We start from the raw sequence: 72,089 nt of genomic DNA, 5'->3' as shown, positions 1-72,089 counted from the left end.
TGATATAAGTTGGAGCTGCCTTGATGGTGTGGCACACCTTCCATTTGGGCACGTTTGTCCTTGGCCTCGTTGTGGAGGGCTAGCCATCGTTGTGAGCACCACTCATCGACCAACACCTCCCAACAATCCATCCGATCCGCACACCATCTCGGAGGCGCCTAAGTTAGCAAATAGAAACTTGAGCGCTACGGCTAAGAATTACTAAATGAAGGAACTTAAGTAGAGAAGGCCTTAAGAATTACCTTCATGTACTGCTCCTTACTCAGGAACTTATCACGGTACACCGGCTTGGTCTTCTTGATACCACGCAAGGCGTAGTAGTCTCGAACAGCCTGCACCCGAGCCTCGTGCCGTAAGTTCTGGAGTAGGCGCTTGCAGACGTTCTCGATAACATGTGCCGAGTCCTCCTCGTATCCCTCCTCACACCTGTAGAATGTCTGCAATCAAATGAGACAACATTGATTAGTACAATTAATAACTAGCTAGTTGAAGATTTTTAAATGTGTAAAGGAGAAATTACCCAGAACTTTCTGATCACCATGTCTGCCCTCGTGTTGCACACGACACCGTCGATAATCTCATCCGGCGGGGCCGGGGCAGCCACGTAGTGCTCCCAGCTCAATCCAAGCTCTGGAAGCCGACCCTCACCAGGCAACGTGACAAACCCCGGGAAGTTTTGCCGGCAAAGAACTCCAAGGACGGAGTTGGGCCGGCAGACACTGTGATGGTGGTCCCAACCCCTGCAGCATGACAAGGCCAACGCATTAGTTATTTGAAAAAACGTGAATGCACAAGGTACAAAAATATTAAATGCACTTACGTACCTCTCCCCATCAGGGAAAATCAACCACCTCTGCTCGCGGGTCACCGGCACGGACGGGAGCCGTGTAGCACCACGCTGGTAGACGGTGCCCCCCTCCTCCTCAAGATCAGTCGGCTCCCCGCCATCATCAGCATGGCCACTCGGCTCCTTGGGCTGATCCGGCCAGGTACCCCATCCGGACGTGTGCTCCTCCGGGGTCACGTGGGCCGAACTCTCGTGGGCCGAAGGCCAGTCGACCCGAGGCTCGTGGGCCCAAGACCCGTGGACCGGAGGCTCGTGGACCGGAGTCCGTGTAGCCTCCTCCTCGGACGAGTCCACCCTAGCAGTCACGTGCTCGGGTGAAACGGCTGGGGGTGGCGGCGAGGAAGGCGCCGTAGCAGTCACCCTACCTCCTCTCCCACGACCACGTGCCCCACCTCCTCTCTTCCTACCTCGTCCCCTGCTGGGCACCGCGGTCGACGAAGAAGGGCCCGGCGGTGTGGCCATAGTGTCCAGCAACGCTCGGCGGAGAGGTGCGTCTGGAATGGAAGACCTCAGACCACGCTCCCGACCAGCGCCCACCATCTTTCAACACCTGCCATGACAAACAGTAAACGAAATTAGTACAACATAAAAAAAGACCGACATGAATAATAATATGTGTATCACTTAAGTGTATCATCATCAAGTACAACATAAAAAAATGTAATACCTGACACTACTAATAATCTCGATCAGTATCATCAATAAATGCATAATCATCATCATCACTATAATCAATGACGGGCTCATGGGGTTCATTGGCATCAACATGTGCAAGGCCACCTTGACGTAATCGGTCAAGCATTGACAGGTCATCCGCAGCAGTAACCTCTTCTTGTTCCGGCTCTTCTTGTTCCTCCTCTGGGGTGATGTCGGATTCATTGTCGCTGTCTACTTCAATGTTTTGGGGTGAAGTATAGCGGTTCTTGAAACGCTTTTTGGAAAGACGTGTCTCTTGGAAGAATTCTCCTTCATATGTGTCTGGGTTAATGTGAGGTTCATAATCCTCTTCCTTTGGGGGAGAAAGTCTAGCACGTGGCGGCACTTCATAAACGACATCCCAACCTTTCAGATTTGGATTAGTTTGGCAGGCCCACGGTAGATAGAATACTTGAGTCGCCTGTTGAGCCATAATATAGACATCAGGAACATCTAAATGAGTGCTTTGGTTGATTTCAACTAGCCCTATATGTTCATGAGTCCTTCTAGTCTCCTTCGGCTGAAACCAATAACATTTGAAGACTACGACATTCGGTGGATTTTCACCATAGAACAGAAGTTCATAAATTGCTTCAACTCTCCCATAATACTCGGTACCTCCTTCGCCGATAGCAGATACACAACAATTTGTTGACTTTCGGTCGGCCATAGATAGCTCTTTGCCATAGGTACGAAAGCGATACCCGTTGATGTCGTACTTGTCAAATGAACAGACCTTATAGTCAAAACCATTAGCGACCTGTCTCAATTCGGCGTCCATAGACTCTGAATTAGCCTACAAGTTTAATATGAAAGGATTGTTGCATTATGCACAAATTAGCGAATGATATGAAATTGTCTAATAGAAATTACCGTTTGTTTGAACCAAGAGATGAAACCGGGATAGCCACCTCCTTGCTTTGCGAGAAGCTCATACTCTTCGACGGAATCCTTTTGGATCTCCGCTCCATACGAGAATATGGTGACGTATCGACTGTATGACATATCCAGGAATAAGAGTAGTTCAAAGGAAATAGAAGTTGCAAAACAATGTACCGAGAACTTACTCGATGTACGGCCGCACTTCTATCAGGTTGTTGAAGATATACAACGAAATGGTCCGCCATTCTTCGTTATCCAAAGATACTGGATGTGAAACACTAGCTGGTGCGAGATTCCCTTTGAATAGGCTGAGGTTGGATCCACCCTTTTTAGGCTCGTCAGCATTGTACCGAGGCTTCGGATTATGCAAATGACGATTTTTCGCTTCGTAGTGCGCTGTTACGAAGTTTGCCGCCTCCTCTGTGATGAATGCCTCAGCCATCGATGCTTCAATTCTACGTTTATTTTTACATTTTTCTCGAAGCGTCTTCTGCATCCTCTCAGTTGGGTAGCACCAACGATTTTGCATGGGCCCCCCCCAATCTTGCCTCGGTCGGGAGATGCAAAATCAAATGCTGCATTGGATTAAAGAAGCCCGGTGGAAAGATCTTCTCTAACTTGTAGATCAACTCCGGCGCCAACTCTTCCATTTCTTCTAGCACGCCAGGCGATAGTTCTTTCGCACAAAGAACACGGAAGAAATAGCTGAGTTCTGCCAGTACTAGCCATTCATCCTCAGGGATGAAGCCACGCAACATCACCGGCATTACCCGCTCAATCCATATGTGCCAATCATGACTCTTGAGACCAAATATCTTCAGTTTATCAAGATTCGCTCCCCTCTTTAGATTCGCTGCATACCCATCGGGGAACATCAACTGCTGTTGCACCCACAAGAGAATTTCCCTCATAGCTGGCCTTCCAAGATTGAACCATGCCTTTGGCTTCGTCCAGTTCTGCTTTCCTTTCGGTTCTTTCATGTTTTGTAACGGCCTATCACATAGCGCCTCCAGATCGACTCTAGCCTTAGTATTATCCTTTGACTTCCCATCTATGCCGAACAATGTACCAAAAAGTGCCTCGGCGATATTCTTCTCAGTGTGCATCACGTCAATGTTGTGTGGGCAAAGGAGGTCTTTGAAGTAAGGCAAATCCCATAAGCATGTTTTGTGAGTCCACGCATGCTTAGTATTATACCCCTTGAAGTACCCTGGACGTTGTGGATCTGGCTCGAGAGCGTTTAACTGATCCAGGGTCTGTTGGCCTGTCAATGCAGGTGGTGCAGAGTTTTTGACAACTCTATCCCTGATGAAGTTCTTCTTGTCTTTCCTGAACTTATGGCGAGGATCCAGGAACTGTCTATGCATGTCGAAGCAAGAAAACTTGCGACCGGCCTGAAGCCAATGAAACTCAAGAGCTCCCTTGCATGTGGGGCACGGGAACCTTCCATGCACACACCAGCCAACGAATAGCGCATACGCCGGCAAGTCATGCGTCGAGTACATGTACCAGACACGCATTATGAAGTTCCGTTTGCTAAAGGAGTCGTATGTCTTGAACCCATTATCCCAGGCTTCTTGCAATTCGTCCTTAAGCGGCTGCATGTACACATTCATATTTTTGCCCCGATAGTTGGGTCCTGGAATTATCAACGTCAGGAAAATGTTCTTTCTTTGCATAATCTGTCCGGGGGGGAGATTGAGTGGAAAGACAAATACGGGCCAACAACTGTATTGGGCTGTCGTCACACCAAACACACTGAACCCATCCGTGCTGATGCCGACTCGAGGATGCCTCGGATCTGCCGCTTTGTCAGCATGTAATTCATCAAACTTTTTCCACGCAACACCATCCGATGTGTGTACCATCATCAGATTCCCATCTGCATCTAGTTCGGTTCTTTTGCCTGTTTTGTGTCATGTCATCTGTCTGGCCGTCTCTTCGACCATGAAAAGACGTTGAAGTCTTGGTACGATTGGCATATACCGAAGAACACTAACGGGGATTTTGGTCTGTGTCTTCTCACCCATACCGTTGTCTACCACAATATACCTGGAAGACTTGCAAATGGGACAATAGTTCAAGTCCGCATAGTCAAGCCTAAATAAGGCACATCCTTTGTCACAGGCATGTATCTTCTCATAGGGCATCTTCAGTGCACGGAGGATTTTGTCCGACTGGTACAGGTTTGCAGGCATTACATGGCCTTTGGGTAGAAAGCGTCCAAATACTGTCATAATTGCGTCATAGAATTCTCTGCCCAAGTTGAACTGAGCCTTCAGAGCCATTACTTGTGAGATGGCATCCAACTGACAAAGCTCAGTGTGCTCGTGGAGCGGACGTTTCGAAGACTCCAACATTTCATTGAAGGCCTTTGCAGATTCCTCCATCTCCTCGTCCGAATCCCGAGCATCATCATAGCCTTGCACCATGTTTTCCATCCCGGTACCATGCTCGTCGGTGCGACGACGATCCACCTCAGCTCGGTCACGTTGGGCAGACTCACCATGAAATGTCCACACTGTATAATCGGGCGTAAAACCACTCTTCTGCAGGTGTTTGCCCATTTCAGCCTCTGTCTTCTTTTCCCAATTGCCGCACCGGAAACAGGGGCACCAGGTTTTCTTTTGGCCATTTGCAAATGCGGCTTGCACAAACCCCTTAGTTTTTGTGAACCATTCAGCGCTCCATTTGTTCTGACCAGTGTGACCGGTATACATCCAAGCACGGTCACTCATCTTGACTTTCAGATCTACTGGACACACAACAATTATATATGTAATTCACCATGTATATATTCATCAGTTGATCTACTTTGTCAATTTTATTACGTCCATGCAACCTACACTCTAATAGGTAATGATAGGTCCTAATCCCACCCGTGTATGTGTAGATTGGGTTTATTTTCCCATGCTATGCTCCGGATCCGACGCAAAATTTCGGCAGCACCTCCCCGCTGTTCTCCTGATACACGTCTCTGCAATAAACAGAGAGGATGTGTACCCGGAGAACAACAGGGGAGGCACTGACGAAATATATGCGTTGGATCCGGAGCAAAGCATATGGAAAAACGAACCCAATCTACACATACTCGGGCTGTCCATGGATAGCGTTGGACAATTCGAAAGAATCAAGGTTATAAATATGCAAATGCATGCATATTTATAACTATGACGCTTTCGAACGGGAGACACATATTGGTTACGCATACTGATGATTCAAGACACATATATAGCTAGCTATCAAGTTTCATCGAAATAGATCAAATAATTAATGGGGGAGGAGGACTTGTCATTTGTGCTCACCCACGAACGAAGGGGCAGAGCTCGTCAAACGCACGGCGAGGTCGTCGAACACCAAACCTCGCAGCGATGAAACAACTTGCACATTTAAAACTACACGATCAACACAATTATATATGATGTTTTTCATAACAAAATCGAAAAATATATGACCTAACTAATAATTCACAAATATATGACCCCGTCGGCCTCTGGAAGGCCAAAGAACACCTTTTCGGGAGGTGTCGGTGGTCGGGGTGTCCTGTCGGTGTCGGGGTGCCGTGTCGGGGTCGGGGTGCTGTTTCGGGGTCGGGGGGTCGGGGTCGTGTCGATGTCGGGGTAGTGCCGTGTCGGTGTCGGGGTGTTGTTTCGGGGTGGGGTGTGGTGGGTGTCGGGGTCGGGGTGTCGGGTCAGGCTCGGGGGTCGGGGTGTCGGGGTCGGGGTCGGGGTCGGGTCGGGGGGTCGGGTCGGGTCGGGGTCGGGGTGTCGGGTCAGGCGGGGGGTGGTGTCGGGTCGGGGTCGGGGGTCGGTCGGCTGGGGGTCGGGGTCGGGGTCGGGGTCGGGGTGTCGGGTCGGGCTCGGGTCGGGGTCGGGGTTCGGGGTCGGGTGTGTCGGGGTGCCGGGTCGGGGTCTGGTACCGTGTCTGGGGTTTCGGGTGTCGGGGTCGGGGGGTCGGGTGCCGGGTCGGGGTGTCGTGTCGGGGTCGGGGTGTCGGGTCAGGCTCGGGGTCGGGTCGGGTGTCGGGGTCGGGGTCGGGGTCGGGTCGGGTCGTGTCGGGGTCGGGGGTCGTAGGTCGGGTCGGGGTCGGGGTCGGGGTCGGGTCGGGGTTGGGGGGGGTGTCGGGGTCGGGGTCGAGGTCGGAGTCGGGGTGTCGGGGTCGGGGTCTCGGGGTCGGGGTGTCGTGTCAGCGTGCCAGGTCGGGGTCAGGGTTCCGTGTCGGGTCGGGTTTTTTTCCTTTTCTTCTTCTTCCTCTTTTTCCTTTTCTTCCTTTTTTCCTTCTTCTTCTTCTTCTTCTTCCTCCTTTCCCTTTTCCTCTTCTTCTTCTCCTCCTCTCCTCTTTTTTCTTCTTCTTCTTCCTCCTTTCCTTTTTCCTCTTCTTCTTCTCCTCCTCTCCTCTTTTTTCTTCTTCTTCTTCTTCCTCTTCTTCTTTTTTCTTCTCCTCCTCCTCCTCTTCTTCTTCTTCTCCTGATCTCTTCTTTTTCTCTTTTTCTTCTTTCCTAAAACTAAACTAAACCTAAACCTAAAACTAAAAAAACAGAAAAAGAAAAAAACTAAATCTAAACCTAAAACTAAACTAAAACTAAACCTAAAATCCTAAAAACTAATCCTAAAACTAAAACTAAATATAAATTAAACATAAACCTAAAACTAAAAAAACAGAAAAAAAGAAAAAAGGAAGAAGCTCACCTGCAGGGTGGAGGGGGGCGGTGCGGCCTGGGGCGGCGGAGGAGGGGGGCGGGGCAGCCTGGGGCGGCGGCGCCGGGCCCGGCCGGGGCGGCGGGGCGGCAGCGGGGCGTGGTGCGACGGGGTGGCGAGAGGTGGGGGAGAAAGAGAGAGAGGGGCGGGTGTGGGGCGCGGTCCCGTTAACGTTACGTGGGGCCTCCCTCTTTGCCGTCCGCGGCACTTTGCCGTCCGCCTTCTTGCTCTTTGCCGTCCGCTAGCGGACGGCAAAGAGGGGGCCCCGTTAGGTTTATTTTTGCAGTTCGTCAGTGGGGCCCCTCCCTCTTTGCCGTCCGCTAGCAGCCGGCAAAGAACTTTTTGGCTTTGCCATCAGCCAGTTCTTTGCCGTCCGCTTTTTGGAAGCTGATGGCAAAGAGCTTCTTTGCCGTCCGCTAGCGGACGGCAAAGAACTGGCAGATGGCAAACTAGCTGATTCCAGTAGTGTATTAGGCCGGAGCGTGGCAGGCCATTAATGGACTGGATCAAATATGGGCCGGCATTTGGCCCAAAACATGGCAGCCAGTTAATGGGCAGGCCTACAAGGGTCCTCAAAATCTTGTGGGCCTACAGCTGGGCTGGCCCATTAATGTCGGTGAAATCTCGTGGGCCTTTAGCTGGGCCGGCCATTATGATCCACAAGAATCTTGTGGGCCTTTACCTGGGCCGGCCCATTATGGCACACAAAAATCTTGTGGGCCTTTACCTGGGCCGGCCCATTATGGCCTGCAAAATCTTGTGGACCTTTAGCTAGGCCAGCCCCTTACGGTCCGCAAAATCTCGTGGGCCTTTAGCTAGGCCGGCCCATTATGGTCCGCAAAATCTTGTGGGCCTTCAGTTGGGCCGGCCCATTTAAACTTGATGGGCTAGTCCATGTGTCAACATATCATAGGCGCGTCTCGCGCATTGGATGAGTGACACCTGTGCCAATGCGAACCTCACACGTGTCTCCTCCAGCCAATGATGATTTTACACATGGAAAATCCCCATTGGTCAGGGCTGTTAACGAGTTATCGGATCCAAAACCCGACTCGATAGCTTAACGGCGTTCCGTTACGGTGGATGCCACGTGTCGGTCACCCTTGACGAAAGCACTTCTGTGACGCATGATTTATCGTCATGGAAGTGGACACTTCTGTGATGATAATTTTGGTAATGTCATGGAACACTTCTACGACAGCACAGGTATGACTATCTTGATTCTGTCATAAAATCGTCATGGATGTACATTCATGACAGAAAACGCGACCTACTGTGACAAACACATATCAACACAGAAGTGTATTTTTTTGTAGTGAGGCCCTCAATTCTCAAGCCCAGGTCCACGTCGGCAAGGTGAACAAGCTGGAGGTGGAGCGGGATGGGCTGACGAAGCAGATCCAGGAGCTGACGGGGTAGAGGGACGCGGCCAAGGGTGCCTTGGCTGACGCGCAAGTCGCAGTCCTCGACAAGGTCGAGCTGCTCTCCACGCCCAACGAGTCCATCAAGGACCTGAAGCTGAAGCTGGAGGGCCTTGAGGGGACGCTCTCGGAGGTCAGGGCCCGGGAGGAGACCCTGGCCAAGAATCTGGAGGAGGAGAGGCAGCTGCGGAAGAACGACACCGCCAGCCACACGGAGTTTGTGGCGGGCGAGAAGCTCTGGGTCAGCCGCCTCACCGATGTCACCGGCAGGATCACCACGCAGGTAGCTACCATGGGGATGTCCAACGCGAGGTACGTCCTGGAGCCAAACGTGAGTTCTAATGCCAGGCTGACTCTATTCTTCGAGGGTGTTCTGGGGGCCCTGGAGCGGCTCCGCTCCAACAGGGCGGCCTCTCTGGCCGAAGAGGCCCGAAGGCTTTGCCGGGGTGCCATGACCAAGGTCCTCACCAAGATGGTGTACTAGAACCCTAACCTCGACTTCAAAGCTTCGCTGGATAGCTTGTTGGACAACATGGACCCCGCGCCGCTCGTGGAGCGCATCGAGCCCGTCATCAGCCGCATCAACGGAGTTCAGAGGGTAAAAGGCCAGCGCCGGGGCTAGGCACACCGTTTCTTATCGCCGTTGTAGGTTCATGACCAAGAGAATTTTTATCTTTAGTTAGAACCGCAGCAACAAATGATGTAATATAACTCTGCAGTACATTTGAAACGATGCATGTTATTTTCCCGTTTGATCTCCCTTTGTATGTCCACCCTACGTTAATCGGGTAGGCTCGCCTGCGCGGAACCCGGGCCACGGCGCCTTGAGGACGCAACCCCAATGGCCTGCCGGGTATGCTTGCTGTTGAGCAAACCACCTCACTGCTCTTGACGTGGCCGCTCGAGCTGTCGAGCGGACTCGAGACAGAATGAGAGCGTTGCCAATCGCAGAAGGTCACCCTGCCATTCTTGACGCAGCCGCTCGAACTGTTGAGCGGACTCGAAATAGAATGAGGGCGTTGCCAATAGTGGTTGGGCCCCATTGCGTGCATGTTTTCCATACACAGGGCAAGATCGTCAAGGAAGATAACCTTATATATAAAGAGGAATTACTCAAAGTTTTGCATGACTTAGCTTTTCTGCCACTGCATGAAAGATCACTCCGTCCACCGAGGACGCCATTTGTTCAGTCGTCTTCTTCCTTGAAGTGACGATCACGATGAAGCCGTTGCTTCAACCAGACCGGATTTTCACAACTGCGCACCCCCTACCTGGCACGCCAGCGATGTCGGTGGGAAACGACACCTATGGGGTCACTGGGATCCCTTCTACGGTTGGCGGGTGCGGGGTTGTGCAAAGAGCAGGTCTGGCGGTCAGCACACAAATTGTTTACCCAGGTTCGGGTTGCGGAGGCGTGTAAAACCCTAGTCCTGCTTTGATGTATATTTGAGTGTTCTCGTGTTCTTGAACTAGCTGCGGTGGCTCTCTAGTCCAAAAGATCAGAATCCCCCTCCAGTACGCCTCGGGCCTCCTTTTACAGACAAAAGGGGTCGCCACAGTGGCACACAGGAGGTGGAAGTATGTACAGGGGTGAGTCTATCCCCTGGCATTATCGGACAAACGCATTTAATGCGCTGCCGACATGCCCCTCTTGATTTATTGGGGACGGCAAAGAAGCTCGTCCCAGTTGTCGTCGCCTTGCCTGGCTCCGACGCACGTCCAAGCTGACGAGGCGTTGTAGCGCAACGTTGGCTGGCTGCTGGGCTGGCGCGGTGGTGGAGCTTTCACTAAGATCTGCATGACACCATGCAGGTGCTTGCTGAGTTGGTGTAGAGGCCGCATGTTGCCACGCAGATGCCTCCTCAGCTGGTCAAGCTAGCAGCTGCGTGGGGGCGGCGGTGGAGTCTTGGCATGTTTGGGCCTGGCTGTGGCCCCGCAGGTGTCTTCGGCAAGGGCCTTGCCGGGGGGCCGGCAAGGGTCTTGCCGCGACACTACGGTCGTCCTCGGCAAGGATCTTGCCGAGGGGCCTCGTGGATTTCCTTGGCAAGAATCTCGCCAAGGATTGTTGTCTTCAGGTTCTCGTCTGATCTTGTGTATTTAGGATCCTTACAAAGATCTGCATGCCACCATGGAGGTGCCTTGCGAGCCTTGGTTCCAATGTGGTTGATGGTGTTGGAACCCCTTGGGCTGAAGGGTGGCGCGCTCTGTTGGCGTCAAGCAAGTTTCCTTGACAAGGATCCTGCCGAGGCTGTGGAAGCCACCCCGGCAAGGGCCTTGCCAGTGGAGTCCACCTTGCCCTCTTGCTCTCTTTGTGCCTCTGGTCTTGGCGTTGCTGTGGTCGTATTGTGTTTCGGCTCCCCTCCCCTGCCCTGCTTAGTGTGGCCAAGGGCGCGGCTCTGACTGCCCGTGCACAAGTAAAGGGGTGCAAAAGGAGAGCCCCTACTTTTGTACACCGACAGGAAGATACCATACTATCATACTACATCATCACCATTTTAATGCATGTCGACTATCAAGAGAAATCATTACCCACCCCTAGTTATTTAAGCATGGCGTGAGCAACAATAATCACTAATTGTCATCAGAAACATGTCTACTCATAATAATACTGAATCAACGATGAGCTAAACATATTTATAAGAATAAAAACAAGAGGAGTTCATACCAGCTTTTCTTCACCTCAATCACTTCATCAAATCATCGTCATTATTGCCTTCCACTTGCACGACCGAATGATATGGAAATAATAATAGTGCAAGTATCTCGTGGACTAAGCTAGAATCTGCAAACATTTTACTCAAAGGGGAAGACAAGGTAATATGGGCTCCTTGTTAGATCAACAATAATGAATATGTGAGCCACTCAGTGTGTTGATTGTGGTCTTCTCCCTACTACAACTCAAAGAAAATAAAAGAATTTCAAAGCAACACATTGAAATATTTTTGGAGTTTTTGTTTTTCTTGCAGAAAGCTAATTTAACAAAGGGAAAACCGAAAAATGAGAAAACTATTTACATGGGAAAGCTCCCAACAAGTAAAAGAAGAACGAGAAATCCTTTTGGGTTTTCCTTTTGATACTACAAGCTACTAAACAAGAAAGAGAAACCGAAAAGAAGCAAGAAATGTTTTTGGATTTTCCAAGTTTTTCAAACACACAAGAAGAAAGCGAAAATAAAACTAACATGGATATAGAATGGAAAAGGAGCAGAAGAGCAGTACGTAGCAAGGCAAACAACGAGGTGGGAAGCAATGATGCGCCTGCACCCTGCGTAGGTAGGCTTTATAACCAAGATGGCGGTTATCGAGGCATCGTGGGAAGTGAGGGCATCCCCATCCTGTCGTGTTGTCACACGTCCCTGCTTGGGCCCGACAGTCTTTAGCCCTGCATCATTTCGCTCCTCAATGGTTGGAACATGTGTGCCGCGGGCCCTAGGGCTACTGTCGGCCCAGTGGGAATCAGGGTACCATGGGCCACCTGCCTATGGCCCAGAGAGAATCCCTTGGCCAAACTCGTGGGGGCAGCCCACCAGCATGCGCCGCGAGCAAGTAGCCTCGCGAGGGCCCTGCCCCGCGAGGCATTTTCTCCCACGAAGGATTTCGTCAAGACTACCATCATGGTAAGCGGCCTCGTGAGGCCTCCCTAGCGAGGAGCCCTCGAGCGAGGCTTCCTAAGGAGCCACGCGGTGTGGGCGCGGCCCATCACATGGGTGACTTCGTCTAGGCAGGCGCCAGCCTGCGCGGCCAGGACAGTTTCCCCTTCGGTGCTAAGAGAGCAGCCGTGCCAACCTTCCCCCAAAGCAAGCCCCAAAGGTTTCACCTTTGGCGATAGAAGACCAAGACAGTGGCGCAAACAGGATGGAGGTCATCGTGGAGCCCCTCGCGCGTCATGGATGAGCAGTTTGGTAGGCAAAGACCACCTTTTGTCAGGAGAAACACTAGCGCCTGTCCTCTTTCAAATTACTGCCCGGCCACCATAGCGAAGGATCGGCTCCTGCCCAAACCCTAGTGCCACTACTAGACCGAGAGAGCTTCGAATCATCTTGTAGCTCCAAGAGCATTGTCCACAAGCAATACAGCCAAGCAGGAGTAGGGCACTACACTGCACGGTGGGCCGAACCTGGGTAGCTTGTAGTGTCCTCGCTGTGCCTACCTCATAGCCTCATAGACACAAAGCCAGGCCCCCAGAGCTCTAACTAGGGTTTGGTGGATTTCTCGTGGCTCAGAATCAATCCCCCGACACTTTGCTTCATGAAGCTATACAAAAATCAAGGTGGGACTTATGGCATCATAGTGATCAACACTCTTATCACTATACCTAGTTATCCTCATTACTTATCCATACTCTTTACTCATTCCCGTATTTTGGTGTTCCGTGACTAACACCTTTGTCACTATGCATGGCTGGACAATGATGAACATGGGAATATTGATTTGAGCCAGAGTCAATCTCTCCATTGCCAGAGGAGCAAATGCAATCCTGACATATCAAATACCACAACAAACTTTTCTGGTATACTCAAAAGCTACCTTTACATTCAACCAGTTATGGTGTGACTTTTGGCAACCTCAAAGCAACCATCCAATACCTAGGTATATGATATTCTCATGGTCTAAGGGTGTAAATGAGAATTTAAAACATTATACGATACTACTCACATTGGTCTCACAATATTTCATTAGTTGGGTTAAACCAACACCATTGTTACCCTAACAATTTGTCCTCACTCTCGTGGGAATCCTTATTACAATAACAATGCCCATGGTTAGGAAAACAGAATCATCAACAATACATGAGCTAGCCTAGGGGCTGAACTAGGGATCTATTTGGTCTTTATCTTTCCACATGCAAATATGTTTTCCTCTGAATCCCACATTCATGAACCAGTGCAATTATAGAATATAAATATAAACTTAATTATGAACATAGTAACTTGTAAAGATGTGAAACTATCATCTCTCCTGTCATCACCATCACTTCATCTTCCATGATATTAATGGTCTTCTTATGTCGATATCATACCATCACTGAAGTACAAAGTGAATTAGATTCCTCCTTATCCCTGGCACATGCATCACACCTTGAAGCCCTCGCTCAACTCCGTCAAACATCCTAATTTTGATGTCACCTACTCCAGTAACATGGTAGCCCAATTCATCGCCAATATAGGCTAACTAAAACTCATCGGACTCATACGAAGAGAATGATACGTCTCCAATGTATCTATAATTTTTTATTGTTCCATTCTATTATATTATCCATGTTGGATCTTTTATATGCATTATTATGCTATATTATATCATTTTTTGGGACTAACCTATTAACCTAGTTCCTAGTGCCAATTGTTGTTTTTCCTTGTTTTTGTCTTCTACAGAAAATCAATAACAAACAGAGCGAAACTTTTTAAAGATTTTTATTGAACAAGAAGACACCTAGGAAGCTTCGGGAGGAGGCCAGAAGAGCCATGGGGTGGCCACAAGCCAGGAGGCCGCACCCTAGGGGGGCGCCTCCATGGCTTGTGCCCCCCACCCCCACCCACCCCCTCGTGGCTCCTCCAACCCTTATCTCAGCTTTATAAATACCCAAATATTCCCCGTATACCAGAGGGCACACCAAAAATACTTGCTGCAAGTTTCTGTCCTCGTGAGATCCCATCTTGGACCTTTTAAGGTACTCTGCCAGAGGGGGATTCGATCACGAAGGGCCTCTACATCAACCTTGCTCCTCTTCCGATGATGTGTGAGTAGTTTACCACAGACCTACGAGTCCATAGCTAGTAGCTAGATGGCTTCTTCTCTCTCTTTGATCTTCAATACAATGTTCTCCTCGATGTTCTTGGAGATCTATTCGATGTAATTTTCTTTTGCGGTGCGTTTGTTGAGATCCGATGAATTGTGGATTTATGATCAGATTACCTATGAATATTATTTGAGTCTTGTCTGAACTCTTTTATGCATGACTAAGATAGCTTTGTATTTCTTTCTCATCTATTGATTTGGTTTGGCCAACTGGATTGATTTTTCTTGCAATGGGAGAGGTGCTTTGTGATGGGTTCAATCTTGCGGTGTTCTCACCCAGTGACAGAAGGTGTAGTGATGCACGTATTTGTATTGTTTCGATTAAGGATAAAAAATATGGGGTTTATTTCATATTGGTTGGATCTATTCCTCTACACCATGTCATCTTGCTTATGGTGTTACTCTGTTCTTGTTAACTTAATACACTACATGCATGCTAGATAGCGGTCGATGTGTGGAGTAATAGTAGTAGAATCAGGCAGGAGTCGGTCTACTTGTCACGGGCGTGATGCCTATATTCATGATCATTGCCTTAGATATCGTCATAACTTTGCTCTTTTTCTATCAATTGCTCAACAGTAATCGTGTGTGTTCTTTCAAGAGAGAAGGCTCTAGTGAAAACTATGGCCCGCGGGTCTATTCTTATCGTATTATTTTCAGATCTATAAAGCCAAAAACATGAAAATACCTTACGTTTACTTTATTTTTCACTTTTATTTATCTTTTATACCTATATCTATCATATCTCATCCTAACAAGTAACCATGAAGGGATGGACAACTCCTTTATCCCATTGGGTGCAAGTATTGTTTGTTTGTGCAGGTGCTATCACTAGAGACTTGTGTGTTCCTCCTACTGGATTGATACGTTGGTTCTTAACAGAGGAAAATACTTATCTCTACTTTGTTGCATCACCCTTTCCTCTTCAAGGGAAAAACCAACGCAAGCTCAAGAAGTAACTGAGAACAACTCCCTTTTGGGCGCCACATGAAAAGAGATTGTTGAATCCAACATCCACGCTTCATCTTTAGTTGACCCCCTGTATGATACTAGAAAAAAATTACTATCACCGTCCGAGCCATCAACGTGAGTAACTATATTAGACATGCCCCACCCTTCATTTCTAATAATTCCCTCTTTACATGTTCCCACTCCTTGCATTTGAAGGACTCCACTTTCTTATTTTTCTTCGCCACCTCTTATCCCTTTGTTGGATGATAACTTTTGACTGCCAACCCCAAAGCTCAGGTACTCTCCTTTTCAGGTGCATTCTTTTGCTTCATCAATTCATGTCTAAGCAACGCTGTAGTGATTTCCTCATTGTTGATGGTTGTCTTTCCATGTGTCAATGTAAGGACCAAATGCTCATTGGATGGTGGCAACAAAACTAGAAGAAGTAGAGCCAATCCCCATTATCAATATTCACGTCCAGATGCGCTACATATGTGACCAACTGATTAAGGGCATCCACGTGCTCCACAAGATCCGACCCCTCCCACGTCTTCGGCCCATAGAATTGTTGCTTCAAATACAATTTATTGGTTGCCGACTTGGACATATAGCAACTTGCCAATCGCCTTTGGAGAAATTTCCTCCATGACATGATATGTGACCTAATTTGAAATACGAAGTCGTATGGTGGCCGCTGCCTACACTTGCATATCCTTCGACATATCATCCTCAACCTTGGTTGGCTTCGTCTCCTACAAACCCGTAAAGATTTCCTGTTGCGCCACAAGATCCTTCCCTCTTGTTTTCCATGGACTTAAGTTTCCCGTTCCATCGAATTTCTCTACATCAAATTTGTTGAACCTCATGTCCATGCCGAGACATGATTTACCCGACCTGTTGTCGTTCATCTTACCGCCTTTCACTAGTACAGCGAGCTCCCAAACAAACGGTTTTTAACCCCTTTCCGCGACGGCATTTGGAACCGTCGCCAAGTGAGTGTGGGCGATAGGGGGGTCCTTCCCACATGACACAAAAACCATCGGGGGTATGCCCACCTGGCACACAGGCTCGGCAAAATGAGAATGTGTGCGACCGGCGAGCGCTCAAATATGGAAATACGTACAGTAGGGCTAAAAATACAATTATACAGCAAAATTATTTCCGGTCGCAAGTACATCCCACACAGTCAGTCCCCGCCAAACGTTTCCGTTCGTATTTACATCCCACACACTCGCTCCAAGGAAAATGTTTTCGTTCACAGGTACATCATAAATATTTTTTCCCGTTAAATCGTTTGAGTTATTGAATGTATCACACATGGTCCATAGAAGAAACTGTGTGGCAAAGGCTCTCCATCACACACAGTTTTTATGTGGTAAACGTTTGCGCAAGGTGGCCTAACGCAAACAGTTTTCAAGAGAAAGTCATGTCTGATTGTTCATTGAGCCAACACGGTTTATTCCTTGAAACTGTGTGTGTTTCCTGAGGTCATCGCCCACGGTATTTTTTCAACAACAGTTTGCAATAGCAAAACCCAATTAGCAGGCTAATTCGCCATTAGCAGGCTAATGATCTGATTATTCATAATCCATTTATTAATCTAATTGGCATTTCATATTAAGAACACAATATATTTCATTTTCATAATTGAAATACATCAGAGTACAACATCATATAGCTTCAGCACTCAGCTACCCCATTACACAACTACACCAGGACCAAGTTTCACATGCAACATCTATAACCTTCCGAAAATAGCATCACAGACGGTACATAGACAGATGTATCTCATCTGGATAACTACTGAAGCAGAAGGCGAATATTGAGCCTTCATTGATGTTGAAGGTCTTTGTAACTTTAGGCCAGTGCCTGTGGATGATTGACCATCCATCCTTCGTCCTCTTCAGGAAAACTTCAATATTGAACCGTGGGTGTTGTATGAATACCTTCCTCACCTCCTGACCATACAGGTGGTTTGAGAGGCAATCATCAGTTTACTGCTTTGGAAAGGCCTGAAAACAAGGATATGCATAAATATCTTGTCTATATTGGAAATGGGGCAAAGGAATAAAAAAGGCAAGGTATAATAGTCAGTACCATACTGTAGTGAACTGATGTCTTCTTCATTGTGCAGACAAAGATCTTGTTGTTTTTTGTCGCTAATTTCTTTATCCTAACAATCTTTCAGAGTTTCTTGACTTGACTGATATTCATGGACAACTCATTTCCCCATATGCAAAAGGGACGAACAGTGGGTCAAAACCTCTGACAGCAGGACCTACATGTGCAAGACCAAATTGTTAAAAACCTAAATATTAGAATGGTTCTAGCAATTGCACAATAATGTGCTATTAGACAACAGACCATGCACATGCTAACATTGATTGTAAACCTCAGTGCTTCCCATTGTTTCCCTGCAACACATATAAGGTAGTTAGTCATCAGGTTAAGTAAGGGTTCGCATGCTATCATAAAATATGTTGATGAAAAATAAGCACATTGCAGAGTCATCAGATTAATTCAAGCCACACGGAAAACCCATTTATCCAAACCAAGCATGATTAAGAACTAGGAAATATAGCACTTGTATATGTTTCTCATGTATTAAATGCAACCAAATTCGATTTATTCCTCATATGCACAACAATAAAAAATTCTACCGACGACAATTGGACATCGCATTGCAGAATTGAACCAAGCAGTTAACTAAGCACCACAACAAATGAACCAACATTAACTGAGCACCACATTGCACAATATAACATACTCCTAATAGAATATCAGACATTTAACCAAACAGTTAACTACAGCCAATTGTAGCAATTGTATTTGTTTCTCATGTATTTACTACAACCAAATTCAATTTATTCCTCACATGGTATATAATAACAGAATGCACCCACAACTATTGAACATCGCATTGCAGAATTGAACCAAATAGTTAACTAAACACCACAACACAAATGAACCAAACATTAACTGAGGACCACATTGCACAGTGTATAACCAAACCAAGCATGCTTGACAATTTAGAAATATAGCAATTGTATTCGTTTCTCATGTATTTTGTTAATATAAATTCAATTTATTTCTCACATGGAAGAGAATACAAAATTGCAGCCTGAAGAATTGAACATCACATTTGTAGAATTGAACCAAACAGTTAAATGAAGACGATAACTAATTAACAAAACAGTTAATAAGTGAACACCACACTGCATGACATATAGAATATATACACTAGAGAAACAGATTGCATGGTAAAATTAGATAGCACAATCCACTAGAATTTGTGAAGGAAAGTCAGGAGCAGTGTGACGCCCCGAGACCGATGCGCCAGGTGTCTTCCAGTTATTCGTTGTTGTTGCCTTATCTTTCGCTTGCGTGTTTCATCTTGACATGTCATCATCCGCATTGCATCATAATGTTTTTCGAAACATGCATCCGTCCGGGTTCCCTCGTTTCGTCCGTTGTCCATTCTGAGCCCAACCACACTCGCACGCGCCCACGGCATGTCCAAAATAGTATTTTTTATAAGTGGCCAGAAAATGTTCTCGGGATGGATTGAAAGTTGGCATGCGGTGTTGTTTTTAGTGTAGATAGGCCGCCTGCCAAGTTTCATCCCATTCGGAGTCCGTTTGATGCCCCAACGGATAACTATAGCGGCAATATAGCCGGTCTAACGTCGGACGTCTTCGATCTCTAGAAACAGATGCCTGGCCTCCCTCTCTCTTCTCTCGTCTCAGCCCGAGGCCTTCTGCACAGCCCACAACCTCCAACCTACCCCTCCTCGCGTCCGGAGCCGCCGGATCTCGATCGGAGGCTCCGAAAACCCCCTAGAACCTCAACCCTAGACACTTTTGCTAGAAAAGGGAACCCCTCCTTACAAATCTGGACATTCCTCCCCCTCCTCCTCGTTTTCCGCACCCCCTAATCATCAGCCGCCGCCGCCTTCCTCATTTTCAGCGCCAGCATGCTCCCCCGCCGCCACATGTCGCCACCAGCATCACCCAGCGCTGCCGCCACATCAACAGCGATGCCGCGCACAGCCAACCACACCCCGCCACTTGTCCTCCTCGCGCCCCACTTCGCCGCGGCCCTCAAAGCCCATCTGAGGCCCGCCCGAGCACATCTGGGCCCGCGCGCCTCCGCCCCAGCGCCCCGTCTTCCTCCCCTTCGAGCTAGAGCCCGAGCGCTTGACCCCGCTGCCGCGCCGGAGCACCGCCACCACCGGCGACCACCTCCGCCCAGGCCGGACCCCGCACCCTGCTCCCTTTCCCTCCTCTGCTCTCCCTCTCACCACAGCTCCTCCTCGTTCCTTGCAGGACGTCGCCTCGCCACCGAACCCTCACCGCCGGACCTCCCCGAGCTCACTGGGATCCCTACCACCGGCGCCGCAGAAGGACGGATCGGGTGGATCCCATCCGGATCTGCGCCTCCAGGGCCTCCTCCGCCCATCCCCAACGGAGTCAGCCGCGCCCGTCGCCAATTCCCCCGCGCGCCGCCCTTGCCGGAGTTCGGCCGGTGCCGCCGCCGCCCGCCGTTGATCGTGCCCTGCGCCAACCGCATGTGGGCCTCGCCCCGGCCCAGAGCTTCCTCCAGCAAGGCCCAGCGCCTGGGCCCCGTCTAGCGAGCAGCCCGTTGCCCCGCCAGCTTGCTGCCTCTTCCCCGACTGGGCCTCAGCCCGATGTGAGCAGCCCCACTCCCTGTGCACTATTGGGCTAACCACTTTCGGCCCGTAGTATTTTTTTCTGCTGCTGTGAATTTGTCCAATTATCCAAAACTGCATATTTACAAAATAGTCCCTCTAGTCCATGCATATCATAACTCATCATCTGTGCATCGGTTTAAAATGAATTATATATGAAAAATGCTTAGAAGTTTGTGTAGTTTCATAATATGCCACTTTCATCTATCTTTAAAATGTTTAAAATGTTGTTTGTGTTTATTTTGCATAATGCCATGTTAAAATGATTTAATTCATAACTAAATAACCGTAGCTCCAAACTTAACAAACTTTATATGTAAATGGGGTAGAAAAATGCCTAGTTTAACATGGTGCACTCTTCTCACATGTTTAACAACTCTAAAATATGGTTTTGGGCAGAAAAGTACCAAATTCATAATATGCATATGAGGATTTTTCCGGGCTTGTTGCTTGTTGTTCCGTCCTCATTTAAACTTGCCTAGATAGGTAGTTTTCATTTGCTTCACATCTTGCCATGTTTAATAAAATTTAATATTTGTTGGGTACATAAACAAGAGTGAACTAAATAATTGTTGTGGTGTTTCGTCAATATGCAACTCGTTGCATTTTGAGCTCCACTTAATTTGTAGTATTGTTTGAGCCTTCTTTAAACTGGACATGCATCATACTTGGTTGTGCATCATGCCATGATTATGTGATGGTTGTTTACTATGTTGCTTGCTTCTTTCCGGGTTGCTTCTCTCGTTAGCTTCGATTTCGTTCCGGAGTTGTGAGGATTCGTTCGACTTCGTCCGTTTGTCTTCTTCATGGACTCGTTCTTCTTCCTTGCGGGATCTCAGGCAAGATGACCATACCCACGAAATCACTTCTATCTTTGCTTGCTAGTTGCTCGATCTATTGCTATGCTGCGATGCCTACCACTTGCTATATCATGCCTCCCATATTGCCATGTCAAGCCTCTAACCCTCCTTTCTAGCAAACCGTTGTTTGGCTATGTTACCGCATTGCTTAGCCCCTCTTATAGCATTGCTAGTTGTAGGTGAAGTTGAAGTTTGTTCCATGTTTGGAACATGGATATGTTGGGATATCACAATATCTCTTATTTATATTAATGCATCTATATACTTGGTAAAGGGTGGAAGGCTCGGCCTTATGCCTGGTGTTTTGTTCCACTCTTGCCGCCCTAGTTTCCGTCATACCAGTGTTATGTTCCTTGATTTTGCATCCCTTACGCGGTTGGGTGTTATGGGAACCCCTTGACAGTTCACTTTGAATAAAACTCCGGCAAGGCCCAACCTTGGTTTTACATTTGCCTCACCACCACCTACTTTTCCCTTGGGAGTCGCGCTCCCGAGGGTCATATTTATGTTAACCCCCCCCCCCCCCCGGGGCCAGTGCTTCTCTAAGTGTTGGTCTGAATCAGAGCACTGTGCGGGGCCGTCCCTTGGCAACTTGGGTTATGTTGGTACCTGTATGCTTAGCTTATCCGGTGTTGCCCTGAGAACGAGATATGTGCAGCTCCTATCGGGATGTCGGCGCATAGGGTGGTCTTGCTGGTCTTGTTTTAGCATTGTGAAAATGTCTTGTAACCGGGATTCCGAGGCTGATCGGGTCTTCCTGGGAGAAGGAATATCCTTCGTTGACCGTGAGAGCTTGTGATGGGCTAAGTTGGGATACCCCTGTAGGGTTTGAACTTTCGAAAGCCGTGCCCGTGGTTATGGGCAGATGGGAATTTGTTAATGTCCGGTTGTAGAGAACTTGACACTTAACTTAATTAAAATGCATCAACCGCGTGTGTAGTCGTGACGGTCGCTTTTCGGTGGAGCCCGGGAAGTGAACACGGTCTTGTGTTATGCTTGAACGTAAGTAGCTTTCAGGATCACTTCTTGATCACTTCTAGCTTGTCTGCCGTTGCGTTGCTTCTCTTCTTGCTCTTATTTGCGTATGTTAGCCACCATATATGCTTAGTGCTTGCTGCAGCTCCACCTCACTACCCTTTCCTACCCTTAAGCTTAAATAGTCTTGATCTTGCAGGTGTGAGATTGCTGAGTCCTCGTGGCTCACAGATACTTCCAAATAGTTGCAGGTGCTGATGATACCAGTGCAGGTGACGCAACTGAGCTCAAGTGGGAGCTCGATGAAGATTGTGTTCGTTGTGTTGTTTCATTTCAAGTTGATCAGTAGTGCAGCCTAGTTGGGACGATCGGGGATCTTGCATTTGGGGTTGTCTTCTTTTATTTTGGTTCCATAGTCAGACCTTGATTGTATTCTGGATGGTTTATGGTTAACTTGTATTTGTGTGAAGTGGCAATTGTAAGCCAACTCTTTATCCCTTTCTTATTCAGTACATAGGATTGTGTGAAGATTACCCCTCTTGCGACAAACCTACCATGCTGCTATGCCTCTAAGTCGTACCCCGACACGTGGGAGATATAGCCGCATTATGGGTGTTATAAGTTGGTAATCAAAGCCATCCCCGACATAGGAGCCCCCTGCTTGATCGAATCGCTGATGTTGTTGTGTCTAGAACAAAATGTTTTGAGTCTTAGGATTATATATATCGGAGAGTAGGACTCTTTTTACTCCTCAGTCCCTTCGTCGCTCTGGTGAGGCCTCCTGACGTAGAGTTTTGACTCTTCTCTCCTTAAATTTCACGAAAAAAAATTAGGATCACGCGGGTATCTTGGAATCGTTCCGATGGTTTTGTGACGAGAACATTGTTCTTGGTGCCTCCTGACATTTAGGGGTTGTGGCAGTGTCCCAGGGAGTTGAGCTCTGAGGTGTTGTTGTCAAAATTTTATTGTTGCAGTTCTGGAATACCTGAGTTCGCCGACATCAAAAATCTCTTTTATGCAGTTGTTGGTGAGATAACCTCGACGCCACCCAGTACTGGGGCGGGAGTTCGGGAGTATTGCCATAACTCGTATAACGGATGCTTTTCGAAGGTTGAGGTACATGGTTTCCGAAGGTTTCTTGGTTATGTGTTTAAGGATGGATACAGCTGGATGTAGGTATTGTTAGTTTGGGTGAGATATTATGCTTCCCATGTATCCCCAACACCTGATTGCATAACTAGAAAGTTTCGGGAGTTTATAAGTGGGAATTCAAGTATATCATAGGATATCTTTCCCACAAACACATGATACGATATGGGATCTATCATATGTTTGTTTCCGGCTTATTTTGCAGGCCAATACTTTGTTTTGTTTTTTTCAGTTGTGGTATTCGAGTTGCTTCTAAGTCAAGTGTTGAATCCATACCTTTTCCTACGCGGTGTTCTCGTACTTCTATGTGAATACCAATCCTTCTTGATCCTTGAGATTGTCATGCCAATTCTTTTCCAACCGACGTGCTCTTTTTCAAGTGGATCCGATCATTTCAACATTCGCGAGATCAATTCTCAGTTCTTTGCAACGGTGTTTGCTTCATCTGTCCCAAGTTGTCTTTGTTTTTCCCGCCCTCCCACCCTTTTTCTTCAAGGACTCGGAATTATTAATCAACTATCCATTTTATTGATGCGAAGTCTCTCCATTCTTTTCCGCCAATGTCCTTGTCCGGTGATTCTTAGGAAGATACTAAGGAAGCTTAAAGTTCATCATTCTTCGCTCTCTTTTCTTCTTCGGTGGATTCAATTCAAGCTTTGTCGATCATATCATTTCCTCGGTTCAAATGCTTTCTCATGCCGGTGCACCTCTTAATCATCCACTTCTCAATATTCAATTGTTCCAGAGTGCTGAAGATCTCTCAGAAGATTCATGTTTTCCATTCTTAATCCGTTCAAGTTATTTCGAGGAGGATATCTTGTTCAAGCCATTTAAATCAACGGTGCATTATTTCTTCCTCAGTAATCTTTTCAATGATGTTTCTTTTGAGTGGGCCCTAACCCACAGGTTTTCCCAGGATCTTACCTGACTCTTCTAATTTTCTCGGAATTACTCTCAAATTCTTTTCCAAGTTTGACGTAAGAATGAGTTATCATCAGTCAAATGCCTTCTCCAAGATCTTTCACATGTGTTTCATTGTTGGTTCAACCTTTCTAATTTTCATTCCGGAGTACCTCAAAAATTCATGGTGGTGTTTCTCGTCATCATTCTCAAATTTTGAAGACTGAAGAAGAGTTCCTCTTAAATCCTTACCTGTTCTTCCAAAGACTCGTGGTTTGAGCTTCATGCCATCCTCTCATAATTATTTTCGTTGGTGAGAATTCTTTTCACCCATCCGGAGCATTTCATGAGTTGTTTCCATTTCTTTCCTCCAAAGGCCATCTTTTCAAATATTATTCATTCCAGCTTTCAGCTATCATTATCCAAATCTTACCAGTGCATCATTCAAGTATTATCTAATCAGCTCATGATCTCTTCATTCTCATGTATCTAAATTCTCTCAAGCATCTTCGTTCATTTGCTAATTCTTCCCGGTGTTTCGCTATCTTACCTTTGATCGTTTTCAATTCTTACGGTGGTTCGTCCAAGATTTCTCTTATGTTGTTATTGTACCAATTCATTCATTGTTTCAATCCTTTTGGTGGTTCATCGAAGACCTTCTCAAGTTCGCGCTATATCTATCTTAATCCTTTCTACGAGAATAAGTAGTATGCCAAATCTGTTGTTGGTCATCAATTTAAATTGGTGAAGGATACGCATACCATAATTCTTATTCTTGCTTCATCCCAATGATGGATTCATTCTCCCGGAGTTTGTTCATGATGAGTAAATTCTCGGTTTCAATTGTTTCATCTTTTCTTTTCCTGGAGTTCCAAGCTCTCTCAAATATATCGTCGCAAAGATCCATCTAAATCATTACAAGGCTTCACCTTGTGTTTTCAACTTCTCTTTCTTTTTTCGGAGGCTACTTCGTGGTTCGTCAATGATTCTTTTCATTCTTCAATTGTTCTTCAAGATTTATCTCGAAGTTCAGATCCGCCAAGCTATACTCTGAAATAAACATGGTGTTCGACACATGTTTTGTTTTGTGGAGTTCAAGTATTCTTTTTCTTTCATTTCAAAGTGCAATTCTTTCTACCTTATCTTTTGAGGTGGTGTTATGTCACTCTTGACAATTTCCCTTCATGTGTCATGATTCAACAGTGTTCAAGAATGAGATAGTTAAACCCATCAATTTCTTCGAGCATGAGCTCTTCTCAATCCATCAATCTCTTTGTTGGAGTTATCTTCGGTTATATTTCACCTAAAGCATTCCCTAAGGACTGGTGCTATTTATGGTGGTTATAAACGACCCAAGTTCTTCATTTATCCTCCCGGTGAAATAAGTTTCTCGTCTACTTGTTCATGTCAATCCAATATATTGTTTTTCATTAGTGGCAGAATTTCACCTCAAGATTTCGAGATGTTTTCCATAAGCCCATGTGGGGACCCCGACTCATAAGTCGTGATCACGAATGCACGTGTACAGTGATCCCAGAGATCAATACTCACTAAACACACAGAAGCTGAATAACAAGAGTCCTACATCCATACATACCGTATTACACAAGTAGGACCATTATGGTCAAGTCTTGAGTATAACATCGTAGCGGAAATCTTCGTCGATAACTTGGACCCATGCCATCTGCCTTAACCCTACAGGCGTTCTGACGGGAAGCGTCCTAGATCTCATGTTCGTCACCGAGGTACTCTTCTTCATATTATGTTCTTTCATGCCTGGCCAATAAAATAACCAGTGGCAAGCCAATGAGTACTTTGAATGTACTCGCAAGCAACCCAAGGGTGATAACAGGATAATTATGCAAGGCACTACTGCTAATTTGGCATTTTTGCGGAAAGCTAGTTTTTCTCATGCAAGTATGATCAACATTTATCAAGGATATGAATGCATCTGCAACAAGTATCAGGAGGTTACAGACATCAACATCAGGATAGAGTTGTGAACAACTCATACTCAAGCTCATCGTGACTTCCTCACGAATCACGTCAACAGATTTACCAAACCGTGTTGTTTGTCAGAGACATATGGACGTAGTCTAAGCAGCACCACCCAACTGTCCTTGACTGTGGACACGGCTATTTGAATAGTTTTACACTCTGCAGAGGTTGCACACTTTACCCACAAGATCCGGGGAACTTCCGTGTCATCCACGACCCGCGATACCTCAAGTACCTGGGGTAAGCACCCGATCACTATCTTTCCCTAGACGACACTAACAAGGAGTCCACTTGTTGTTCCGTATCCTCACGATGTACATCATACGAGACTCACTTGAAATCATAACATCCGAGAGGGGACACAATGGTGTATCCGGTGCCCTGTGAAAACAGTCATGTCCGCCCTACCTAGCACGACCCCGTCCCGAGAGAGAGCACCAACTCTCCCCCGTCACTAGTAATGCGGGCTCCAAGCTAGTATCAGCCTAGGTAATCAATAATGCCCTTTCCCATACAAGGGTAGAGTGGTTGCGCATGTAAGGTTGGGACAGTCGACAAATTTTAAATCTAATCCGTCTCTGTAAACAACACTTTTATCGAGCCTCGGTACACTACCTCTCCACCAAGTAGTGACCTAGTTCATCATCATCTCCCAGGGGCATTAGTGGCACCCACTGGGCTTTTTGCAAGTATGTCAAACCACACTTGTTTCTTTCCATGCATAACCCTGATCTACTTTGCGTAGCAACTACTTAGCATCCTATCTACTTCCACCGGCATAACCCTCATAGAAAGGTAGGGTCATGAATCATGCAAGTGTCAACGAGAAAGGCAACGAGGCACCACCTCAAGTGGCCACCGTTTTATCATGACTTCGATGCAAGCAAGAAAAGTGCTATATGACATGCATAAAAAGGGTTTCATAGACATGGTCAAAGGGTTGCTTGCCTTGGTCTTCAAAGTCTTCAAGGTCTTCAAATATCTCTGGTCCATCTCCGAGCATTTCGTCTGCTTCGTCAACTATCGTCGAAAACAACCATAATAAGCAACACAACAAGGCAAGAATAAATGTGCTCTAAAAATATGAAGTTGACTTTTATTGGATACCTCTGGTCATATGAGGAATGACCAAAGTGATTTCATTGGAAGTGGATCAATGGATATTTCTAAACATTTCGATATGATGGAAACAAGGGGTTTATGGAATTGCAAGAAGTGTACAGAAACATATTTTGAAAAATGAGCAAAGGCACCCATTTAACAAAGGATGATTTTAGAAGCATCTAGGAATTGGTCTCACTGGATTGGGAGTTGAAATGATTTTCCTATAATTTGCAAAGTTGAAAAATATGAAGAAATAGACCATTATTTGAGGTGATACAGAAAGTATTAGTAAAAATGTTCAAAAACTAAGTTTTGAACTTATAGACACCTAGGATTTTGAATCATGGAATTTGGATCAAAAATGGGCTCTCTGTGATTTTCTAAAGTTTATCAAAGAAATGGAAAAATAGGATTTGCTAATTATTTGTGAAAGAAATATTTCTGTAAAAATGTGCAAGTAGCACCATGTGATAGGGAATGATTTTAGAAACTACTAGAAATTTGAATCATCAAATTTGGAGTTAATTTGAATTGTTTATGGATTTTTGAAGTTGACTGGAAAAAGAAAAAGGAAATAAGGTTTTAACCTTATCCTGCGCACTGGGCGGCAGATAGGCCGTGGGCCGGCCCAACTGAATGGCCGCACGGGGTGACCGAGGCGACATCGAAGGCGCCCATGCGAAGTGCGCCTTCACCGCGGGGACGCGAGAGGGGGCAAACCCGCCTCCACTTGCCAGCGTGGCCCGGTGGCTAGGCCACTAACGAGCGGGGCCCGCCTGCAGGGCCTTCGTCTTCCTCTTCCTCCTGCGCGCTTGCCTGGCCGAGGGAGCAGAGAGCCCCGACGCCGACTGCCGGCGCTACGGAGCACCTCCGGCGATGCCCTGGCTATGGATGAGCTCGGCGTCGAGTACCGCATCCATTCGTGTATGCCACGGCTGCCGGGGATGGTCGAGGCGACGGCGGCTTGGATGCCGGCGGACGGTGGCGTCGGGCGAGATTGGACACGGCGCTATGGTGCGTCCTCGGACAAGGGAAAGAGCGTGGGAGCTCCGCCTTGCTCAGGGGAGCCTACTGGTGGAGAGAGGAGAGGGTGAAGAGCTCGGGCTCGGCTGAATTTAGGCGATGGACGGCGGCTCGGCTTCGTCCTTGGAGGTGGATGGCGGGCACGGGAGGAAGAATGGCGCGGTCCGGGGGGTCCAGGGGAGGGAGAGGGCGAACCGAGGCTGGAGAGGTCTCGGGGGTGTCCTTTTATGGCGGGGCGATGGTGCATCGTGGGCTCGTGCGCCGGCGAGCTCATGCTCATCGCTGCGGGCCACGGGAGCTCGTCGCGGTGTGTCTGGGGTGTTCCTGGATTCGGTCCAGAGCTAGGGAAGAGAAGAGAGAGAGCAGGGGGGCCAGGGGCACCGCGCGTGTGAGCTTGCTCACTGGTGTACTCGGGCGGCCGGCGCGCGTGCGAGCAGGGGTAGGAGGAGGGAGAAGGAGGAGGGGGACAGGGGTGTAGCGTGCTGCGGACGTCGAGGCGCGTCGGCAGGCGTGCGGGGGAGGGCCGAGGTGGTCGGAGGCATCGGGCAGAGGGCAGCTACAGTGCAAGGGCGCACTATAGCATGCTCCAGAGCATGCATATGGCCGGCATGGCCATTTTAAAAGGTCAGGGGCATGTCCACTTGTGTCCTGGAGCTTCCTTGGATGCTCTAGAGTGGTCAGGAGCTAGGTGGGGGGCTGCATATAGAAATGAGAGAGAGAGGAGGAGTTGCCAAGGGTAAACAGAGAGAGAAAGAGATGGGTTTCACCCCCAAAATAATTGAGCTGTTGAAGGAGGAGAGTTACTGGAGGTAGGAGGTGACCTGGGGCAGCTGTGGTAAAAACATAGGGTCATGGAGATTAGTGGAAGTGGTCAAAAATGGAATTTTGGTAAAGTGGCAGAAGGTGTTTGATGCTTGTTTGGTTAAGCAAATGAACTCCATTTGGCATGACACTCCACAGGGTGAAATGGCACATATAATTAGGTCCTTCAACCAATTTTGAGCTCATTTGGGCAAAGTTGCCAATGCAGCTTTTGTAAACCCTAGAAATCAGTAGAAATGGCTTTACCAAGATTTAGTCATGCAAATCTATTCTCCTTGATGTACCACTTGGTGTAGTGTCATCATTTGAGGATTTGAACATGTCCACAAAAATTCAGATCAAAAGGACACACTTGGCAATGTAGAGTTGTTCAAATTTGGTTCTGGACAAAAAGGGTTTTGGGGTACTTTGATCAAGATAACATTCTCTCCAACTTGTGCCATTTGGTCTAGGTGCATTATTACACCATTTGAGCATGTGCACCAAGTTTGAGAGCATTTGGACATGTTTGGCAATGTAAAGTTGCTCAAACTTCAAAATGGACAGAAATGGCTTTGGGGAGATTTCATGGGGTTATACTATTCTCCATGACATTATACTTGGCAAGATCATCAAACATGTCATATGTGACATGCTAGAATTTTCTTGGAATTGTTGGGGAATATTTCCTATAGAAATATTTCAAATCCTTGAAATGGGAAGAAATGGTTTTTGAGGGATTTGACCATTTTTTTGAACATGACCATGTGTTGAAACTCTTATATATGGACAATATATGTCCATTGAGTTTCCATGATTTTTGTCAAATATTTTTGAAACAATAAAATAATTTTTCCCTATTAAAGACCATTTCTGGCCTTAAGAAAAAGCTTTTAAATAAAATAGGAAAATAACTTTTAAAATTATATTTTTGTGGTTTATGGGAGTCCTATATCTAATAGGATTCAAATATACCTTTTGAAAGATTTTTCACACCCCAAATCAAGTACTTGCAGTGCAAACCTCAATTCAGGGGTTTTGGAAAACTAATTTTAGAAAATTCTTTTTGGCCAAAATATTTTTGCAAGAAATTTTTTTTATATCCTATACACAAGGAATTATCATTGGGCAAGGTTTTGGATCAAGGAGAAGGAGTATAGGAGTTGGAGGATTTATTTGATTTTTAGAGCACTTGCAAACAACAAACAAAATCCAATCAAGCCAAGGTCCAAAACACTCAAAAGTTTTTATCAAACCACATTTTATCATTATTTATTAGCTTAAGTGTTGTGGCATGAAAATCAGGGTGTGACAGACCTACCCCCCTTACAAGAATCTCGTCCCCGAGATTCCCAGACTAGGCGCGGAAAGGAATATGGAAACTTGGATTTGGGGTAGTCTTCACGTCCTCATAATGCTTCTGCTTCCGTTTGGTGCTCCATTGAACCTTGAAGTACTCGATGGCATGGCTTCGTGTTTGTCGTCCTGCTTGATCCAGGTTGCAATTGGGGTCTCTCGTGTAGGTCATATTGGGCTGGAGGTCGATGGCTCGTGGTCGATGTCCTTGTAGAGACCGGGCTAGTTAGGAAGTTGGAAACGTTTCCGTAGTGGTGTCGTGTGGAAAAACGTTGTGCACAGTGGGTGACTCAGGTGATAACTCTAGCTGGTAGCCGTCTATTCTTTGTCTTGCAGTGATCTTGGAGAGGGCCGATAAATCTTGGTGTGAGCTTCCCTTTGACATGGAAATGCTTGGTTCCTTTGAGAGAAGTGGTTTGCAGATATGCCTGGTCTTTGATGCGGAGGTATACTTCTTGAAGTTGGTGGTTGCTGTAGTTTCTCCTCCTTGGCATGGCGGTCTTCAAATGTTTCTTCATCAGCTCAGTGATTCTTCTTCCGTCTTCGGGTAGACAAGTATGTTACCAAAATAAGGATGACAACTATCTTGTCTAAGCACTCCAAGAAAACTTTGTTCACGGGGTACATAAAGTAGGCTGGGGGTATTGGTGGTGGTCACGGTTGAGTATGGTCCGAGGTGTTCTCGATTTAGAGTCAAGACCTATGGTAATGACCCGACCATGTTGTGGCTTAGTAGGGCTTAAGGGTTTCAAGGATTCTAGTGTGCGAGGGAACATTTTATTATCGTATCCTTAAGCACGGTTTCTGAGATGCCAATAGTCTATCTAGTCCTTCAAGCAAATAACCTTATACCATCAAAAGCATCATCTTGTATAGGCCAAATCCAATCATCACTCATGATTTACCAAAGTCTCAGATAATTCCTCAGGGTCACTGATACAAACTCATGAAGTCATTTGCCCTCTATTCCTATATCCTCAAATTGGTCTTCCTTATGGCATCGTCAGTTCTTGTGCTATATTAGGGTGATAATGTGCTCGTTCACTATGTCCACTAGTTCCATAATGAACCCAGTGTTGTGCAAGGTTTATAGAGGCTTATCTGGTTCTCTTGCAATTCTATGGGTTAAGCACATGGTTAAGGACTCGAGATGGGGTATCTCGTGAAGTCTCGAAGGGTCTAAGAATGGGTTTCTAATCTTGAGGGTTAAATATAACTCTACGGGGTTTCACTTGGTCGAGGAGACGGTAGCAAAAGTCTTCATTGCCAGTTGGTTGCCGAGGTAGAATCCTTGGTGCATCTTGTCTTGTTGATCTTCAGTTGATGAAAGAGATGCGGGGGAAAAGTAGCATAGAGGAGGGGAATCCCTAAAGGGGGTTCTATAGTGCAAGTGCAACCAAACGGGTGCCAAAAGGGCCAAACAAAGGAAAACAAGGAAGGTGATATAGTCGCGTGCTTGTTGCCTAGGGCAAAAGTGCGACTTATATCAAAACACAATCAAATAAAAACAAGCAACACACAGTCATGGTTCTATTTGAACCATCATATGGACTCAACTGCGCATAGGGGGTACACGACTCATCCTACCCTAGGGGTTCTCGGACTAAGTAGTCGTGCTTTACTTCGTGCCTCATGCAGTCTTCTGGGTTTTCCTCAGGTATTGCTACGTCTCTTGTAGTTGTTCGATGAAACAATCCGGGTTGAGCCTGAAGATTCTTCAACAACTTCTCGCCTGTTGAAGTGATGGGGTGAAGGTGGCTTCTCGTAGCAGGCATTAACTCGGTCTTCTATTGTCCTCTTATTCATGACGATCCCGTTTTGTCTTCTAAGGCGTCGATGGTACCAGGTAGGTAATCCTTTATGCAATGACATTAACAAGGCATAGTAGAGGTCCAACATGTCGGTTACGTTGATGAAAACATCGACACCAAGAGCGGGGGATGAAGAGAACCGTTTTCCTACTCACTATAGTGAGGCGGACCAAATGGCGAGGTTCTCATCAACCGGTGGTTGCCGATGCAACAACGGTAGTGACAGGGTTACTCTATTAGCAATGTATATCATGATCTTGCATATCCTATGCCACGATCATCATAGGCTAACATTGCATCATCCTGGGCAAATTCAAAGGTGTCACCGTCCTCTGGGTCTTCATGTCCTCATTCTTCAAAGGCGTATCTTCTGTTGGCACTGTCTTGCTATGGTGTTGCCAATCTTGTGTTCAGAAGAGGTGCGTGAGTGTTTGGCAAGATGTAATCCTTCTAGGCTACCCACGACGATTACAAGGAATCCCATGGTCAGGGGCTTGGGGGTGCTAGCGACCGTAAGTTTTGAAGGGGAAGAGATCAATAAGGAAAATATACCTTAGTTTTTCAGAAAAACATAGAGGGGAAGGGAAGTATAGATAGTTTTGAAAACTAGTAATAGTTTTGGAAATAGTTTTACCCTAACTAACGACCATGCTAACTAAGGCTTCCTACAGTCAGGATGGCTCTGATACCAGCTCTGTGGGGACCCCGACTCATAAGTCGTGATCACCGAATGCACGTGTATAGTGATCCCAGAGATCAATGCTAACTGAACACACAGAAGCTGAATAACAAGAGTCTTACATCCATACATACCGTATTACACAAGTAGGACCATTATGGTCAAGTCTTGAGTATAACATCGCAGCGGAAATCTTCGTCGATAACTTGGACCCATGCCATCTGCCTTAACCCTATAGGGGTTCTGACTGGGAAGCGTCCTAGATCTCATGTTCGTCACCGAGGTACTCTTCTTCATATTATGTTCTTTCATGCCTGGCCAATAAAATAACCTGTGGCAAGCCAATGAGTACTTTGAATGTACTCGCAAGCAACCCAAGGGTGATAACAGAATAATTATGCAAGGCACTACTGCTAATTTGGCATTTTTGCGGAAAGCTAGTTTTTCTCATGCAAGTATGATCAACATTTATCAAGGATATGAATGCGTCTGCAACAAGTATCAGGAGGTTACAGACATCAACATCGGGATAGAGTTGTGAACAACTCATACTCAAGCTCATCGTGACTTCCTCACGAATCACGTCAACAGATTTACCAAACCCTGTTGTTTGTCAGAAACATATGGACATTGTCTAAGCAGCACCACCCAACTGTCCTTGACCGTGGACACGGCTATTCGAATAGTTTTACACTCTGCAGAGGTTGCACACTTTACCCACAAGATCCGGGGAACTTCCATGTCATCCACGACCCGCGATACCTCAAGTACCCAGGGTAAGCACCCGATCACTATCTTTCCCTAGACGACACTAACAAGGAGTCCACTCGTTGTTCCGTATCCTCATGATGTACATCATACGAGACTCACTCGAGATTGTAACATCCGAGAGGGGACACAACGGTGTATCCAGTGCCCTGTGAAAACAGTCATGGCCGCCCTACCTGGCACGACCCCGTCCCGAGAGAGAGCACCAACTCTCCCCCGTCACTAGTAATGCGGGCTCCAAGCTAGTATCAGCCTAGGTAATCAATAATGCCCTTTCCCATACAAGGGTAGAGTGGTTGCGCATGTAAGGTTGGGACAGTCGACAAATCTTAAATCTAATCCGTCTCTGTAAACAACGCTTTTATCGAGCCTCGGTACAATACCTCTCCACCAAGTAGTGACCTAGTTCATCATCATCTCCCAGGGGCATTAGTGGCACCCACTGGGCTTTTTGCAAGTATGTCAAACCACACTTGTTTCTTTCCATGCATAACCCTGATCTACTTTGCGTAGCAACTACTTAGCATCCTATCTACTTCCACCGGCATAACCCTCATAGAAAGGTAGGGTCATGCATCATGCAAGTGTCAACGAGAAAGGCAAAGGAGGCACCACCTCAAGTGGCCACCGTTTTATCATGACTTTGATGCAAGCAATAAAAGTGCTATATGACATGCATAAAAAGGGTTTCATAGACATGGTCAAAGGGCTGCTTGCCTTGGTCTTCAAAGTCTTCAAGGTCTTCAAATATCTCTAGTCCATCTCCGAGCATTTCGTCTCCTTCGTCAACTATCGTCGAAAACAACCATAATAAGCAACACAACAAGGCAAGAATAAATGTGCTCTAAAAATATGAAGTTGACTTTTATTGGATACCTCTGGTCATATGAGGAATGACCAAAGTGATTTCATTGGAAGTGGATCAATGGATATTTCTAAACATTTCGATATGATGGAAACAAGGGGTTTATGGAATTGCAAGAAGTGTACAGAAACATATTTTTGAAAAATGAGCAAAGGCACCCATTTAACAAAGGATGATTTTAGAAGCATCTAGGAATTGGTCTCACTGGATTTGGAGTTGAAATGATTTTCCTATAATTTGCAAAGTTGACAAATATGAAGAAATAGACCATTATTTGAGGTGATACAGAAAGTATTAGTAAAAATGTTCAAAAACTAAGTTTTGAACTTATAGACACCTAGGATTTTGAATCATGGAATTTGGATCAAAAATGGGCTCTCTGTGATTTTCTAATGTTTATCAAAGAAATGGAAAAATAGGATTTGCTAATTATTTGTGAAAGAAATATTTCTGTAAAAATGTGCAAGTAGCACCATGTGATAGGGAATGATTTTATAAACTACTAGAAATTTGAATCATCAAATTTGGAGTTAATTTGAATTGTTTATGGATTTTTGAAGTTGACTGGAAAAAGAAAAAGGAAATAAGGTTTTAACCTTATCCTGCGCACTGGGCGGCAGATAGGCCGTGAGCCGGCCCAGCTGAATGGCCACACGGGGTGACCGAGGCGACGTCGAAGGCGCCCATGAGAAGTGCGCCTTCACCGCGGGGACGCGAGAGGGGGCAAACCCGCCTCCACTTGCCAGCGTGGCCCGGTGGCTGGGCCACTGACGAGCAGGGCCCGCCTGCAGGGCCTTCGTCTTCCTCTTCCTCCCGCGCGCTTGCCTGGCCGAGGGAGCAGAGAGCCCCGACGGCGACTGCCGGCGCTACGGAGCACCTTCGGCGATGCCCTGGCTATGGATGAGCTCGGCATCGAGTACCGCATCCATTCGTGTATGCCACGGCTGCCGGGGATGGTCGAGGCGACGGCGGCTTGGATGCCGGCGGACGGTGGCGTCGGGCGAGATTGGGCACGGTGCTACGGTGCGTCCTCGGACAAGGGAAAGAGCGTGGGAGGTCCGCCTTGCTCAGGGGAGCCTACTGGTGGACAGAGGAGAGGGAGAAGAGCTCGGGCTCGGCTGAATTTAGGCGATGGACGGCGGCTCGGCTTCGGCCTTGGAGGTGGATGGAGGGCACGGGAGGAAGAATGGCGCGGTCCGGGGGGTCCAGGGGAGGGAGAGAGGGCGAACCGAGGCTGGAGAGGTCTCGGGGTGGCCTTTTATGGCGGGGCGATGGTGCACCGTGGGCTCGTGCGCCGGCGAGGTTGTGCTCATCGCTGCGGGCCACGGGAGCTCGTCGCGGTGTGTCTGGGGTGTTCCTGGATTCGGTCCAGAGCTAGGGCAGAGAAGAGAGAGAGCAGGGGGGCCAGGGGCACCGCGCGTGTGAGCTTGCTCACTGGTGTACTCGAGCGGCCGGCGCGCGTGCTAGCAGGGGCAGGAGGAGGGGACAGGGTGTAGCGTGCTGCGGACGTCGAGGCACGTCGGCAGGCGTGCGGGGGAGGGCCGAGGTGGTCGGAGGCAACGGGCAGAGGGCAGCTACAGTGCAAGGGCGCACTATAGCGTGCTCTAGAGCATGCATATGGCCGGCATGGCCATTTTAAAAGGTCAGGGGCATGTCCACTTGTGTCCTGGAGCTTCCTTGGATGCTCTAGAGTGGTCAGGAGCTAGGTGGGGGGCTGCATATAGAAATGAGAGAGAGAGGAGCTAGGTGGGGGGCTGCATATAGAAATGAGAGAGAGAGGAGCTTGGTTCCTTGTTCATCTCATTTCTACCGGAGTGCTTGCATGTACTTCTTGTCCATTGCAACCCTTTCTTATGTCGTTCAACCTACAAGGTTCTAGTAATGTTCCTTGTTCCTCTTTTCTAACAGAGTGTTTTCAACTTCGTTCATCTCCGTTGTATTCTTTCTTTCAAGTTTTCAACCTCTAAAGGTTCATTGGTTTCACTCATTTGTACAAGAAGCAACTTAGTTTTACCTCTTCTCTTCCTCTTCCATTTCTCTCCGATGCCATCCCTAGGATCTCTGGTCGAGATCCTCTTGTAGTGGTGGAGTGTTGTGACGCCCCGAGACCGATGCGCCAGGTGTCTTCCAGTTATTCGCTATTGTTGCCTTATCTTTCGCTTGTGTGTTGCATCTTGCCATGTCATCATCTGCATTGCATCATCATGTTTTTCGAAACATGCATCCGTCCGGGTTCCCCAGTTCCGTCTGTTGTCCGTTCTGAGCCCAACCACACTCGCACGCGCCCGCGGCATGTCCGAAATAGTATTTTTATAAGTGGCCGTAAAATGTTCTCGGAATGGGTTGAAAGTTGGCATGCGGTGTTGTTTTAGTGTAGATAGGCCGCCTGCCAAGTTTCATCGCATTCGGAGTCCCTTTGACGCCCCAACGGATAACTATAGCGGCAATATAGTCGGTCTAAAGTCGGACGTTTTTGGTCTCCAGAAACATACGCCGGGCCTCCCTCTCTCTTCTCGCGTCTCAGCCCGAGGCCTTCTGCACAACCCACAAGCTCCAACCTACCCCTCCTCACGTCCGGAGCCGTCGGATCGCGATCGGAGGCTCCGAAAACCCCCTAGAACCTCAACCCTAGCCACTTTTGCTATAAAAAGGAACCCCTCCTTCCAAATCTAGACATTCCTCCCCCTCCTCCTCGTTTTTCGCGCCCCCTAATCATCATCAGCCACCGCCGCCTTCCTTGTTTTTAGCGCCAACACGCTCCCCCGCCGCCACTTGTCGCACCCAGCGCCCCCGCCACATCAACAGCGACGCCGCGCGCAGCCAACCACACCCCGCCACTTGTCCTCCTCGCACCCCACTTCGCCGCCGCACTCAGAGCCCATCTGAGGCCCGCCCGAGCCCATCTGGGCCCGAGCGCCTCCGGCCCAGCGCCCCGTCTTCCTCCTCGCGAGCTAGAGCCCGAGCACTCGACCCCGCCGCCTCGCCGGACTCCGCCGCCGCACCGGAGCACCGCCGCCACCGGCGACCACCTCCGCCCAGGTCTGACCCCGCACCCAGCTCCCTTTCCCTCCTCTGCTCTCCCTCTCCCTCTCACCACAGCTCCTCCTCGTTCCCTGCAGGACGTCTCCCCGCCACCCAACCCTCGCCACCGGACCTCCCCGAGCTCGCCGGAATCCCTGCCACTGCCATCAAATCCGGATCTGCGCCTCCAGGGCCTACTCCGCCCATCCCCAACGGAGTTAGCCGCACCCATCGCCGTTTCCCCCGCGTGCCGCCCTTGTCGGAGTTCGGCCGCTGCCGCCGCCGCCCGTCGTTGATCGTGCCCTTCGCCAACCGCACGTGGGCCTCGCCCCGGCCTAGAGCTTCCTCCAGCAAGGCCCAGTGCCTAGGCCGCGTCCAGGGAGCCGGCCCGTTGCCTCGCCGGCCTGCTGCCTCTTCCCCGACTGGGCCTCACCCCGATGTGAGTAGCCCTGCTCCCTGCACACTGTTGGGCTAACCACTTTCGGCCCGTAGTATTTTTTCCGCTGCTGCGAATTTGTCCAATTATCCAAAACTGCATATTTACAAAATAGTCCCTCTTGTCCATGCATATCGTAACTCATGATCCGTGCATCGGTTTAAAATGAATTATATATGAAAAATGCATAGAATTTTGTGTATTTTCATAATATGCCACTTTCATCTATGTTTAAAATGTTTAAAATGCTGTTTGTGTTTATTTTGCATAATGCCATGTTAAAATCCTTTAATTCATAACTAAATAACCGTAGCTCCAAACTTAACAAACTTTATATGTAAATGGGGTAGAAAAATGCCTAGTTTAACATGGTGCACTCTTATTGCATGTTTAAAAACTCTAAAATATGGTTTAGGGCAGAACAGTACCAAATTCATAATATGCATATGAGGATTTTTCCAGACTTGTTGCTTGCTGTTCCGGGCTCATTTAAACTTTCCTAGATAGGTAGTTTTCATTTGCTTCACATCTTGCCATGCTTAATAACATTTAATATTGTTGGGTACATAAACAAGAGAGAACTAAATAATTGTTGTCGTGTTTCATCAATATGCAACTCGTTGCATTTTGAGCTCCACTTAATTTGTAGTATTGTTTGTGCACTTTGCCATGCCATGCCTTCTTTAAACCGGACATGCATAATACTTGGTTGTGCATCATTGTCACATCCTAGCTAGTTCATGCATTAGAGTGTTGCATCATGTTTACTTTTCCAGAAAGTTGAAATGGGGATGATAGAACCCCCAGCACCCCCCCTGAAAACAACTAGGGTTTACTAAAATCATTTTCAATGAACCTGAAATGCCCTTCTAAAAAGTCCACCCTTTTTGTCTTGGGTTAGAACCTCTGACAAAATGGTTTCACAATTTTCTAGGTCATCACAAGATCATTGAATTAAATCATATGTAGCTTGCATTTGGGCATTTAAATGCTAGTAAATATTTTAAATGTCCAAATAATCCCAAACTGAAATGGTCCATGTTGGATATGTTCCATACAGCGAGCATGTGCAGTTTGGTGAATTTTGGAAATGCCTAGGTATTTTTAGAAATGCCACAAACTTGCAGAAATAAAAGAACACAGAAAATAAAGGAAAAAAAACTTACCTGGCCGCAACCCACCACCCAGCCCACCTGGCGGCCCAGCACTGCGCTGGCCCGTGCCAGCCAGCTGCTTCTTCCCCGCTAGGCATGCATGGGAGGTGACGCCGGCGTGCGCGAGCTCTCCACGGCGCCACCTGCTTGCCGCTTCGCCTCTGCACGCGCTGGACGACCTACACATTGCCTCTCCGAAAACCTGGACACATCCATTCTCCCCCTGCCTCTCTACCTCGCCCTCTCCCGCCATGGCCGACGCTGCCGCAGCCGCACCGCCGACGTAGCCACGCTCTCCGTCATCCCCGCGCCGCGCCACCGTGTCCAGAAGCTCCGCCGCCCTCTTCTCCTTAGGGCACGCCGAGCCTCGAGCGCCTGCTTGCCCCGAAGACGCTGCAACGACCTCGCCCGACTCCGCCACCGCCGGAGATCCCCTTCGCCGTCCCCGCCGCACCAGCTCGTCCTCGACCTCGCCGTCTGCTCCGTCGTGATCGCCGAGAGCTCAGCCACCTCCCCATCCTTCCCGTTCTCTCTCTCGAGCATCATAGCAACCGCACGAAGCTTCACCGCACGCGCCGCCGCCGAGCTCATCGCCGACGACGCTCTGGCCACCCGACGGCCACACCACCTTGTCCACACTCACCGCATCGCCAGGAACCCGTAGCACCATCGCATGCCCCTTGTCGTGCCCCCTAGCGACGAGCCCGAGCTCACCCAAGCTCCGGCCACCACCATGCTCGTCGCCGGCGTCGTTTCCGACGACCCCGAGCCCAACCACCACCACCACTCGACGCGGCTCACTCCCTGCATCACTTAGACGTGCTCCGCCGTCGTTTTGGTCGCCGGAGCATGAAACCCGCATCGCCCCGCCGCGTCTGGCCTCGCCGGTGGCTAAACACCGGTGAGTTTGACCCCGCTGACCCAGTTTGACCCCCTGGGTCTATGACAAGTGGGGCCCGCCCTGCTAATTAACCCATGTTTAGCGCTAACTAAACTTAGTTAGTTTAACTAACTACTGACAAACGGGACCCACTGGTCAGTTTGACCTGGACCGGCTCCGTTGACCGCTGACGTCACCATGATACACTGCTGGCGCAGTAAGTATTTTTTGGATTTACTTTTATACAGGAAATTCCAGAAAATACTACAAACTTAAAAAGTTCATAGAAATTAATCTGTAACTCCAAATGCAAAGATTTATATATGAATTTTGATCAGAAAAATTCAATCTTTCCATCTGTACTGGTTTCATGCATGTCAGAACACTTTAACCTTGTTTTTTAAGTGAAACAAGCTAATGAACTTATATGACTTAATAACATGAGCTTTCATTTGAATCTTTGATTCAAATAGACTCAAACCAACATGTTTAACAATGCATTAGCCAAAACACACTCATTTTGCCATGTCATTGCATGCATCATATTGTTGCATATTTCCATGTGGTGATTGTGTTTCGATGTGTTCTTCGTGGTAGGTTCTGCCTCCGAGGATATTCACGAGTATCCAACTGAAGGGCAGTACCCCACTACCACTCTGTCAGGCAAGCAACTCCACTGATCATTTCGATACAAACCCATCTTCTCGCTTCTGCTCTCATTTACTGCATTAAGACAACACGTTTGAAACTGTTGTGTGTTGCGGTAGTTGAACCCACTTCCTCTGCATGACCTGTCATTGCCACAGTAACTAGATGAAACCCACTAGCATGTGTAGGAGTTGATTGAGCCATGTTTGTGTTTCCTACCATGCTATGCTTGCTATGCATAGAGTCGCGTCAGGTATGGCTCATCGAGATGATGAACTAGAGTGAATGCTTGTGTCGGTAATGAGAGTGAAGTGTTGAACATGATTTGGTAAAGGTATTGATGAGAGGCCATGTAGTAGTACAATGTGGGTTGTTTCAGTGAGGTCGTCCTTAAGAACTGAGATCTGTATGCGTGATTTAAGATTCACCTACTACCACACATTGGGCCCTGAAATATGACCCCGCTTGACTTACTAACCCCTCGCGCCCTCTGTCCAGGAGTTGCAAGTAGTTTCTGGTGTTTGTAGTTGCTGGAGGCCGTGCGCAGCGCTGACCTTAGGGGTGGGTTGTGATGCAGTAGGCTCGTGGAACGGTGTACCGAGTCGCCCGTTTGGTGTCTCGGGAACCCTGCACACATCGTTTGGGGCCGTTGAGGACACCCCGGCCGGATTTCCTTGCGGATGGAACCCTAATAGGCGATAAACCTGGACTAGAGACTTGTGTGGTTAGTCAGGTCATGGTCTACACCCACGTCGGCTTTTGCTTGAAGTCTGCCGAGCACATGTCGTGTGCAGACGCTAAGTGGTGGAAACATGTGTGACGAAGTACACCCCTAAAGGGTATAAAACTATTCGAATAGCCGCGTCCGCGGTAAAGGACTACTTGTTCGCTTATTCAGTTCATAGACAAGTTAATGGTTACTACTAAAAGACTCAACATAAGTGTGAGTACCGCGGATGGCCCTCTCGTAGGATGACGACGGAGGATCCACGGTCGAGTATTGAGATGGTGATTAGTGGACTTGTGTGCGAAAAATATTTTACATGTGGTGTCTAGTAGGATAGCTTAGCCAAGAGACAAAGCTGGCTTGCTGCAATAACTCCACTACCTTCTTGAGAATGTGCATGTATAGTAGGATCTGTTGTAAGACTTGTTGAGTACCTTTGTACTCATGTTGCTTTAATTACTATTTTCAGACGACTGCACAGCCCCCTCTGACGGGTTTTATGTATATCTCGACGTCAATGAGTGACTTGCCACCCAGGTGGTGATTCCGAGCCATGGAGGGCCTATGTAGATAGACAGGCTTCGTCAAGCCTTCTTTCTTTCTAATTGTCTGTACTCTGACAAGTTTGCTTGCGCTTGTGCTTGTATGTTTGTATGACTTGAGTGTCGGGTCATGTGACCCCTACCTGTATGAACATGTTATGTATGGCTCTTCGGAGCCTTTAAATAAAGTACTTTGAGTTGTAGAGTTTTGTTGTGATGCCATGTTGTATTTACACATATCGAGCATATTGTGTGTATGATTCAAATGCTTGGTATGTGTGGGATCCGACAATCTAGTTGTTTATCCTTGACAACCTATCTTATGGGGGAAATGTAGTCTAGTGCTTCCATGAGCCATAGTAGTCTGCTACAGCCCGGTTCACTGGAGTCCTGCTAGCCCAACACTACTGCTCCGGAACACTTGACTGGCCGGCATGTGTTTCACTTTGTTCATGTGTCTGTGCCTTCGGGGAAATGTCACGCAGTGACATCCGGAGTCCTGCCTAGCCTTCTACAACCCGGGTTCCCGGAGTCCTGTTAGCCCAGTGCTACAGCCCAGATTCACACGCTACTGACTGACATGCTCGATGTTGATTCATGTATGTCTGTTCCCGCAAGTTAGTGCCGCTTTGGGTTCACGACTAGCCATGTCAGTCTGGGTTCTCTGTCATATGGATGCTAGCGACACTATCATAAACGTGAGCCAAAAGGCGCAAACGGTCCCTGGCCATGGTACGGAGACACCCATGGGAGTACCATGCGTGAGGCCACAAAGGGATATGAGGTGTTACAGGCTAGGTCAGTGTGACTTAGAATCGGGGTCCTGACAGCGTTTGCATCAGAGCCGGACTGCCTGTAGGTTTGTCAAGCCAAACTGGTCGATGTCGAGTCTAGAAATGCTTTAGTTATATGTAGGGGAATTGATTGTGGGAGGGAACGTAAGGCTCTTTTTACTCCTTTACCTTATGCCCTCTAATCTGAGTCGTTCTCTTCTCATTCTACGTGGGTTAAGGACTAGGCTCTCTTCTCTCTATCAGGTTCACATGTTACTAATTTGTAGTAACTTGTAGGATTGTTGGTTACAAACCAAGTTCAGTTTCTACTACTTTTAGTATGTTGTCAGTTGAACCAGAACCTTGATATGATGTTGTTGAGTGGTTTTTGCCAACTGTTGTGAATGTCTCAAATCTTTTTCGGAGCATTTACAGCCGTTATGATGTCCGATTTCTCCTAGAAAATTCTAATGCCTTTGCATTATTTCTTGCTTTCAGATGGCCACCCGTTCCCAGAATCAAGTGGTTCGTCTAACTCGGTGCCTCGATGTACCTGGTCACATGGCCATGCTGGTCCGAGTGATGACCGAGACAGGCTATCGATGGTATCCTGAGTATACCATTGATGAGCAGTTTTGAGACTTTAATCAGAGCCAATACCTTTGTACAGTCAGGATATACCCTTCCTATCCTGCAGCTACTGAACCCCTCCATTGCTCTTATGGACTTGGGGTTACCATCGAGATGTCCGCGCATGACGTAGCTTACTCGATGATGACTATCATACGAGCCAGAACTGCCTTGCTTCGGAACACTGATTTCCGCTATATGCCAGCATCACTCCCTGGGGCACAAGGGTACTATCAGGCTATCTACTATGACTCTACCCATGAGGATCCACTACTACGCACCAACGCCGAGATGCTTGAGGACAAGGACTATGAGAATCGTGCTTTGCGAATGGAGCTCTTCAACGCTCGTTTTGATCACTGGGCCACTCTGACACAGTTTGCACCTGCCGTGCAGGCTGGATATATGGACATGAGGGACTTGTACCCCGTGCGGTCCAGACTGCCAGATTGTATGGACTAGCGTGATGTAGGAGGCATCACCCCTCCCCGTGGACCCCGTCTGCCACCGTTTGTTGGACCAAGGCCACATCCGAGTCCCTATGGACCGCAATCTTCACAGGACCGACTGTTTCCAGATGATCATGTTCAGCTCCCAGGACATGGTGGTGATCCCTATGAAGATTACTACGGAGACGTCTGAGTTGGTAGTAGCTTCACTAGTATTGTAATAGTTGTATTCTCCACAATCCTGCGTGACTCGTCGGATACGACTTGGTGTGTATCACGTTCTGGAGGTGTAGAAAAATAATGTATAGGAGCTTGGAATGTCTCCGATGAGATGTAACGTCTTTCACTGTAGTTGTACTCTAGCCTGGGCTTGTACTAAACTATGTACGGTGTGTATGACCGATAGTATATATATGTCAGTTTCTATATTACCATGTCGTGCAAACGAACATCTCAGCATTCCGTGTTATCCATTACATTCCGCACTTCCTTGCCAAGATTGTGTCATCCTTGTCTAAACCGTTGTCTTGTTTTTCCTAGGATGATCAACACCCGCAACAACCCTGCTGTCCAGGCGCAGGGTGAAGCCAGTGCAGCTAGGGATGAGAATCTGCCTCAGCCGCCTTCTCTGGCCGAAGTTATGCTGGAGGCGGAAAGAAACAAGCGTGAGACTAACCGCTTGCTAGAGCGGATTGAGCAGAATACTGCACGTCATCAGAGGAACGACTTGGTGTCAATCAATGACTTTGTCAAGTTGTACCCACCGAAGTTTAATCATTTCGTTGAGCCCCTCGATGCGGATGATTGGCTTCGCAGCATCACCGATAAGCTACTAACTGCCAACATAGCCGAAGCTGATAAGGTTACCTACGCCGCCTATCACCTCGAAGGCCCTGCTAGCCTTTGGTGGGAAAACTTTGAGGCTATGCGCCCCGCTGGCCAAATCACTATTTGGGCTGAATTCAGTGAGGCTTTCCGTGAGCATCACATTCCGGAGGGTCTCATGGATCGTAAGCGGGAAGAATTCTGCAATTTCACCCAAGGCAGACTGACCGTGGATGCATACAGCCGTGAGTTTGGAAACCTGGCACGTTATGCTCCTAAAGAGGTATCCACCGACGCCAAGAAGAAGGCAAGGTTCCGCAAGGGACTTAGCCCCGAGCTTCATCGTGATCTCCGTCTGCATGAGTGCACCTCCTTTCAAAAGCTGGTAAATAAGGCCATCAGTGCTGAGATAGGTCAGACTGACTATGACGCTTCACGCAAGCACTCCTATAACTTTGGTTCTTCAGCCGGCTCTGGATCTCAGAAGCGCCGGGTGTGGATTCCAAACACAGCTCTGCCACCCAGGTTCACTCCGAGGCCATCCTTTGAGGCGCCTCGCCCCAACCAGCAGTTCACACCGCCTAAGACCTATGGTGGCCCCACTGCTAATGCTGCTGCACGCCCCAATGTTGTGACATGCTTCAAGTGTGGAGAGACGGGTCACTACCTGCGTGAGTGCCCCCAGAACAACCCCAATCAGCCTGGAAAGTCCGTTGGTCGTGGCAAGCCAGCGGGAAAGACTTACTATGCCAAGCCCGCCACCGCTTCACATGGCCATGTCAACTATGTCTCAGCTGAGGAGACTCATGATGATCCCAACGTCGTCCTCGGTACGCTCCTTGTTAATTGCCATCCGACAACTGTTCTTTTTGATACTAGAGCATCTCATTCATTTATCTCTGAGAGCTATGCTCGATTGCACAACACCACATTTTTTGACATGCCCACCTCCATGGTAATTCAAACCCCTGGTTCTAAGTGGCAAACCTCTAGGATAAGCCACGGAAATGAGATTCTTGTCGACAGATTGGTCTTCCTTGCATCACTAATAGCTCTCAAGTCCTCGGACATAAACATCATCTTGGGTATGGATTGGATGTCAGACCACTATGCTAAGAGTGATTGCTCTACTAGAACTATTCAACTTACTCATCCATCGGGCAAGACATTCAATGTTTTGACCCGAGTGTCTAAGCGCCAGCTCTACTCCCTAAATGCCAACCCTCTTCCAGACCTTGAAGATATCTCGGTAGTCTGTGACTTTCCGGATGTCTTCCCAGAAGAACTGCCAGGTGTTCCACCTGACAGGGATGTCGAGTTCGTGATAGACCTTGTTCCAGGAATCATCCCAATCTCTAGAAGACCCTATAAGATGGCACCCCTAGAACTAGCCGAGCTTAAGAAACAACTCGGTGAGTCCTTGAAAAAGAGTTTCATCCGTCCTAGTTCTTCTCCATGGGCTTTCCCCATCCTCTTCATCAAGAAGAAGGATGGAACGGATCGGATGGTTGTAGATTACCGACCTGTCAACTTGGTCACCATAAAGAACAAGTATCCGCTCCCCAGGATCAATGATCTATATGATCAGCTCGTTGGATCCTTAGTCTTTTCCAAAATGGATTTGTGGTTGGCCTACCATCAAATCAAAATTAAGAACGGGGACATTCCTAAAACGGCCTTTGTCAATCGTTATGGCCAATACGAGTACACCATCATGTCCAATGGTTTAACCAATGCTCCAGCCACCTTATCTCGGTTAATGAACTCGATCTTCATGGAGTATTTGGATAAATTCGTCGTGGTATACCTCGATGATATACTCATCTACTCCTAGAATGAGGAAGAACATGACGAGCATCTAAGGCTAGTATTGATGAAACTTCGAGAGCATCGCCTTTATGCCAAATTCTCCAAGTGTGGGTTCTGGTTGCCAGAAGTGACCTATCTAGGCCACGTAATTTCTGGTAAGGGTATTGCTGTCAATCCCGAGCGAGTTCAGGCCGTCCTTGATTGGAATCCACCTGAAACGGTCAAGCAAGTTTGGAGTTTCCTTGGCTTAGCGAGCTACTGTCGCCGCTTCGTCGAGAATTTCTCCAAGGTTGCTAAACCTCTAACTGAACTCCTCAAGAAAGATAAAAAGTTTGAGTGGACCCCATAGTGCGAGTTTAGCTTTCAAGAACTGAAAAGACGCCTGACATCTGCTCCCGTACTGGTACCACCAGATTTCTCCAAGGACTTTATTATCTATTGCGATGCCTCGCGACAAGGACTAGGTTGCATACTCATGCAAGATCGTCATGTGATTGCCTACGCTTCTCGACAATTGCGTCCACATGAGGATAACTATCCCACACATGATCTAGAGCTTGCAGTTGTAGTCCATGCACTCAAAACATGGCGACATTACCTTCTCGGTAATCGTTGCGAGATTTACACCGATCACCAAAGTCTGAAATACATCTTCACCCAACTGGATTTGAATCTCAGGCAAAGACGTTGGGTCGAGTTGATCACAGATTATGACTTAGGAAAAACTTACACCCCGGGCAAAGCCAATGTCATGGCTGATGCGCTAAGTCGTAAATCTTATTGTAACAACTTGATGTTACAACAAAGTCAACCACTTCTCCACGAGGAATTCCGTAAGCTTAACCTTCACATTGTTCCTCGAGGATTCCTATCCACCCTGGTGGCGAAGTCTAACCTTACGGATCAAATTATGGCTGCCCAGAAGCGTGATAAGGGCATATCCCGGATTAAGGAAAACATCGCTAGCGGAGTTGCTAAATGTTTTTCCATGGATGAGCGAGGTGTTGTCTTCTTCGAGAACCGCTTGGTGGTTCCCAAGAAACAACATCTACGCCAGTTGATCCTTAAGGAAGCTCATGAATCCCCTCTCATCATTCATCCCGGTAGTACTAAAATGTATCAAGACCTACGCCAGAGGTTTTGGTGGACTAGGATGAAGAGAGAAATTGGTCAATACATTGCTAGTTGTGACGTCTATCGTCGTGTTAAAGCAGAGCATCAACAGCCTGCTAGCACCCTTCAACCTTTGGCTATTCCTGAATGGAAATGGGATAAAATAGGTATGGATTTCATTACCAGGTTTCCCAGTACCAAGAGAGGGAATAATGCTATCTTCGTCGTTGTCGATCGTCTTTCCAAAGTAGCCCACTTCCTACCTATTCGTGAGAGTATAACCGCTAGCCAGCTAGCTGACTTGTACATCTCCCGAATAGTGTCTCTTCATGGTGTTCCATTGGAGATTAACTCAGACTGTGGAAGTCTCTTCACCTCTCGATTTTGGGAGAGTTTACAAAATGCTATGGGAACTCGTCTCTCCTTTAGCACCGCCTTCCACCCCCAATCAAGTGGTCAAGTAGAACGAGTCAATCAAATTCTGGAGGATATGCTCCGAGCTTGTGTCATCTCTTTCGGTATGGATTGGGAGAAATGCCTTCCATTCGCCGAGTTCGCTTATAACAATAGTTATCAAGCTAGCTTGGGCAAAGCTCCTTTCGAATTTCTCTATGGACGAAAATGCCGAACGCCGTGATGGTCGCTTTTTGGCGGAGTCCGGGAAGTGAACACGGTCTTGTGTTATGCTTCAACATAAGTAGCTTTCAGGATCACTTCTTGATCACTTCTAGCTTCTCGACCGTTGCGTTGCTTCTCTTCTCGCTCTTATTTGCATATGTTAGCCACCATATATGCTTAGTGCTTGCTGCAGCTCCACCTCACTACCCTTTCCTACCCTTAAGCTTAAATAGTCTTGATCTCACAGGTGTGAGATTGCTGAGCCCTCGTGGCTCACAGATACTTCCAAATAGTTGCAGGTGCCGATGATACCAGTGCAGGTGATGCAACTGAGCTCAAGTGGGAGCTCGATGAAGATCGCGTTCGTTGTGTTGTTTCATTTCTTGTTGATCAATAGTGGAGCCCAGTTGGGACGATCGGGGATCTAGCATTTGGGGTTGTCTTCTTTTATTTTGGTTCCGTAGTCGGACCTTGATTGTATTCTGGATGGTGTATGGTTAACTTGTATTTGTGTGAAGTGGCGATTGTAAGCCAACTCTTTATCCCTTTCTTATTTAGTACATGGGATTGTGTGAAGATTACCCCTCTTGCGACAAATCTACCATGCGGCTATACCTATAATGCCCCGACACGTGGGAGATATAGCCGCATTGTGGGTGTTACAAGCAGCACACGCAACTGGTAACCCGAGCATGCTTAACCGGCATAGCTAGCAAATGGCAAGGTGCTCCTTCAAGATCTGGGGGTCGACACGAATGGCAACCATCGCGACATCATCCGCGCGTGCGGCCACGATTTGCTTCTCCACTGCCAAATGCTTCTTGAGGTCCTAGCTATACTACGTGCACCATGGCTTAGGTCGGCGCTTATTTGGTGGAGGGGTCGGTGGTTTGGGTGGAAGGTGTCACGCTCGAGCCGGCGGTCGGGGCATGTGGGATGTGGAAGGAGGAGGAGGATGGGGGTCGGGTGTGGATTACCTTCCTAGATAGGTGAGGCCGAGCAGCGTGAAGGCAGGTCGCCGGCAAGGAGGCGGCGGTGCTGCAAGCAAGGAGTGAAGGTTTCAACTTGGAAAAGACGGCGAAAACAGGGGAAATGTGGCTTTTGGTAAGGGGGAGGGGGCGGGGAGGTAGATATTTTCATGGAATCCGAAAATTTGGAATCGCTTCAGCCAAAAAACTGGCGCGCAAAGTGTCATGAGATACGGTCCCTTATCCAAACACGGTTTGAAGATATTTTGTGCTGCATCTCACACAGATGGTTATAATAAACTGTGTGTGATCTACTTGATTTTTCTTCTTGATTTGAATTACATAATGGGGTCACAGCAGCCATGGACGGTGTTTCAATTGCTAGAACTTTTATCTGCAGTGAACATGCAACTATAGGTGTGTCGCCAAAAAATTGGAATTATTCAGGGTTCGTTTGGACATTTTTATACATTAACTGGTTTTTCTAGGCATTTTATGCGCATAATTCAAATTTGAACTACATGCACATGCTCTCGTGCATATAAACTGGTTGAAAAATCAAATATGTATCCTTGGTTGCATGCTTAGGTCCCATGCAAGAAATTGGAATGAATTTCAACCACCCTACCACCGTCACTCGGCCGCAAACATTGAGATACCTAGTTTTTAAATTATAGTAAATCCAAAACTCGTCTAAACTTCATGAAACTTGCCATGCTATCATGGAGCGGCATCAACATGCCGTGGTAAAAAAATATTCCCATTTGGGGCAGGTTTGGGTATAAGCTTCTCACAAACCAGAGCTTCTCACAACAACAAGCGTGATGGTTTCGATAGGGAACGTGCCACCTTTGGGGACGAAACGATACCCGTTGCCTCTTATTGCTTTGAAAAAAATTCGAGTGTTAACATAGAACAACAAGAGAGTAATGTGTTCAATTTTGGAATTTTTGGGGTTCATTTGGAGATTATTATACATTAACTGGGTATTCCAGGCATTTTATGTGCATAATTCAAATTGGAACTACATGCACATTCTCTAGTGCATATAAACTAGTTGGAAAATCAAATATGTGCCCTTGGGTGCATTCTTAGGTCCCATGCAAGAAATGGGAATGAATTTCAAACACCCTGCCACTGTCACTCGGCTGTAAACATTGAGATACCTGGTTTTTAAATTCTAGTAAATCCAAAACTCGTCTGAAATTCATGAAACTTGGCATGCTATCATGGAGTGGCATCAACATTCCGTGGTAAAAAAATTGTCCCATTTGGGGCAGGTTTGGGTATAAGCTTCTCACAAACCAGAGCTTCTCACAACAAGCGTGATGGTTTCGGTAGGGAACGTGCCACCTTTGGGGATGATACGATATCTGCTGCCTCTTATTGCTTTGAAAAAATTTCGAGTGTCAACATAGAACAACAAGAGTGTTGTGTTCAATTTTGGAATTTTTCGAGGTTCGTTTCGACATTATTATACATTAACTCGGTTTTCCAGGGATTTTATGTGCATAATTCAAATTTGAACTGCATGCACATTCTCCACCACATATAAACCGGTTGAAAAATCAAATATGTGTCCTTGGGTGCATGATTAGGTCCCATGCAAGAAATGGGAATGAATTTCAAACACCCTACCACCGTCACTCGGCCGCAAACATCGAGATACCTGGTTTTTAAATTCTAGTAAATCCAAAACTCCTGAAATTCATGAAACTTAGCATGCTATGATGGAGCGGCATCAACATGTCGTGGTAAACAATTTGTCCCATTTGGGGCAGGTTTGGGTATAAGCTTCTCACAAACTAGAGCTTCACACAACAAGCGTGATGGTTTCGGTAGGGAACGTGCCACCTTTGGGGATGAAATGATATCAGTTGCCTCTTATTGCTTTAAAAAAATCGAGTGTCAACATAGAACAACAAGAGTGTTGTGTTCAATTTTGGAATTTTTCGCGGTTCGTTTAGACATTTTTATACGTTAACTGGGTTTTCCAGGCATTTTATGTGCATAATTAAAATTTGAACTATATGCACATTCCCTAGTGCATATAAACTAGTTGAAAAATCAAATATGTGTCCTTGGTTGCATGCTTAGGTCCAATGCAAGAAATGGGAATGAATTTCAAACACCCTGCCACCGTCACTCGGCCGCAAACATTGAGATACCTGGTTTTTAAATTATAGTAAATCAAAAACTCGTCTGAAATTCACGAAATTTGGCATGCTATCATGGAGCGGCATCAACATGTTGTGGTAAAAAATTTGTCCAATTTTGGGAAGGTTTGGGTATAAGACTCTCACAACAAATGTGATGGTTTCCGTAGGGAACGTGCCACCTTTGGGGACGAAACGATATACGTTGCCTCTTATTGCTTTCAAAAAAATTTGAGTGTCAACATAGAACAACAAGAGTGTTGTGTTCAATTTTGGAATTTTTCAGGGTTTGTTTGGACATTTTTATAAATTAACTGGGTATTCCAGGCATTTTATGTGCATAATTCAAATTTGAACTACATGCACATTCTCCAGTGCATATAAACTGGTTGAAAAATCAAATATGTGTCCTTGGGTGCATGCTTAGGTCCCATGCAAGAAATGGTAATGAATTTCAAACACCCTGCCACCGTCACTCGGCTGCAAACATTGAGATGCCTAGTTTTTGAATTCTAGTAAATCCAAAACTCGTCTCAAATTGGTGAAACTTGGCATGCTATCACGGAGCGGCATCAACATGTCGTGGTAAAAAAATTGTCAGCTTCCCCAGGTTTAATTCGGTTTTCCTAGTTTAATTCGATTTTTAACTATAAAACACTCATTGCAAACATTTTAGTTAGAACACCCGTATGCAAACCGACAGCTTCCCCAGGAAGCCAAGAGAAAATGTGCCGAGCAGAATTTGTGCAGCTCTTTATCGCAAACATTTTAGATAGACCGCCCATATGCAAAGTGGGAGCAGCGCAGGATTTGTGCATCCCTTCAACGCAAACGATTGTTTTTGATGACCCGTGTGCAACCACGTACAAACAATTATTGGCTATGTTGCCATTTGTCAAACTAGAAAGATTTATATTTGTAGATCTAGTAACGTTGCCATTTGTCAATCCTTGTAACACTACGATTTGTCAATATATGCAGCTAGAAATCATTAGCACTATCTAATTTTTGCAACTAAAATTCAGTAATTAAGCATAGATTTCATTCTTAGATTAAGCAGTGTTCTTAATTTATACAAACAGTTCAACTCAATAGCTGAACCGACCAAACTTCTCCCGAATTGTTGCCAACCACGTACTGAAATAGCTAGTTCAACTATATATAATAGCTAATTTTAAGTACATTGTACAGTTCGACCACACATCTATAGTCAGATGAACTGAACAAAATAGCCCGTAAATACTACTACTACCACGCAAGGGCTTTGTGCTACTTCCGGAAATCTCTCCTCTGCCGAGCGCGCTCACCCCCTCAATAAGAGGCTGAGGAGGAGGAGGAGCCTACCGACGAGCTGGACAAATGCAACACGGTGCCTGCCGGTGCTACACGTTTAGCAACGCTTGCCAGCTCGAACGACCACTGCCGCTCCAGATGATCCCTCTCGAAGCGGCCGGACTGCTTGTAGATCTCCTGATTCCTCGCATTTGCGTGGGCGTGTGCTACGGCCATGGCTGCAGTAAGTCTCTTTACATGCTCGACGAGGTGCTCCTCCTCCTCCCGCAGGAAGTCAATGTAGCGCGCAAGGTCGCTGACGCACGTGCGGGCCTCCACCTCCGGCTCCCGCCTTCGGGCCACGGCGGTGGAGTGGGTGATAATCCCGGCGGTCGATGGTGGGCTGGTGGACATGGCGGCCGATGATGGGGTGGCGGCCACGACCACCATCTCCCGTCTTCGGGCCGCGGTGGCAGAGCGAGTGATGGCCACTGTGGCCGGTAGTGGGGTGGTGGTCACGACGGCCACCTCCCGCCTTCAGGCCGCGGCGGCGGAGCGGGAGATGGCCCTGCCTTTCGACGGTGGTCTGGCGGCAACGGCGGCCGGCAATAGCTGCCGACGAGCAGCGCCAGCGGAGCGTGTGGTGGGTGTTTCGCGCACACCCAACAGGGACGCCGCGTGCACTACACTACATCGGGGACTGCTCCGCTGCCGCGGTGTAGCCTCCTAGCTGGAGCTGTCCTCTAATGACGGCGGAGTGGCTGAGCGACGACGACGGACCCGTGCCATTGGCAATTGTGGGAGAAGCAGACGAGATAAGCTACTGGGAGGGAGGGGAAAATGCGACGCAGGACTCGCCGGCCATGAGGGTTTTTATAGCAGGCCGGTAAGCATTGCGATTTTGGGGGATTTCACCGAGTTGGGCGGGAAGCTTGCGTGGGAACCTGTGAGGTTGTGCGGGAACGGGCTCACCGACAATTCATTGGCACCATCGTTTGGCCAAAAGAACGCCCCCGCATGCTGCGCAAGCTTGCGATGTAAGCCGTCTGCGGTAGCTGGGTGACAAGACATGCAAGAGGACACGTTTAATAAAAAAAGTTTGCGATTTAATTACCTACTATACCCCCATCCTGGTTTATAAGTAGGATTTAACTAATAAAATATGAATGCATGTCGCTAAAGATTATATCGTTAGAGTCGTATTTGAACATAGTTTTCAGCTATACAATTTTTGTAACATGCATTAACATTGTTTTGGTTAAATTTAAGGTAATTTACCAGCAAATGTTTTCCCGCAACACACACGTCTTATTCCATCACTAACAGCTCGGATGGATCAACTATATGCCACGTATCACACACGCAACTCTAATCTGATTCGTGCTTGATGTCTCTGACACCGCTTGCACAGTTCGTCTTATTTGCCTCGTATCAGTGTGTCGTCCTCTGCTCACGTCCCTCAGCAAGCTCTGCTTGCTGTTAGGCGCCGCATCGCACTCTATCACGTCAGTTGGCGCGCTCTACTCACGTCCGTCAGCGCGCTCGTCTTGTGGACAGCTTTTCCTTGCGTGTTCAACTGCTATATGCATATATATGCTAGCAAGATGCCCGTGCATTGCACGGAACATCAAGATACATTTGTATGAGTAGTTTATCTTGTGAGAGAAAAGGATGAACGAGAGAAGTCCTTATCTACAAGTGTGGAGAGAGGTGCGGGTATCTTTTTGCAAAATTGTCATAGTTTGCTTTCTAACCGTCAGATATAGATCAGACGGTCTATATTACACGATGGCAGGCACACCATCATCACCAACTCGGTCTTTTATAAGAGTAGAGATAGAGATGGTTGATCGCCATTGAGGCGACCGCGAAGCGCTCTACTCGTGTCCCTCCGCGCGCGCTCTACCAGCTGTTGGGCGTGCGCACGATCACGTCGAGGGCCCCATATGCATGCGGCTGCATCGCGCGCGTTGCCACGCGATGCAGTTACGTGCGGCACCATGGAGTTACACGGTGCAAATTAGAATTACCATCAGGGCCTGCCGATATTCCTGGCCGTCTAGCTTCCCCTTTAATTCTCGCGGCCATTATAACCTTAGTATATGCAACCTTTCGATCGCTCCCCACAACACAACAAGCACACCCACGACGACACATATAGAGGGGATGTCCAGCGACGCTCCAATGGAGTTCGGCGAGCATAGAGTGGAGACCCACGTGAGGGAGATGGATCTCTTAGTTGTGTAAACCATCGACCCAGCCGTGGTGGACGACTACATCAACAGCGTTGAGCAGTTGCTTGCTCGAGACTAGTACAAGGTTGTCGGCATCGACATCTAGTATACTACAGGTCGTCTCGGCATAGATCAGAAGGTTGCCATTGCCCAGTTTTGTGCGGGCCATCATGTCCTCATCTACCACTACTGTATGGCCACAGAGCCTTGCGACCGTTTCAACAGGTTTGTCAACAGCTCAAACTAGAAGTTCGCCATGGTGGAAACCACCAACGATGTTAACGCGCTCCATGTTACGGGCTTGGCCTCCAAGAACCTTGTCGAAATCCATGACCACTACAGGGTCTGGGGCAACACGAAGGACTCCCTGATCGAACTCGCCTCGGCCATCATCAACCCCTACTATGAAAAGATGAAGCGGGATGCCTGGAGAACAAGTCTTGTATCCTGGCACGGGGCCTGGATGCCACAACTGGATGAACCTCACCTCAGGTTCATGGCCAAGAGCGTGTACACATGCTATGAGATGCAGAGGCGGATCGTTGACATGAGGAAGTGCCTCGTTACCAAAATCGACAAGCCCGGATCGAGCCACAAGCAGAGCAAGTGTCACAAGAAGTAGATGATGATCAGACGATCGTTTATGCTAGTTAATCATGCATGTAATATATAGTTTACTTTATTGTTGGTGTGTGGAAATGGCATGTGTGTAGTAGCCACCTATGTAATTATTCATGTAATAGTTTACTTTGGTGTGTGCAAATGCCATGGTTGTAGTAGCCACCTATGTAAGTGGATGTTTAATTTGGTTAGGCAAGCATGTCCTTATAAGTGTTTGTGTGTGTGTGTCTATATATAGTAACACTATTCTGATCCTGGGATCAGAATAGTTATTTGGATTTGGATCACAGCGAGCGCTATATATGGGTGACGCACATGTTTCTGAGATCGCAGAAACGCCAAAAAAAGAAAAAACTGGTCGGTCCATCCATCTAACCCCTCCAAGCGGCCCACCCTCCCTCCCGTACCACCTCTCCCCAGATCCTCCCGACCACCTCCCGCCGCCGGCCACCTGGCCCTAGCGTCACCCGCCGCCGCCGCCACCTCCCACCAGCCTGCCGCATCTCCTGGCGCCACCGGACCCCCGCACGACCGCGTTACCGGATTCCCGTGATCCCGCGCATAGCCGAGACCCGACATCCCTGCGCGCCGAGGCGGCCCCTAGATCCACTTCGCGCCGCCGCCGAAGCCCCGTGTCGCGCCGCCGCCGGAGCTCCACTTCGCGCGCCACTAACCTACGGCAGGGCTCCTGTCTTCCGCCTCCTCCTTGCTGCCCCGCCTGCTTCCGCCTTCTGCCTCCTCCCTGTGGGGCTCCGCCACCATCAGCCTCCTCCAGGTAGGGCTCCACCACCGCAGCACCAACGGCGCTCGTCGCTGCTTCCTCCGGCCATCGTTGTGTTCGGCCTCATGCTCCTTCTTGGCAGCGAGGGCCTTGCCCGCGGCGGCCTTGTGGGCAAGGGGCGCTGCGCCGGAGGAGGAGGAGCGGTGGAAGAGGAGCGCGACATCGCAGCCGACGAGTACGAGGACGGAGGCGGTGAAGTAGGCTGGCGAAGTTCGCCGGAGCATGTTACCAGCAGGGAGAGGTCCACGACGAGGTGGTAGGGAAGTTCGCCGGAGGGTCAGCAATGACGGGAATCTCCGTGCAATGGGTGCTGCACTTGGTCTGCTCGATAGCTGCCATTGTGGTTGTACTTGGACGGCTGCAGATAGTGCAACCGAACGGCCATGTGTGTTTTTGGAAAATCTATACTTGGACGACTGCAGATGCTGCAAAAGTTTGGTTTCAGGTGTCTTCACAAATTCTGGCATAATCTGCATAGACCTTTCCTAACTTAATGTTTCCAGTTTATGTGTGCTACTACGCACTGCATGTGTTTGTGTTAATGCGTAAGTGTGTGAGCACTCTTGTACGTTCTCATAGCTTTGGAGAAAACAAAGTACGGGTAGTTTTATGCATGGAGCCGCCACATGCTGCATGCCTCTGCTGGTTTGCCATGTTCCTCGTGGAGGAAAACAACATCAAAGGCGCTGGCATGGCCAGCGCGGATGCCGCCACCTCTCCCCGGGGCTCATCGGCAACGGCCCCAGGATCTTGCTGGAACACTGGTCAAGCGCAACACTCTACTTCCCAACACATACAAACCCAGACAGAAGTTCAAATGTAAATGTGTGATGCCATCTTGTTCATGCTCACTGTTGTAGTAGCAGAGAGACCAACTCTGTTCCTGCTCCTCGTTTATTTCTCCTATTTATTTCTCTGACCATTTTCCCAACGTTTGAATGCTTTCCTCATAGGATCTAGAGAACAAAAGAACAACTCTGCTCCTGCTCCATCTACCTGGCTGTTGTAGTTTCTCTTTCATCCAATTATTATGTGTTGCTTGTGCGGATGTGTTCGACCAAAAGAATAATAGAATGTATGAAGAGAGCACATGCGGTGGTGAGTGGGTAAGGAGGAAGTCAAAATCCGTTACTTTTCCCGTGGATTTTTTAAAACCACCATTTCTATGCAAAAATTTGTACATAAAAAAACTCTATGGAAAATCCCTGCTTCTAATGTTCTTGTCACTTGTTTTGAAGATGCGCATCATGAAGTTCAAATCTAAAAAATATAGCAGTGCGATGGTTATAAAAAATTCAGATTTTCCTCATTATTAAGGAATGAAAACAAGAAGTTCATTTATAAAAAGTAGTTCAATCACATGTTTTAAAATGGCTAAAAATGACATCCCACCTTCAATTAAGTTCATATTTCAGAAATTCTTAAGTTCACGTGTACCACATACTGAAGAAATTCATCTATGAAAAAAAACGAAACGCTTATGCCATTTCATCGACGGCAAAAAAGCCTAAAAATGTCGCAAGACAAAAAAACAAAACTTCCAATGATATAACATAGTAAGTTCGTATAAAGTGGACAAAAACATAATTTTGTTTTGTAAGTTTAACCATTTCTAAAAAAATACCTTGAAGTTCAAATTTAAATAATAGGGCGGTTCAATGTTTATTACAAACCTGAGATTTTCCCCGTTACCATAGAATAATCCAAGAAGTTCAAAAATAAAAAATGTTGCAGTTCGAAAAGTTTATAAAAATGGCATTTCTACATTTAACAAAAAAATGGAGAAGTTAAATTTTATATTGGGGGACGTCCGACCTCCAACTACATGTTTTAAAATGGCAAAAAATGATGCCCGACCTTCAATTGCGTGTAATACGACGTATACACAAAAATACGACAGAAGTTCATAGTGAAAACAACGAGAAGTTCAAGTACTGCAAGGAATGCATTTCAGATGGGAACAAAAGTATAAAAAATAAAAACTTAAAAGGTTTGTTGAAAGAAGTTCAAGTGCTCTGTCCGGAGAAGTTCAAAAATTCTTGCGAGAGAGGTCCGATCACCTTGTAATTCCATATTCGATTTTTTCGTATAAAAATCGAATACAATTCTTTAACTCAAAATATAAAAAGGCGAAGTTCAAATTGAAATAACAGAGAAGTTCGAAGTTTATTAAAACCTAGGATTTAACTATTCAAAAAATAAAAACACAACACCATTTTTTGCACTTTTAAAAACAACTCACAAACGAAAAAAATGGTTGCTAGAAGTTCAAGTGCTTGGCGAGGAAAAGTTCAAAAAATTCTTGCGAGAGGTTCACCGTGTATTTAGATGTCTAAAATACATTAAAAAATATGTTGTTTTTTGTGTTTTAAAATAATTCTCTCAAACTAGAGAGAAGTTCAAAGTGATAACAACCGGAAGTTCATGTACTACATGATGTGTATTTCATATAAGAACAATACAATAAAGTGAAACAGAGTGAAGTTCAAATAGACATGCCCCAGAAGTTCAACTACTTCACGCAGTGCAAAAAACAACATGTCAAAAATAGAGCAAGGGTCAAACAAACATGCCCGAGAAGTTCAACTACTTCACGCAGTGCGTTTCCATTCGCAATGAAGGCATATATCATGATCTCGTCATTTCTCTAATTTACTTCAAAACAACAGGAATATCATTTGTGTAAATTCAAGTCCTCGGTCGGAGAAAGTTAAAAAATATATTGTGAGGGAGGTTTGTACAAAGAGAATATCATTTTTGTAACACTGATGAAATGGATGGGAAATTAAAAACGAAAATATGTCACAGAAGTTCAACGTGAAAACAGCACGAAGTTCGACTACTATAGTGAATGAATTTGAGATGAAAAACTTTTAAAATTGTCGCGAGTATGAAAAAACGATCAACACGGGAAAGTTGCGTGTTTACAGCAGCTTTCCATCGATATATCACTTGCTCAATTCCGGCGAGTGGATGGAGAGCTACAAGCAGTGGATGGAGAGCTATGGGCAAAAACAGCACGTGCAAAACAGAGTGAAGTTCAAGTAGACATGCCGAGAAGTTCAGGTTCTTCACGCGGTGCATTTTCGAAGAATCTGTTTCGCGATAAAGGCAGAACGAACGATCTCGCCATTTTCATAATTACTTGAAAACGGGAAGGAATCACAGAAAACCATCAACATGAAAAACTTTCGAATTTTCCGTAGCTTTTCAGCGATATATTATTTGCCCCATTCCGATAAAGTTTGTAGAAATTACGGCAAAAATACATTTTTAGCCATTTTCAAAACTGACATAAAACCGTAATGAATTAGGAGAAACAATATATACAAAAAAGTTTCACATTTCTTCAAGCTTTCCAACGCCATATCGTTTGCTGCATTTGGATGTACGGTTAAAAAATTAGCTTGAAAATACGAACTCGGTGGAACTTGTACCATTTTCTAAATTACTTTTAAACCGTTCAAAATTAAAAAAAACTTTTAACATGAAAAAGTAGCGCATTTTCATAAGCTTTCCAACGCCATATTATTTTCCTCAATTGGATTAGCCATTTATAAATGACATCGAAAATACAAACTCAGTTGTTCGCTTTGCGAAATTCTACGATATTCCGAATTAATCTTTAACCATAGGGAATTAGAGAAAACTTTCAACATGTGGAAAGAGAGGTTTTTCAGCAGCTTTCCAACGCCATATTATTTGCCTCATTCCGATAAACGGTTTAAAAATGCGATCGAAAATACGATTCACGTTTTTTGTATGAAGAAAAAACAATTTTCAAAACTGCTCTTAAACCGCTTACATTTTGCCAAAAATTTAACTTGGGTCATGATACTGATGTCCATAGCTTTGCAACGGTATATCGCAAGCCCCATTTGGACACCTTTTAGCTGAAGTTCAACCTAGTACTCGGGGAAGGTCAGACGCGTTACTCGGGAAGTTCATGTTGTGATCAGAATATTATTCTGATCCGGTGATCAGAATAGTGTTTATATATATATATATATATATATGTATGTATGTATGTATCTATATGTTGTTATCCTGTATGCAATCCCATCGGACAACACACACATCTTGTTAAGTTGAACCGTTTATGTTCTCTTGTGTCAATGCAAACAGTTCATCCGAGTGAACCGCATGCCGTATATCGTACACACCTTGATTTGGCTGACCGTTTCTTTTGCGTTGCCTAATCACAAAGAGTTCATCCGAGTGAACCGTATGTTGTATATTGCACACACCTTCATCTGGCTGCCCGTTTTTTTTTGTTTTGCCTAATCACAAACAGTTCATCCGAGTGAACCATATGCTGTGTATCGCACACGCCTTCATCTGGCTGCCCGTTTCTTTTGTTCCTCCTCTTCGCAAACAGTTAATTGAACTAAACCGTATGGCCTGCATCGCACACGCAACTAAAATCTAAACCATGTTTGATGCATCCTCCATCGAAAATGTTTTGCACCTTTTTTACGGTTTTCATACACCACCGTTTGCGATTATTGCATCGCACACAGTTTCTCGAAGGGTCTCTGATCGTAGTGTCGCGTTAGCAGCATCCTGTAGTAGTGTTTGCTTCCCTCTGAGACTTCCTTCAAAAAGAGACCATCAATCATGTATTCCTCATCCGAAGCCATTCCATAGTCTGTGATCTACCAACAAAACTGGCCCGCATACCGTCACTATGTCTGCTCTTCATAAATTGCCATGGAACTTGGCTATATGCGCAGATCAAATTGCTCTATGCCAATATTTGACCGGTCCATCTTCTCCCAAGATCGCAGTCGATCTTTTGCATAGTCTTCTCACAACCTTATTGGGATATCAACTGTTAGAGTAAATACACTATGCAAGATCATAGACGACACCGATGCACGATATTTGTTAAAAAAGTTCACCGAGATCGGGTAAATCTACGAGGTAATGACTATAAGCGCTCCTCCCTAAAATACCTCAATGCAAAATTCGTCAGGTCAGATTGTAGACCAAGCGTCCATTTTATAGAGAGACAGTTGTATTTTGATTAAAAAAAGAGATCATTTTTTAGGGGGTTGGTTGCCAAGTTTCTTCCCTTGACGTGTCCAAGAAAAATACTACGATGACATCGACCTTTATTTTTTGAGGGTTTCAAAATTGCCATTCGCGATATTCAACAATCACACTGTCACAGTCCTAGAATTTGTTTGCAGATAGTTACATCAATGAGCATCATGCATCCTGTTAATTACAAGAAAATTGAAATTAGGATTAATCAAGCCTCAGAAATTATTTTAAAAGAAGGGCAAGAACTCTTTAAATTTCATTCAGTGAATCCAAAATGCCCTCAGAATAGTTTTGAGAATTTTGGCAAGGGTTATACACCAGACCAAAAAAATTGAATGTTTTTAAGGAATTATTTGGTCTCTGAATTTAAAACAATATCTTATTTGCATTTGAAAATATATTCAAATAGATATGGATATGTTTTCAAATGCACTAACATAATTTATGTGGAATTGGAAATGTCCAATGAGCAACATAAATTATACTCAGAGGTGTTTGGAACTTATTTGAATTTCGTTTAAATTCAAAATAGTGGCCAAAGGAATAAATAAAAAAGAAATAGAAACAAAACAAAAAACAGAAAATAAAAGGAGAGAAGCCCACCCACCTAGCCGAGGAGAGAAGCCGGCCCAGCCCACCTCCTCCTTCCTGTTGTCTTCCTCCTCTGTCAGGAGGATGAGCGCGTGCCCGGCGCACGTGACCACACGCTGTCGTGGTTCTATCTCTGACAGTGATGTAGGGGGGTATGTATGGAGAGGCTAGATCTTAGCTATGGAGGAGTTGTAAGCACACGAGGATTACGAGTTCAGGCCCTTCTCGGAGGAAGTAACAGCCCTACGTCTCGGTGCCCGGAGGCGGTTGACTGAATTATGTGTGTATGAATAACAGGGGTGCCAACCCTTGATACTGAGGAGGGGGTGGCTTATATAGAGTTCGCCAGGCCCCTCCAGCCCTCAGTAATGCAATGTTTAAAGTACATTAAGACTGGGGGTTACTGGTAACGCCCCTAATAAAGTGCTATGATGACCATAAAAGCTACTTAATGACCGACCGTTTGCGTGCAGGGTGACTTTAGATCTCCTGGCAGTCGAGTGGTTGGAATTTGGTCGAGTGATTGCTTCGTGGTCGAGTGTCTTGAATCTGTCGAGTGGGATACCTCCAAGTCGATTGAAAGGTGACTTCTTCTAGGAATGTCCTTGGGTAGGGTACTTAGGACCGGTCCATGCCCCTATCCTAGGTACATAGCTTCATCATTAGCCCCCGAATGGATCGAGGTTCGAGTGAGGAAGGAGTTGGGGATCATTCCGACTGGTTCTTCATGTTATATGAACGTCTTGTTTTGGATCAATTGTCACGGATGACCTCGTCAACTTCTTTCAGTCACCTTGATCCATTCTTGGCCTCTTGTCGAGTGAATTTATTTACTTGTGAAGTTCCGAGTGACGGTGTGAAAGGGATCTTCTGTTTGTCGAGTTGTTCTGCGGCCCGCGGATTTTGCAGGATTTGAATTTCGGGAAGCGCGCGGGACGGGGGCGGCCGCAGTAATCGGATGGGATAGGACGGAAGCTCCTTGATCCCCGCGCCACCTTTTTCGCCACGTACCACGCGCGCGCCTGTTGCGGGATTTGACGGGATTGCCTGGGCCTACCAGTCAGCCACTCGGAAGAGACCTCTTATAAGCTGCCGGCTAGGGACCCCCGAACAGTGCGCCTTCACTTTTCCCCCTTCCTTCACAAGATCCTCCGCCACCTCCGCTCCCACCTTGGTGCCGTAGGTCTGTTCGAGCTTCGCCGACGACGATGGTGAAGGAGAAGACGCCGGCTCTGGAGCGCGCGAAGAAGGCGGCGGTGCAGGGGAAGGGGAAGAAGTCCGCTCGGGGCGGATCTTCCTCGAGGACTGCTCTGCCCAAGGATTGGATCCAGGGCGACTGGATGCCGTCGGTGATTCGGCAGGATGATCTCGATGATCTGGTCAAGGGGGGATTCATTCCCCACGAATCTGCGCGCCTCCCGGGGAAAGAAATCGAACCCCAGCCTCTTGATGGTGAGTGCGTCCTCCTCGCCACTCATATAGATCATGGATTCTCTCTACCTCCTCATCCTTTTTTCCGAAGCTTCTTGAACTTCTTCGGAGTGCAGCTCCATCACTTTACTCCCAATTCTATTGTGTATCTTGCTACTTTCGTTTCCTTGTGTGAAAACTTCTTGGGTTGCCGCCCCCATTGGGGACTCTTCAAGCACATCTTCACTTCCCGCTCTCAGTCGGTCAAGAAGGCCAAGTCGAGTGACGAACGGACGCAGGTGATCCAGCTGTGCGGGGGCCTGGCGATCCAGATGAGGGGAAAAAGTTCCTTTCCGTCTATCACTTTTCCCGAGTCAGTCCGTGGGTGGCAGTCGACTTGGTTTTACTGTAAAGACCAGGTGACCCCAGGACAATCGACTGGGCTTCCCCCTTTTTCTCTGAATCGAGCACAAAAACCTGCCTCTCTGAAAGTGACGCCGGAGGAAAAGGCGCAAGTCAAGGTGCTGGTCAGTCGAGTGGTTCAGCTTGTCCGCGAGGGTGTGACTGGCATGGACTTGTTGGAATTCTTCCTTCGGAGGCGCATCCAACCGCTTCAGGCTCGTGACCACCCGATGTAGCTGTACTCGGGTCTCGAAGACACCACTCGGATTCACCCAGAGGAGGTCACTGACGAGATGTTGGAAGGGTGGCTGTCGAGTATCACAGGGAACAAGGACAACCCCTGAGGAGCCAGGAGGATTCCTCCACTCGACCAAACATACGAAGTGGACAAGGTCTGACCTTGCGTTTCCGACTATGATCTTGCTTTCTTTATTTGTTCTTTTTGGATCAGTCGATTGACTTTTGTCTCGTTTGTTGTCCTCTAGGCCACTGCTGAGATGTACTCGACACCCAATGGAGCAGAGGAGCAGGCCGATGAAGGAGAGGCGAGCGGAGGCGAAAGTGGAGACGAGGGAGAAGAATGAGAATCTGACGGCGAAGGAGAGGGGGATGACGACGACGACTCCAGTGAAGAGGAGGAGGAAGAAGTCGAACCTCCCCGCTCAGAACGGTGATCCAAGCTTACACACGACCCTGCGCGGGAATGTGGTAAGGCGACTGTCCCTGTTGGGAAGTCGTCGAAGCGCCCTCGGACCTCATCTCCAGCGCCGACAGAAAAATCTCCCTAGCACCCACGCGCGACGTCGTCCAAGCCGCCCAAGGCTCTGCCCAAGATGAAGATGACTGTCCCCACAATTTCTGGGTAATAGTAGAATTTTTTTTCCTTTGTCGAACGTGACGGACTCTTGGTCGACTCATTGAATAAGCTGACTGACTTTCAAAATTTGCAGTGCTGCCACCTCGGAGATCTCCACCAAGGACGATGATCAAGAGATGGAAGACGCTGTTACCTCCAACCCCGGTACGATTACTGATGCTCTACTTTTAGTCGACTGACGATTTCTTATAATTTCGATCGATTGGATTTTTCTTGTAGCTCCTCCTCATGTCATTCACCTCCCTGATGATGACGACAAAGTGCCGCTGAGGGCACGAAGGAACAGGAGGGCGCCGGCTAGCAAGACCCCACAAACTACTCCGGCGCCTGAGGCCGCAGTCCGGGAGGGTGGTGATACCACTCGGGTTTCTGTGACCTTCGCTGAACCTCTGACGAGTGTCCGGCCTTCGACGTCGACTGCAAATCCGCCTTTGCTTTTTGCCACACACCATGTCCCTGAGGACCAAGTGGGTGCCACTAACGAGGCTATACGCCAGGCGGGGATCATGATGGAGCAAGTGAAGGTGGTTCGGGAAGCCAGCCAAGCAGCTTATGACGCGAGCTCAGCTCTTCAAAGCAACGTCCAGGTCAGTCGATTCACCGCTTGTTCTGTTAGGATATGCTATCTGAAGAATCTCTTTTCCGAAGATCTTTATATCTGTACGCCCACTGGGTGTGTCTATTAATCTTTTTGACGAGTGGGGGCACGCTAAGTGCACCCACTGGGTGTAGTCCCCGAGACTACGGTGGACTGCTGGCAGTCGACTGTAGTCTTTATATTGTGTTGCTTTAGCTGAACTTCTTCACTCGGTCTGGTCAGGCCATGTCGAATGGAACTGTACACGGTCGGCTGCGGGCAGTCGAATTTTTTTTTGGTCGAACTAGTGGGGGCACGCTGAGTGCACCCACTGGGTGTAGTCCCCGAGACTACTGTCGAATGTTTTTGATTCGGCTATAGTATTAGAAATGTCATCATTGTCTCTTGGTTACTCGGAAGCAACTTATCTTGGATGTCTATCGACTGATTTTTTGCAGAAATCCTGCGAACTTGTGGCTCGCTACACTAAGTTGGAGAACAAACAGATCCAGCTGAACCTTGACTTGAAGCTTGCTCAGGAGAACTTGCAGAAGGCGAGGGACGAAGCAAAAGGTATGGCTGGTGAGCTTTTGTCGACTGTCCTTTCTTTCTGGCCGTCCTCGATGTTGATCTCACTTGCTGTTTCACAGACAAAATGGAGGAGGCTCTGAAGAAGAAGGATCAAGACCTTGCCGAAGCGCAGAAGGAGGCCCTAAACAAAATGAAGCTTGCTGAAGAAAAACTGGCTTCAGTCGGTACTCTTGAAAAGGAAAACTCCAGGATGAAAACTGCTCTCGACGCGGCTAATCGGGAGGTAAGCCGTCTGAAGAATGGCAATATAGCTCTGAATGACAAGGCAAGTGAACTGGCAGGGAAGAGGAACGATCTAGAGGCTTATCTCGGTGGACTCGCCAAGAAGCTGTTCGTCATGCTCGAGGGTAATTACTCCGGCCCGACTGACTTGCAGTTACCAAATCTGCGTAGAGCCACTGACTTATCCTTGAATCGTGTTTACAGAATTCTGCCAGAACTTCGAAGAGGAGACCAGTCGAGTGGAGACAGACTTGGACCCCATCAATTCTCCAGTGAAGGACGAGGCTGCTATGAACGTGCTCTGACTGGAATCTCGTGTTGCCGGCATTGTTGACTATCTTGCTCGGTTGAAGGTTGCGATGTCACGGATCGACACGTCGCTCTGGCCTAGGACGACGCTTCAGAATGACCTCGAGTCCCTGATGACTCGACTGAATGAAGTCCCAGGTCGAGTGGCGGAATGGAAGAAATCTTCTGCTAGATGTGGCGCTGACGTCGCTCTGTCTCTGGTCCGCGTCCACTGCAAGGAGGCGCAAGAAGAAAAGTTGGCCGCCATCCAAGTTGCCAATACCAGGAAGCACAACTTTCAAGACTTCATGGAGACTTTCATTGCTGCTGCCACTCGCATTGCAGACGGGATCGACTTGGACGAGTTCATCGCCCCTTCCGGTCCTCCGCATGAGGAATAAAAACTTTTATGCTTCACTTTAAATTTGCCTCGGAATGCCGAGTGGATTTTGTAACCGTTAAACTCTGTCGAGCTGGAAGCTCAAGTACTTTGATCTGCGGTATAGAACCTTTGGATCTTATCTAAACTTGATTTATCGTTGAATATCTTCATGAATTATCTGTCGAGTGGAACTTGTTCTTCACTCGAAATAACTTTGTATTTGTGGTGCAACTCCGAAGGAGAAGGTAGCAGTCGATTTGCACCTCGTCGTCCTTGCGGATTGGGATGTGTTCCGTACTTAGGCGAGCACTGGGCTGCAGCTAAGCCTCCGAGTGGAAGGTCTGCTCTCCACTCGGTAGGATTTTAAAAACTTAGGCAAGTACTGGACTGCAGCTAAGCCCCCGAGTGGGAGGTCTGCTCTCCACTCGATAGGATTTTTTCAAACTTAGGCGAGTACTCGACTGCAGCTAAGCCCCCGAGTGGGAGGTCTGCTCTCCACTCGGTAGGATTTTTTCAAACTTAGGCCAGTACTGGACTGTAGCTAAGCCCCCGAGTGGGAGGTCTGCTCTCCACTCGGTAGGATTTTTTCAAACTTAGGCGAGTACTGGACTGCAGCTAAGCCCCCCGAGTGGGAGGTCTGCTCACCACTCGGTAGGATTTTTAAATACTTAGGCGAGCACTGGGCTGCAGCTAAGCCTCCGAGTGGGAGGTTTGCTCTCCACTCGGTAGGATTTTTAAACACTTAGGCGAGCACTGGGCTGCAGCTAAGCCTCCGAGTGGGAGTCTGGCTCACCACTCGGTAGGATTTTTAAACACTTAGGCGAGCACTGGGCTGCAGCTAAGCCCCCGAGTGGGAGTCTGGCTCACCACTCGGTAGGATTTTTAAACACTTAGGCGAGCACTGGGCTGCAGCTAAGCCCCCGAGTGGGAGGTCTGCTCTCCACTCGGTAGGATTTTTTCAAACTTAGGCGAATACTGGACTGCAGCTAAGCCCCCCGAGTGGGAGGTCTGCTCACCACTCGGTAGGATTTTTAAATACTTAGGTGAGCACTGGGCTGCAGCTAAGCCTCCTAGTGGGGGGTTTGCTCTCCACTCGGTAGGATTTTTAAACACTTAGGCGAGCACTGGGCTGCAGCTAAGCCTCCGAGTGGGAGTCTGGCTCACCACTCGGTAGGATTTTTAAACACTTAGGCGGACACTGGGCTGCAGCTAAGCCTCCGAGTGGGAGTCTGGCTCACCACTCGGTAGGATTTTTAAACACTTAGGCGGACACTGGGCTGCAGCTAAGCCTCCGAGTGGGAGTCTGGCTCACCACTCGGTAGGATTTTTAAACACTTAGGCGAGCACTGGGCTGCAGCTAAGCCTCCGAGTGGGAGGTTTGCTCTCCACTCGGTAGGATTTTTAAACACTTAGGCGAGCACTGGGCTGCAGCTAAGCCTCCGAGTGGGAGTATGGCTCACCACTCGGTAGGATTTTTAAACACTTAGGCGAGCACTGGGCTGCAGCTAAGCCCCCGAGTGGGAGGTCTGCTCTCCACTCGGTAGGATTTTTTCAAACTTAGGCGAGTACTGGACTGCAGCTAAGCCCCCGGAGTGGGAGGTCTGCTCACCACTCGGTAGGATTTTTAAATACTTAGGTTCGACTTCTTCACATTTCTGGCATGGAATCGACGCAAGTCTTGCTGATAAATGGTCGATCGGATCATAGCCATTTCTCTTTCTTCTTCCAGGAGGTCGACTGCATCTTGCCGGGCTTGTTCTGCTTCATCTTTGGTATAAAGCTCGACTCGGGGTGCATTGTGAAGTAGATCACTCGGCAGGACTGCTTCTGCTCCGTAAACCAGAAAGAACGGAGTTCTTCCAGTCGACCGATTCGGGGTGGTCCTCAATCCCCATAGAACTGACGGAAACTCGTCGACCCAAGCGCCTGCTGCGTGCTTGAGATCACGCATCAGCCGAGGCTTTAGTCCTTTGAGAATCAGACCATTTTCCCTTTCTTCTTGTCCATTCGACTGGGGGTGGGCGACCGATGCGTAGTCGATTCGTGTGCCTTGAGAGGCGCAAAAAGCTCTGAACTTGTCTGAATCAAAGTTTGACCCATTGTCGGTGATGATGCTATGCGGGACTCCATATCTGAATGTTAACTCTCTGACGAAACTGATAGCAGTGCAAGCATCAAGATTCTTGATAGGCTTAGCTTCAATCCATTTGGTAAACTTGTCGACTGCCACAAGCACATGTGTGAAACCGCTCCTGCCTGTTCTCAATGGGCCAACCATGTCCAGTCCCCAAACAGCGAAGGGCCAGACGAGTGGAATGGTCTTCAGGGCTGATGCAGGCTTGTGCGACATGTTGGAGTAGAACTGGCACCCTTCACACTTGTCGACTATCTCTTTTGCCATTTCATTCGCTCTTGGCCAGTAAAATCCCGCTCGGTATGCTTTAGCCACAATGGTCCGAGAGGACGCATGATGACCACAGGTCCCCGAGTGGATATCATCAAGGATTATCTGACCTTCTTCTGGTGTTATACACTTCTGACCGACTCCAGTTGCGCTTTCTCTATACAATTGTCCCTTTATGACTGTAAAGGCCTTGGATCGACAGACGATCTGTCGAGCCTCTTCTTCGTCCTCCGGGAGTTCCTTTCTCAGGATATACGCGATGTACGGTATCGTCCAGTCAGGGGTGATTGCCAAAACTTCCATGATTAGGTCGACCACTGCCGGAATTTCAACTTTAGTCGGATCTTTGGCACTCTTTGGCTGCGGGGCTTCATCTGTAAAAGGATCTTCTTGGACTGATGGCAAGTGGATGTGTTCCAAAAACACATTGCTGGGGATGGCTTCTCTCTTGGAGCCTATCTTTGCCAAATCATCAGCCGCTTGATTTTTCAGTCGGGGGATGTGATGAAGCTCTAACCCCTCGAATTTCTTCTCTAACTTTCTCACTGCATTGCAATAACCAGTCATAGCTGGACTTCTGACGTCCCATTCTTTCATCACCTGATTAACCACCAAATCTAAGTCGCCATAGACCATGAGGCGACGGACGCCGAGTGAAATGGCCATGCGCAACCCATACAAAAGTGCTTCATATTCTGCTTCGTTATTGGAGGAATCGAAGTGAATCTAGAGAACATATCTGAGCTTATCTCCTCCGGGGGAAACCAATACTACCCCAGCACCGGAACCATTCAGCATCTTAGATTCATCGAAGAACATGGTCCAGTGCTCCGAGTGAACTTGAGTCGGAAGTTGCTGTTCGATCCACTCGGCGACGAAATCTGCAATTGCTTGGGACTTGATAGCTTTCTTTGCCTCAAACTTGATATCTAGGGGAAGAAGTTCAATCGCCCATTTGGCCACTCGACCAGTTGCATCTCTGTTGTGCAAAATCTCTGATAGTGGAGCGTCGCTGACGACTGTAATGGAATGATCAGAGAAGTAATGTGCAACCTTCTTCGTGGTCATATAAATCCCATATACAAGCTTCTGGTAATGAGGATATCTTTGCTTTGAAGGAGTCAAAACTTCAGAAACATAATATACTGGGCGCTGAACTTTGAAGGCCTTTCCTTCCTCTTCCCGCTCGACCATAAGTACTGTACTGACAACTTGTCTTGTGGCTGCAATGTAAATCAGCAAAGGCTCCTTGCTGATTGGAGCAGCAAGCACTGGCTGGGTGGAGAGCAGAGCTTTGAGCTCTGTAAACGCTGCATCAGCTTCTGGAGTCCACTCGAACTTGTCGGACTTCTTCATCAGTCGGTAAAGAGGCAGTGCCTTTTCACCGAGGCGAGAGATGAATCGACTTAAAGCGGCCAAGCATCCTGTAATCTTCTGGACGTCATGCACACGCACAGGACGTTTCATCCGGAGTATAGTACCAATTTTTTCAGGATTGGCGTCGATTTCCCGTTTGGAAACAAGAAAACCGAGTAACTTCCCACCTGGAACTCCGAACGTGCACTTTGACGGATTGAGCTTGATATCATACCTCCTGAGGTTGGCAAAGGTTTCAGCAAGGTCAGTCAGCAGGTCGGAACTCTTCCGTGACTTGACCACAATATCATCCATGTATGCCTCCACATTCTGACTGATTTGAGTGAGCAAACACTTCTGAATCATCCTCATGAACATGGCTCCGGCATTCTTGAGGCCGAAGGGCATGGTGACATAACAGAAGCACCCGAATGGAGTGATGAAAGCTGTTTTGATCTCGTCGGGCCCGTACAGACGGATCTGATGGTACCTGGAATAGGCGTCTAGGAAAGACAAACGCTCACATCCCGCAGTCGAGTCGACTATCTGGTCGATGCGGGGGAGAGGAAAATGATCTTTCGGGCAGGCCCGATTGATATGCTTCAAATCAATGCACATGCGAAGTGACTTGTCCTTCTTGGGGACCATGACAACATTGGCGAGCCACTCGGAGTGGTAAATTTTTCGGATGAACTCCGCTGCTAAGAGCCGAGCCACCTCCTCACCAATGGCCTTCCTCTTGTGGACGGCGGACCGTCGAAGATGTTCTTTCACAGGTTTAAATTTTGGGTCGAGTCATAGACGGTGCTCAGCCAGCGCCCTGGGAACTCCAGGCATGTCAGCAGGCTTCCATGCGAAGATGTCCCAGTTCTCACGGAGGAACTAGATGAGCGCTTCTTCCTATTTGGAGTTGACCGTCGTTGAGATGTGAGTCGGAGCAGCGTTTGGATCGGTCGGGTGAATGTGAACTGTCTTCGTTTCACCGGACGACTGAAAAGCTGATTCTGAAGCAGGCTTCTTAGCTCGTAGCAACTCACTTGGATCTGCAGTCTTCTGATACTCTTGCAGCTCGACCACCGCCATCTGAGCGTGAGCAATCTTTGAGCCTTTCTGAAAACACTCTTCTGCTTTCTTCCGATTGCCTGTAACAGTGATCACACCTTTGGGACCAGGCATCTTCAATTTCAGATACACATAACATGGTCGAGCCATGAAGCATGCATAAGCTGGCCTGCCCAAAATAGCGTGATAAGCACTTTGGAAATCCACAACTTCGAATGTCAACTTTTCCTTGCGGTAATTCTTGGAATCACCGAAAACCACATCAAGAGCAATTTGGCCGAGTGACTCGGCTTTCTTCCCAGGAATGACTCCATGGAAACTCATGTTACTGGTGCTGAGCCTGGACATCGGAATGCCCATCCCTTTCAATGTTTCTGCATACAGTATGTTCAAACCGCTGCCTCCATCCATCAGGACTTTGGTCAGTCGAGTGCCTTCGACAACTGGGTCAACCACCAGAGCTTGCCTCCCAGGGGTGGCAATGTGCGTAGGGTGATCGGACTGGTCAAATGTGATGGCAGTCTGGGACCACTTCAGATAATTGGGTGTTGCCGAAGCAACCATATTTACCTCACGGTTAATAACCTTCAGTCGACTTTTGCTCTCAACATCAGCAAAAATCATCAGGGTGGAATTGACCTGGGGGTACCCATCGTCACTATCTTCCTTGTCCTCAACTTTGTCCGACTCCTTTTCCTTATCTTTGGACTGCTTGCCCTGAAACTGCTGGATCAGAAGCCGACACTGTCGAGTGGTATGCACTGGGTAAATGAGTTTACCCTCTTCATCTTTCTTGGTGTGGATGTGACACGGTAGATCCAAAACATCATTTCCATCTTGGTCTTTAACTTTCTTGGGGTTCCAAGGTCCTTTAGGTTTTCCCTTAAATTTTCCCTGGGTTACGGCCAGGGCCTCCCCAGGAGCGGCTGGCTCGGCTT

The sequence above is a fragment of the Triticum urartu genome, chromosome 6, assembly GCF_003073215.2.
Source record: "Triticum urartu cultivar G1812 chromosome 6, Tu2.1, whole genome shotgun sequence".
Classification (NCBI taxonomy): domain Eukaryota; kingdom Viridiplantae; phylum Streptophyta; class Magnoliopsida; order Poales; family Poaceae; genus Triticum; species Triticum urartu.
This window is presented reverse-complemented; position numbering follows the sequence as displayed.